Here is a 72,089-nt window from a genome sequence, read left to right as displayed (position 1 = left end):
AAATGATTTTTGGAGGTCACTATACTAGTTCAATCACATAGCTGGACATGCTATGATACCCACCTTTGCTCCTTCTGGTAGGTCCTGGCATTCATTCATGACCAGGGGATCAGTCTGGCACTCAACTGTGCACTTTGTGGAACAGAAAAACAGAGTCAACCATTGTCATCATCCCTCAATTATAAGCATAGCTTGAGAAATAACGTAATCTTGTTTGGAAGCTAATTCTATGCTTTACAGATGTAGACTGACTGGCTCCAGATTGAATTAGCTTCAGGATGGTGATGCCGATACACTATGTAACCAACTTTGACATGTTTTGCGATGGCCCTAGGTTTGTTTGAGTTTGTTGCTGCTAGTTAGTACACTGTTGTAATCAGACATGAGTTAACTAGTACCAGCACAGCTGCAGTCAATATTTACTTGTGCCCTAGACATCAATCAATCAATCAAATGTATTTATGAAGCCTTTCTTACATCAGCTTATGTCAAAAAGTGCTGTACAGAAACCCAGCCTAAAACCCCAAACAGCAAACAATGCAGGTGTAGAAGCACGGTGGCTAGGAAAAACTCCCTAGAAAGGCCAGAACCTAGGAAAAAACCTAGAGAGGAACCAGACTATGAGGGGTGGGGTCAAATAATAATAATCACAGTGGTTGTAGAGGGTATCTCTATCACTCCTGCTGTCTCTAGAGAATTGAAACAGCGGGTCTGGGACAGGTAGCATGTCCGGTGAACAGGTCAGGGTTCCATAGTCGCAGGCAGAACAGTTGAAACTGGAGCAGCAGCACGACCAGGTGGACTGGGGACAGCAAGGAGTCATCAGGCCAGGTAGTCCTGAGGCATGGTCCTAGGGCTCAGGTCCTCAGAGAGAAAGAAAGAAAGAAAGAAAGAAAGAAAGAAAGAAAGAAAGAAAGAAAGAAAGAAAGAAAGAAAGAAAGAAAGAAAGAAAGAAAGAAAGAAAGAAAGAAAGAAAGAAAGAAAGAAAGAAAGAAAGAAAAAGAGAGAAAAAGAGAGAAAAAGAGAGAGAGAATTAGAGAGAGAATACTTAAATTCACACAGGACACCGGATAAGACAGGAGAAATACTCCAGATATAATAGACTGACCCTAGCCCCCCGACACATAAACTATTGCAGCATAAATACCAGAGGCTGAGACAGGAGGGGTCGGGGGACACTGTGGCGCCCGTCCGACGACATGGGTTGCACCTCGGAGGCTAATGTGAATGTTTAGTCTAAATTATACTAAGTAGGAAAATAATTAGTAGGAAACGACTTTGTCATATTTTGATGTCATCAAATTTACTTTAGAGAGATGGCAATGTTGCCATTACTGTTGCAAGCAAAGTTGATCAATAATAGTTAGCTGTGATAATGTTAGCTAGCTAATAAATGGTGGTCCCCTCAATCTTCACTAGTTAGCTAAAGTAATACATCATCTAAAGTCAATCTGGTGACATCACAATTATGACTAAAGGTTTTCCCACTAATTAGTTGCCTTCTTTTGAAATGCTATCGTGTTTCCAAGCCAAATCGGAGTTGTATTGCGGTAGGCTAACATCAGTCAGCCAGCTAGCTAGGTTGCAGTCTGCTAGTTAACGTCACCTATGCTAGCAATGATAGTGATAATGATGATCAAAATATATACATAACCAGATACATAACCAGCCGTCTATGGTCTAGCTACAGGTATACTCACCACCACTGGGGAACTCCAACCAGCTATTCCGCATTATAGGGTCCTTCGGCAGGGCATGCAAACCATAGTTGTTGGCTATGCATCCTGCTTGCAGCATGCATTACATGGTCAACCTCTATGGGGCTTTTCAGTCTCAAACGGCCGTGATCCTTCGAACGCGTTGGTTGGGGGGCGATGAAACAACGAAGGCCTATTCAATGAAGGGAAGCGATGTGGGGGGAGGGGCAATTTGCACTTGGAGCAAAAGGGGTTGACAACAAGAAAACCTTCATTTACTCGCTGTGACACACTGAGGTTCGAAACTCCTTTTTAGACGAGACTGACTTTATGACAAAATTATACAAATTACTCTTTGTAGTCAATTCTGACACTAGACTAAATGTTTCTGACTCATATCATGCCGCATATAGCGTTTTCAAAGGGATTAATTGGTTTTTAGGGGCAGTTGCTCTTTAAGTTACTGTTGCATCATACACTCTCTTAGGGACAACCTCTTATGCGAGCGTGTATAAAGAACTGTGTTTGACACTGTGATAATGCATTAAAAGCTTTGTGTGTGTGTGTGTGTGTGTGTGTGTGTGTGTGTGTGTGTGTGTGTGTGTGTGTGTGTGTGTGTGTGTGTGTGTGTGTGTGTGTGTGTGTGTGTGTGTGTGTGTGTGTGTGTGCGTGCGTGCGTGCGTTCTGTGCAGTGAGGTGTGTCAACTGAACAGATGAATAATGCAGTAATAATCTGGAGACTCCAACACCCTCCACACACATGCTCCATCACGCCATTCAGAATCCTCCAGCTCCAGCCCAAACACGATCACAGTAGAATGTGCAGCACTTACATAAAAGACAGAGCACTGCTTTATCCTGCTATGGTTATGGAACCATTGTGTGTGTGTGTGTGTGTGTGTGTGTGTGTGTGTGTGTGTGTGTGTGTGTGTGTGTGTGTGTGTGTGTGTGTGTGTGTGTGTGTGTGTGTGTGTGTGTGTGTGTGTGTGTGTGTGTGTGTGTGTGTGTTACAGTTACCAGCTAACTGTGGTCTTACAGTCTTTTTTCACACTTCATCTCTGAGCTATAACTATAACTGTGACTAAACAGCTACTGTCCACTGTATATATTAGTCAGCTATAATTATGACTGTAATGGTCTGTGGCAGACATAACTACTAAACTCAGCAAAAAAAGAAACGTCCCTTTTTCAGGACCCTGTCTTTCAAAGATAGTTCGTAAGAATCCAAGTAACTTCACAGATCTTCATTGTAAAGGGTTAAAACAATTAAGGTCACAGTTATGAAAACTTAGGACACTAAAGAGGCCTTTCTGGCCTCCCGGGTGGCGCAGTGGACTAGGGCACTGCATCGCAGTGCTAGCTGTGCCACCAGAGATTCTGGGTTCGAGCCCAGGTTCTGTCGCAGTAGGCCGTGACCGGGAGGTCCATGGCGCGACGCACAATTGGCCCAGCGTCGTCCGGGTTAGGGAGGGTTTGGCCGGCAGGGATATCCTTGTCTCATCGCGCACTATCGACTCCTGCTGCGGGCCGGGCGCAGTGCACGGTGACCAGGTCGCCAGGTGTACGGTGTTTCCTCCGACACATTGGTGCGGCTGGCTTCCGGGTTGGATGTGCGTTGTGTCAAGAAGCAGTGCGGCTAGGTTGGGTTGTGTTTCGGAGGATGCATGGCTCAAGACCTTCGTCTCTCCCGAGTCCGTACGGGAGTTGCAGTTACAAGGCTGTAACTACTAACAATTGGATACCACGAAATTGGGGAGAAAAAGGGGGTAAGGTCTACTGACTCTGAAAAACACCAAAAGAAAGATGCCCAGGGTCCCTGCTCATCTGCGTGAACGTGCCTTAGGCATGCTGCAAGGAGGCATGACAACTACAGATGTGGCCAGGGCAATAAATTGCAATGTCCGTACTGTGAGACGCCTAAGACGGCACTACAGGGAGACAGGACGGACAGCTGATCGTCCTCGCAGTGGCAGACCAGGTGTAACAACACCTGCACAGGATCAGTACATCCGAACATCACACCTGCGGGACAGGTATAGGATGGCAACAACTGCCCGACTTACACCAGGAACGCACAATCCCTCCATCAGTGCTCAGACTGTCCGCAATAGGCTGGGAGAGGCTGGACTGAGGGCTTGTAGGCCTGTTGTAAGGCAGGTCCTTACCAGATATCACCGGCAACAACGTCGCCTATGGGCACAAATCTACCGTTGCTGGACCAGACAGGACTGGCAACCGTGGTTTTGTCTCACCAAGGTTGATGGTTGGATTCGTGTTTATCGTTGAAGGAATGAGCGTTACACCGAGGCCTGTACTCTGGAACGGGATCGATTTGGAGGTGGAGGGTCCGTCATGGTCTGGGGCAGTGTATCACAGCATCATCGGACTGAGCTTGTTGTCGTTGCAGGCAATCTCAATGTTGTGCGTTACAGGGAAGACATCATCCTCCCTCATGTGGTACCTTTCCTGCAGGCTCATCCTGACATAACCCTCCGGCATGACAATGCCACCAGCCATACTGCTCGATCTGTGCGTGATTTCCTGCAAGACAGGAATGTCAGTGTTCTGCCATGGCCAGCGAAGAGCCCGGATCTCAATCCCATTGAGCACGTCTGGGACCTGTTGCATCGGAGGGTGAGGGCTAGGGCCATTCCCCCCAGAAATGTCTGGGAACTTGCAGGTACCTTGGTGGAAAAGTGGGGTAACATCTCACAGCAAGAACTGGCAAATCTGGTGCATTCCATGAGGAGGAGATGCACTGCAGTACCTAATGCAGCTGGTGGCCACACCAGATACTGACTGTTACTTTTGATTTTGACCCCCCCTTTGATCAGGGACATCATTCCATTTCTGTTAGTCACATGTATGTGGAACTTGTTCAGTTTATGTGTCAGTTGTTGAATCTTGTTATGTTCATACAAATATTTACACATGTTAAGTTTGCTGAAAATAAACGCAGTTGACAGTGAGAGGACGTTTCTTTTTTTCCTGAGTTTATATACCTATCATATGGTGACGCCAGTGGAATAGTTTAGTGTAGGAGCCGTGCCACTGGTAAAATAATAGGAATCTTACTCATGCAACCTGCATGCTCGTGGTGTGTGTTGGGAGGGAATGAACACCCTATCCCCTTACATAATGAGAATGACAGAAAACAGGTTGTACACGACAGAAGCACAAACAAGACTCATACAGGCCCCATGATGGCTCATGAGGCTGCTACAGTTGCATCACTCCAATGGGAACAATTCACTATGACAAGGAAACAGAAACATAATGGCAGCCCACATAGGAGACAGACACCACAGCACCCACATACCCACGTACATAGATTGACACACAATAGAGGAGCTATGTGGGCAATGACAGTGATTATAGTGTGGTCTTCTAGCAATGATTTTTTAGTCAGGGGCATCAGTGGTGCCTTTACTGTAGATTCACTGAGGCAGAAGATCAAGACAACTATGATTGTTTTCGAGATTTCCTTCAAAGAAAGACTCTAACAGATTTTAAAGCTAATGTATACTTGATCCAACATGCGCAGCATTTACCATGAATGTGATCTCTGTGAACGTCTGGGAAAATGCCTTTAAAAAGTGCATTGTCGGCTGTATAGTGCGCTGCCCTATGAAAATGAGCCCCCCAGTGCAATTCTGTCACAGGTGTAATTAGTTGCCTAATTAACTAATGAGCGCTCCCATTGGACAATTAATGTGTCATATGGTTTCAGATGTGTGTATTTAAACCCCCTTCTTTTTTATGTTCTAGACCCAAGGGAAGTGAATGCAGTGGATCCCTGTTTGTAAAGAACACATGGCTACTGAGGAAATGTATGAGATGACTGAAAGAATGGCTCCTGCCTCCTGGGCTGCACGACTTCCTGTGCCCCTCTGTGTTTGATTTCGGTATTGGATTGTATTTTTTACTTGCATTGGCTGAATAAACTTTAATTTAATTTTAAGATGTAACCAACTAAGCCGTTTCCTATTAAATGTCACCCCTTACAGGAAACTAGGCTTATGTCGCGGGTCACTACTTCACAGGAGAGCAGTTGGAACTTAACTTTTACCGCCTCTCAACCCCGGATCCGGGATCACCCCCCACCCCCCCCACACTGATTAGCATCGCTAGCATAGCGTCACAATTAAATAGTAGCATCTAAATATCATTAAATCACAAGTCCAAGACACCAAATGAAAGATACAGATCTTGTGAATAAAGCCACCATTTCAGATTTTTAAAATGTTTTACAGGGAAGACAAAATATGTAAATCTATTAGCTAACCACGTTAGCAAAAGACACCACTTTTCTAACTCCATCAGTTTCTTACTCCATCAGGTGCTATCACCAATTCGGCCAAATAAAGATATTGATAGCCACTAACCAAGAAAAAACCTCATCAGATGACAGTCTGATAACATATTTATTGTATAGGATAGGTTTTGTTAGAAAAATTTGCATATTTCAGGTATAAATCATAGTTTACAATTGCACCCACCATCACAACTCGACTAGAATAAATACAGAGAGCAACGTGTATTACCTAATTACTAATCATAAAACATTTCTTAAAAATACACAGCTCACAGCAATGGAAAGACACAGATCTTGTGAATTCAGACAATATTTCAGATGTTCTAAGTGTTTTACAGCGAAAACACAATAAATCGTTATATTAGCATACCACATGTGCAAACGTTACCCGAGCATTGATTCAAGCCAAAGAGAGCGATAACGTAATCATCGCCAAAATATATTAATTTTTTCACTAACCTTCTCAGAATTCTTCCGATGACACTCCTGTAACATCATATTACAACATACATATAGAGTTTGTTCGAAAATGTGCATATTTAGCCACAAAAAACCGTGGTTATACAATGACAATACTAGCAAAACTAGCCTGAAAATGTCGGGCGCCATATTTGACAGTGATCTTGTCTCATGAATAACTATTCATAAACTTGACTAAAAAAATATAAGTTGGACAGCTATCGAAAGACAAATTAGTTCTTAATGCAATCGCTGAATTACATTTCTAAAATTATCCTTACTGTGCAATACAGGGTTCGCCAAGCGAAGCTATACCAATAAAAATGGCGGAATATGCGTTTAACATTTTTCGACAGAACAACGATTTATCATCTTAAATATTTCTTACTATGAGGTGATCTTCCATCAGAATCTTGGGCAATGTATCCTTTCTTGGGTCTAATCTTCTTTTGGTCGAAAGATGTCCTCTTGTCCGTCGAAATGCCCACTAACGTTCGACCGGGACCCTGAAACGTGCCCGGCGCTTCAAAGTGCATCACAAAGCAATGCCTCAAAATCGCACTAAACGGATATAAATTGCTATAAAACGGTTTAAATTAACTACCTTATGATGTTTTTAACACCTATAACGAGTAAAAACATGACCGGCGATATATTACTGGCTAAACAACAGCTTGGAAAGAGAGCAGGTCCGACGTCCTTCGTGCGTCAGGCGCAGCAGGAAAAGAAAGCCACTTCCGCCTTGTGCTCTTTTATACAGGCCCTGATTGCGCAATCGACTCCATTCAAATTGTCACCTCTTACTGACATCTAGAGGAAGGCGTGGGCAGTGTTTGTATCCTCATAGGATTTACAGGGACTTTAAAACTGACCTGGGACCAGAGGCCAAGATTTCTGAAATCTCACTCCATATCAGGAAAAGTGCTGTAGAATGAGTTCTGTTCCACTCAGAGACATAATTCAAACGGCTATAGAAACTAGAGAGTTTCATATTGCATACTGTACGAGCAAGAATTGAGTACTAGGCAGTTTAATCTGTAGAGCAAATTATGCTAATGCGAAACAGCACCCCCTATAGTGGCAAGAAGTTAAACTTTTTTTTATCAAAATGCAGGGTTTTTTTTGACAGAAATGCCTTCTCGAACATGTGAACTTTCATGTGCCTTAAGAACAAACGTGTATGCCATCTGTAAATACGAATAAAATTATTAAATTAGGAGCCTAGTTGGTTTAGCCACAGAAAAAGCCAGAAACCTTCCTGCTAGCCATGATCGGCTGAGATAATGAGTGGGCTGGACATGCTGAGAGATGAGTTTGGATTTGTCTGCCATATAACATGCTAAGGTCTATTTGAGCTGGTCAATATGTCTAGGTAATCCTGTCTAATGCTTTAAAAAAAATGCATTGTGTATTAAAACTGCATAATGGTGCTCTCCACTTTCTGGAGGACAGTTTTGAAATCAGTGTAATTTGAGTCTGATAGCTAAGGAGATGGCGAAAACACCTGTTTCCGGATTACATCGTCAAACTAAGGGCAACCATGGCATCCAACAGGAGACTTGTCCGTCCATGAATGATGTATACGAGTAAGACAGTCTAGCTACAGTGGCTTGTGAAAGTATTCACCCCCTTGGCATTTTTCCTATTTTGTTGTCTTACAACCTGGAATTAAAATAGATTTTGGGGGGTTTGTATCATTTGATTTACATAACATGCCTACCAATTTGAAGATGCAAAATATTTTGGGGGGGAAACAAACAAGAAATTAGACCATTGGTCATTGGTCCAATATATTTTCAGACATTACACGTTTTAAATTTTGACAAAGATGTTTCATTTCAAGTTTGTGTACTGTTAGCTAGCTAACGTTACGTATATGGTCTTATTAATTGTATCTCAGAGCCATTTGCTTGGCTAATTATAGCCTTATGTTAGCTAGCTAACATTGCACCTGGTTGGTTAGCTACCTGCAAATTCATGCAGGGTAGTACCGTCATGAGTAGGGATTATGGTTCATTGTTTAGCCAGCTAGCTACATGTCTTAACAAAAGACTCCACTATGCAAGTAACCATTTTGGGTGCGTTCGTAAATTTAGTCTGGCCATCTACTCCAATTTCAGAGCACTCTCGTCTGAGTGTGACTGAGCGCATAATAGCTGATGAATTTACAAACATTCAACACCCGTTGAATAGAGCTGGTGTCAGTAAACGTCTGCAAAAAAGCGTAATGAAATTCTTGCCAGCAGCACAGTTATTCACCAACGCTAACATGAAAACAGCCTAACCAGCTCTGCTAGGGTGAGTAAAATGGTCAGTTTGGGTGGGGGCTAAAGCTTAAGAGGGTGTGAATGATGCTGAATGGGTGTAGACCTTGGCTCTCCAACCCAATTCTAGCGCACCTGATTCTAATAAGTAGCTGGTTGATAAACTGAATCAGGTTAGTTACAACTGGGGTTGAAAGGAAAACCTACAGGAGGGTAGCTCTCCAGGAACAGGGTTAGGCAGCCCTGGTGTAGACAAGGAGCCCTCCAGTAGGTACCAAAATGTTCAAAGGCCATTTTCTCAAGTGTGTTTACAAGTTTATCAACTTTTAAAAGACTGAATTACTTTCCCATTATACCTCAAATGCAGTGTATGATATACCATTTTGTAGCTCTGTGTCTCTGCTTTTATCAATTTTTTTAAAAACAAGACTGAAACAAGGCGAATGGCCACAAATATTATTTGTTTGAAATATTTGTTCTCTACTTCACTCTGCCTGCTCAACCCAGATTCCAAAGAACCTGTCAATTTTCCACCTGACAGTTCCATACAGTAAGCACTTAACCTGGTGGGTTGGTTACTAATGCCCAGAAAGATGCAAATCATACTTGAAGTTTACAACTCAAATGGAAGAGAAGAGACGTGTGTGGGCTACGCAAAACTTTTCTCACACAGTCAACAGCACCATTCACTGTCATATCCTGCCCTTGTTAGGGTTAAGGCTGGGTTATTTATTAGGGTACTATGGCTTGGTATAGACCATTAATTCATGCACATTAGACAGATATCAGCCTAATCTGAATATTTGCAATAAATCAAGGACCAACATGTAAAAAAGATTAACAACCTTTTTTCTCTTTTTCACCTTTAATTATACAGGTAAGGCAATTAAAAACAAATTCTGATTTACAATGATGACTTGCCTCTGATGCTTGTCTACTGAGAGCTACTGAAGGTACTTTAACAAAATCCTGAATGTGTTATCGCCAAAAGAATTGGCATGTACTTGTGTGTGTGTGTGTGTGTGTGTGTTAACTGTTGTGATTGGTGTGAGAGTGAGATGTGTTCTTACGACGCATGTGTGTTAGCTGCACATTAATGTGCTCTTACCACCGACCATGCAGCCAGGTAGAGGCCGTGTTTACACAGGCAGCCCAATTCCAATATTCTTTCCCCAGTAATTGGTCTTTTGACCAATCAGATCTCTCACATCAGATCTTTTTCAAAGCTGATCTGATACGTATTAAGACCAATTATTGAAAGAAATCATCAGAATTGGGCTGCCTGTGTAAACGCAGCCATAGTGAGATCATTTTCTCTGCGCTATTCTATTATCAGGTCTTCTGTAGCCAGGTAGTGTGTAATTTTAGATGTGATAAAATATCCTCTTAAATTGGAGCGACAGTGTCAAATCACAGCTATGCCTTCCTTAGCATGGCAGCAAAGGCTAGCATACACTGCTGTCCCCAAATAAGGAAATCGCAACTGTATATTTACTTCCCCGTTAACACACGTCACACGCTCTCAGGGCTACCTGTTGGTGTGACTATGCCTTTGTCTGTACATGCTTGTGTGTATGGGATCATGCCTGATTAGGCATTATCCTCTCCTCGGTGTGTGTGTGTGTGTGTGTGTGTGTGTGTGTGTGTGTGTGTGTGTGTGTGTGTGTGTGATAATGCTTGATTAGGCATTATCCTCTCCTCTGTGTGTGACTAGTTAACCCTGTGTGCCACATCCTACTCCAGGGGAATCCCACAGAGAAACAGAGTAAGAAGTAATAATGTGGTTCTCTATTACAGGATGAGTCCAAATCAATCAAATCATGTTATATTGATATTAATGGCCATCTACAGAGTGTATTACAGTATTACAGCCCTGCCAATGATATTAAACTAGAGGACTGGCCAGACTCACTGTCCCTTTCTCTCTCCTAGTCTTTCTCTCACACAATCTTTCCTCGCTCTCTTTTTTCCCCCTTTTCCCTCTCTCCTACATCTTTCTCTATTTCACAAGTTTAAGTACCAGACATGAAATGGGTTTAGAATGCTTATTGCGTATATGGAATGGATGTGAGAGTGAGGATTCAGCGGGGAAATGAGAATGGACTGGATGAAGCCAAGGGTTGCAGATGAAGGATCAAGGCAGGGGGGGTTCGGCTGCTGTGGTGAAGGCAATCCCCCCCCACCCCTGTTGGCCCACCCAGTTTTTTATTTCAGCTCATGAAACATGGGACCAACGCTTCACATGTTGCGTTTATATTTTTGTTCAGTATAGTTAAGTGTTGCATTCACCAACCAAGTACAGGTAACAAATAAAATAAATAAAACACCAACATAAAATGTCTTGAATGGGAATTGGGCCTCTACGATCCAGAGAAACTTTAATGTACTGTGGCATATATTCTACAAGTGTCTGGATCTCTATTGGATGGATGCGACACCATTCTTCCACAAAGAAAAACACTGTCTCAGGCGTCACTCCAGAATCTCCCATAAATGTGCAATTGGGTTGAGATCTGGTGACTAAGAGAACCATGGCATACAGGTTATATAATTTTCATGCTCATCAAACCATTCAGTGACCACTCATGCCCTGTGGATGGGAACATTGTCATTGTCAGCTCACCATTTTTATATACATGACCCTAAGCATGATGGGATGTTAATTGGTCAATTAACTCAGCAGCCTGCTTTCAATATACTTATATATATATTATAAATATATTGTATTTCCAGTGTTTCCATTATTTTGACAATTACCTATATCTCTCTTTCTCCATTTTTCCAGTGAACTACCAAGAGAACAGTAAAATGGAATGTCCTGAAGACCTCCATGACATCAGCCATGGGAGATAGCCATCTTTATTCTGCTCCAGACCATTATAATGAATCAGAGTGCATCTCAGTCTGTCTGTTAAGGATCCAATTCTCATAGATGACGTGAGATTACACGGAACCACTTGCCTCGTATTGAGCCCATTCTGAAGCAGCATTATGGCATTCATATTGTAACATCAAAAGAGAGATTGATACTAGGAAGACCTGATAAAACCATGTGTGTCATACGATTTGAGAGGATAAAATGGTAGCGGTCATATGTTTCACTGTAAAACGTTAGACGGATAGTTTACAGATGGTGGAAATCTTCCAACTCTATTCTAAGGATATCTTCCAATATCTGCATAAAGAGTAGCTGCTGTTTAAGTAGGAACTTTAATCAAAATTAACGTCAGCTATCAGAACTCGCTGAACTTTTTGGATGAATCATTCTCAGCAGTTAGCAGTCACCAAGTTCATTGTGAATTAATTCACTGCACTGAGAACACATGCACACAAATACACACTCAGCCCTCCCTGCTTGAGCTTGGGCCAGTCACAGTGGGGGTCTGTATCTGGGCAGTCCGATCTAAATAGGGTCAGCCACCCCACATAGATACTGTAGCTCAATACTAAAAGTGAGATACTGTACAGTAGCATCCTGTTTAATCCGTACCATTAACCCTAACTGCATGGCCTCTAACATGGCTCTAAATGCTATAGCGTTGCCTTCCTCTGTGTGATTGTAATACAGCCCATGTGTTTTATAAATATTTCCACACTATGAAGTTGGAATAATACTGTGAAAATTGTGACAATACCCATTTAGTGTAAGAGCTGGTTGAAAAGACTGCCTGCAATTCAAGCCTGTCACGGTGGGATGGAGTTTTGGGCTGAACATTAACATGCTTTATGCATTGTTTGGTCACTCAAATGACTTCGCCGTGATCTGTCAAAGTTTCTGCGTGTGTTTTAGGGAGTAGCTGAGCAAGGAAACCCAACACTTCTAAATAAGATCTATGCAGAGTTCTACGTTACAGAGGGTGAAAGTGGAGAGGTCAACGATGAACATCAAGTGAGACAGATTGAGACAGCATCAAAGAAACCAGCGACACGGGTACTAGTAATAATTATATTTAAACCCTTACCTCGACAAGACAAACAAATCAGAACTGTGCTGACAAAGGGAGTCGCCGGCATTGGGAAAACAGTCTCTGTGCAGAAGTTCATTCTGGACTGGACAGAAGGAAAAGCCCGTTCATTTTTCCACTTCTTTTCTGAGATTAACTTGAAGAAAGGGGGAAAACACAATTTGATGGGTCTTCTTAAAGGCCCAGTGCAGTCAAATGTGATGTTCTTGTGTTTCATATATATTTCTACACTGAGGTTGGAATAATACTGTGAAATTGTGAAAATTATGATAATGCCCTTTTAGCATAAGAGCTTTTGAAAAGAGTGCCTGAAATGTTAGTCTGTTGTGGTGGGATGGAGTTCTTGCATGCCTGGTGGCGTTAAATCAGTTAATAGACCAATAAGAAAGGACGTTACAAACCTCTCTGCCAATATCAGATCATTTTCAGTTTTCCCCTCCCCACACCCAGACAGTCCTAGTTATATTCTTGCTTGAGAAATTGCCCTTTGCTAAGAAGCTATTTTTGTTTCTTTTTGATCATTTTAATTCAGAAATGATTTGATTCTGAGATTTAAAATAAAAAATTAGGACTGCATTCGGCTTTTAATGTTACACCAGCTACTGTAAGACCTGACCTGAGGTTGGGTAAGGACTTTCTGTTAAGTGGGTTTCCCATAGAATTGGCAAGTAAGTCTTAGAAAGGACAGGACAGACCTACATGGCTTTGAATGAGAATGTCTATTTGATTACACAGACCATTCTACATAGATTTTGATTGATCTATATTGGAATTCAGACGTATTCATCATTTGATGCTCTTCCTGAGTACTTGTGTATGTGTGTGTGTGTGTGTGTGTGTGTGTGTGTGTGTGTGTGTGTGTGTGTGTGTGTGTGTGTGTGTGTGTGTGTGTGTGTGTGTGTGTGTGTGTGTGTGTGTGTGTGTGTGTGTGTGTGTGTGTGTGTGTAAATGTGCTTGCGTGTTTGCATGTAGAGGGCAGTCCCAGGCTCCCAGACCTTGTTCTATCCTTCATTAGTTTTCATGGTGATGTGGGTTGACATTTAAACTTATCACAGCGGACCCCCGAGCAGCACTTCCCCTCGATAACCACAGTAACAGGGTAATTTGTTTTAATCAGAAAGAATTGGTTTAGAAACCCCAGCAGACCAGGGCCCTATCGCCTAGTCAAGAAAACACCTTCAAGGACATAGAAGGACAATAGGAATGAACACATGCAAGTGCACACACAGATACACACACTCACACGCTCACTCACACACACATACACACAAACACACTCATGCACTCATACACACAACAATTAGGGATGCTCCCTCTCTGAAAGGACAATATGTATACGTGTGTGAGCGTGTTTGAGCTTGTGTTTGTGTTAGATTGAGAATTCTGTGTTGTCATTTTCCTTCGTTTTTCTGCTCTTAAAATGTTTGTCTTTGAACCACACACACGTAATTACACACAAAGACGTGCCATTCTCGTGTTTTGTGCTCAGACACCACACAACTTCTACATTGTTCCGTAGAGAGAGGAAAAGAGGGGACTATCACAACGTAATAGAAACTTGAAACTGGGATGAGAAGAAAAACAAAGCTAAAAGCAATAGAAATAAACAGGAACGTATTCGTGTTCAAAACGAAAACAAATACAGTCCTCAAAGTGAGCAACAGAACTGGCTCTAGTGCTGTTCTTGTGTGGACCACAAAATGATCAAGTCTTCATTTTGAGCTCTTGGTCTCGAAACCACACACTCTAAGGACTCTATTCAATCTGGAACGCTGAAGCATTACATATTGCGTGATATACATTTGTTTTTAACATTTGATTGAGAAGACATATGCAGCATTTACTGTGAATGCAGTCTCGCTAACGGGGGAACATTGTCTTTAAATTTCAATCACGCTGAAACGCTGAACTTTCGTGATACGGATTGAATAGAGCCCTAAATGCGGCTTTGGACAGGGTCCTGAGGGATCTAGTCTCAGAGGAAATTTCAGGAGAGCAGGAGAGGAGGGCCCACACACACACAACCTCCTGTGCCATTAAAGCCCAGACCTCTTGGCAGTCTGGAGGCTTCCATCTAATACACTTAGATAACAGGAGGCTACAGAATGTTGTCAACTCACATGGCGTGTGTTGACGTGATGAATAACATAAAAGTGTGCTTAGGGAGTTGTGTTTAACCTGTTTGGGCTGCAGGGGCAGTATTGAGTAGCCAGATAAAAGGTGCCCATTTCAAACGGCCTCGTACTCAATTCTTGCTCGTACAATATGCATATTATTATTACTATTGGATAGAAAACACTCTCTAGTTTCTAAAACCGTTTGAATTATATCTGTGAGTAAAACAGAACTCATTTGGCACAAACTTCCTGACCAGGAAGTGGAAAATCTGAAATCGATGCTCTCTTCTAGGTCCTGCCTATAAATGGGCATGATACGTATTAGTATACATGCACGTCATACACCTTCCCCTGGATGTCAAGAGGCAGTGAGAGAAGAAATGGAGTGTTTATCTTGATCTGAGATGGAATAAATCCTCTTGGAATGACGTGTCACCCATTTCCTGTTTTCAGGAAGGCGCGAGGTTGGACCTGGAATTGCCTTCTGAAAAGCTTTCGTTATAGGCGACTACTATCTCCGGCTTCGATTTTATTTGATACATGTGACAATATCATCGTAAAGTATGTTTTTTTAATATAGTTTTATTAGATTTTTGAAATTTATTCGGGACGTTAGGCGTGTTGCGTTGTGTGCCTTTGTTGAGAAAGGAGAGCTTCGCGCCACTTGGCTAGTGCGCTTGCTAATTCAAGAGGGAAAAAGGACGTTCTAAATCCAAACAACGATTGTTCTTGACAAAGGACACCTTGTACAACATTCTGATGGAAGATCAGCAAAAGTAGGACCCATTTTATGATGCTATTTCATATATCTGTCGAACTGTGTACTATTAGTTTTGCGCCCAGGTTTTGGGCACTCGGTCGCCATAACGTAAGCCTTATGTGGTAATGAAGTTATTTTTAGAATTCTAACACGGCGATTGCATTAAGAACTAGTGTATCTATCATTTCCTATACAACATGTATTTTTTAGTTATGTTTATGAATAGCTATTTGGTCAGAATATGTGTGTCAGAAAAAAATCCGGACGTTGTGGGAAAAAGTAGCTACGTTAGCACAATGTATAACCACTGATTTCAGCTCTATGCACACAATATGCACATTTTCGAACAAAACATAAGTGTATGTATAACCTGATGTTATAGGTGTCACGATCGTCATAATAAGCGGACCAAGGCGCAGCGTGAGAGACATACATCTTCCTTTTATTAGACGAAGACGTAACACGAAACACTCTTACAAAACTAACAAAACAATAAACGACCGTGAAGCTATAAACGAAAGTGCACACACAAGCTACTAACGTTAAACATAGACAATTACCCACAAACACCTAAAGCCTATGGCTGCCTTAAATATGGCTCCCAATCAGAGACAACAATAAACAGCTGTCTCTGATTGAGAACCAAATCAGGCAACCATAGACTTTCCTAAACACCTACACTGAACACAACCCCATACATACTACAAAACCCCCTAAACAATACACACACCCTAAACTAGACAAAAACACACAAACATCCCATGTCACACCCTGACCTAACTAAACTAATAAAGAAAATCAATATAACAAAGGCCAGAGTGTGACAATAGGACTGTCATCTGATGAAGCATATCAAGGTTAGTCAAAAATTATATATCTTTTACTGGTTTGTTACGATCGCTAACTTTTGCTGCTGGGAAATGGCTTGTGTTTCTGGCTATTGTGGTAAGCTAATATAACGCTATATTGTGTTTTCGCTGTAAAACACTTAATAAATCGGAAATATTGGCTGTAATCACAAGATGCCTGTCTTTCATTTGCTGTACACTATGTATTTTTCAGAAATGTTTTATGATGAGTATTTAGGTATTTGGCGTTGGTGTCTGTAATTATTCTGTCTGCTTTCGGTGCAATTTCTGATTGTAGCTGCAATGTAAACTATGATTTATACCTGAAATATGCACATTTTTCAAACAAAACATAGATTTATTGAATAACATGTTATAAGACTGTCATCTGATGAAGTTGTTTGTTGGTTAGTTTGGTTGGTTCTTGGTTAGTTAGGTTGGCTTTGTGCATGCTACCTGTGCTGTGAAAAATGTCTGTCCTTTTTTGTATTTGGTGGTGAGCTAACATAAATATACGTGCTGTTTTCGCTGTAAAACATTTAAAAAATCGGACATGTTGGCTGGATTCACAAGATGTGTACCTTTCATTTGCTGTATTGGACTTGTTAATGTGTGAAAGTTAAATATTTCAAAAAAATATATTTTGAATTTTGCGCCCTGCACTTGAAGTGGCTGTTGTCATATTGTGGACGGCCTCGGGCTTGCAGCCAGAAGAAGTTTTAAGGCAACATTAAAGAGTTCCTTACCTCAGCTGTGTTTAGTACGTGACAGCAGCAACAGTGCCTAGTGAAAGTCTACACACCCCTTGCACAGTCTTCACATTTTGCTGCTTAAAATGTAATCAAAAAGGGATTACATTGGATTTTTTCCCCTATAGATCTACACAATCTCCTCCACATTTTCAAACTGATGATGTTATATGTATATAGATCATTTCCTAATTAATAAGAAAAAATAACATGTCTTGATTGCGAATATCTTCACACCCCAGAGTTAATACTTGGTGGAAGCACCTTTGGCAGCCATTACAGCTGTGAATAATTTTGCATCGGATTCTACCAACTTTGCACAACTTATAGCAGCATAACATATATCTATGTTTTTTTTCAAAATTGCTCAAGCTCAGTCATTTGTGGACAGCAATATCCTAACCACTCGGGAACACTTAACACCTCTTGGAAAGCCATTCTGGTGTGTCTTTGGCATTCAAATGTAGAATTGTCCTGCTGAAAATGTTTAACTCTATCCCAGGGTTAGGTTTTTGTCTAATGTTTTGCCTAGGCTTTGATACTTTCATATTTATTTTCATCCTGACAAACTCCTCAGTCCCTGCCGGTGACAAGCATACCAATAACATAATTTTGCCACCACAAAACTTGAAAATACAGAGGGTTTCACTCTGTGTTGTGTTGTATTGGATTTGACCCATACCTGTAGTGTTTAATTTAGGCCAAAAAGTACATGTATTTGCCATATTGTCTTCTAGTATTGCTTAACGGCCTTGTTGCAAACAGATTGTATAATTTGGAGTGGATTTTTTTTTTTACACAAGCTTCCTTCTTTTAACTTTGTCATACAGGACATTAATGTGGAGTGAATCTAATGTTCTTGATTCTCTGTATTTTCAAGTATTGTGGTGGCAGCATCATGTTATGGGTATGCTTGTTACTTGCATGGACTTGGGAGTTTGTCATGATCAGAAGAAATTTGTAAGGAGCAAAGTTAGAGGAAAACCTCCCATAGTCTTCTGAAAATCTAACCCTGGGATAGAGTTTTATTTTTCAGGGTGGAATTTACACACATTTAAATGACAAAAACATACCAGTGACTTTCCAAGAGGTGTTGAGTGTTCCTTAATGGTCCAGTCTCAGCCATGACTTAAATCTGCTTAAAATCAAAAACAAGGTTTGAATATTGCTGTCATCAATGATTCCCAACCAAATTTACTGAGGTTGAGTAGTTTTGATAAACTATGGACATACACTCACCGGACAGTTTATTAGGTACACCCATCTTTACTGAACAAAAATATAAACACAACATGTAAAGTACTGGTCCCATGTTTCATGAGCTGAAATAAAAGATCCCCGGAATTGTTCAATAGACACAAAATCTTATTTCTCTCAACTTTGTGCACAAATTTGTATACATCCCTGTTAGTGAGCATTTCTCCTTTTGCCAAGATAATCCATCCACCTGACAGGTGAGGCATCGTAACTGACTTCGGTGGGCAATGCTCACCTCCAATGGCCACAGGCACGCTTCAGAAGTGTGCTCTTCAAGGATGAATGTATGACGTCGTGTGGGCGAGCGGTTTGCTGACGTCAATGTTGTGAGCAGTGTGGTTATAGTATGGGCACGCATAAGCTACAGACAACAAACAAAATTGCATTTCATCGATGGAAATTTGAATGCACAGAAATACCGTGACGAGATCCTGAGGCCCATTATAACGTGCCATTCATCTGCCGCCATCAACTCATGTTTCAGCATGATAATGCACAGCCCCATGTCTCAAGGATCTCTAATCAATTTCTGGAAGCTGAAAATGTCCCAGTTATTCCATGACCTACATTCTCACCAGAAATGTCACCCATTGAGCACGTTTCGGGTGCTCTGGATCAACATGTACCAGTTCCCGCCAATATCCATCAACTTCGCACAGCCATTGAAGAGGAGTGGAACGACATTCCACAGGCCACAATCAACAGCCTGATCAACTCTATGCAAAGGAGATGTGTTGCGGTGCATGAGGCAAATGGTGGTCACACCAGATACTGAAAAGACAAGGTATCTGTGACCAACAGATACAGTTGAAGTAGGAAGTTTACATACACCTTAGCCAAATACATTTAAACTCAGTTTTTCACAATTCCTGACATTTAATCCGAGTAAAAATTCCCTGTCTTAGGTCAGTTAGGATGACAACTTTTATTTTAAGAGTAAGAAATGTTTAAAAAAAAAAATCTTCCCACCTTTATTTAACCAGGTAGGCTAGTTGAGAACAAATTCTCATTTACAATTGCGACCTGGCCAAGATAAACCAAAGCAGTGCGACACAAACAACAACACAGAGTTACACATGGAATAACAAACATACAGTCAATAATGCAATAGAAAAAGTCTAATGTCAGAATAATAGTAGAGAGAATTATTTATTTCAGCTTTATTTTCTTTCATCACATTCCCAAGTGGGTCAGAAGTTTACATAGAATCAATTAGTATTTGGTAGCATTGCCTTTCAATTGTTTAACTTGGGTCAAACATTTCGGGTAGCTTTTCACCATCCCAACCGTGAAGCACGGGGATGGCAGCATCATCTTGTGGGGGTGCTTTGCTGCAGGAGGAACTGGTGCACTTCACAAAATAGATGGCATCATGAGGAAGGAAAAGTATGTGGATATATTGAAGCAACGTCTCAAGACATCAGTCAGGAAGTTAAAGCTTGGTTGCAAATGGGTCTTCCAAATGGTCAATGACCCCAAGCATACTTCCAAAGTTGTGACAAAATGGCTTAAGGACAACACAGTCAATGTATTGGAGTGGCCATCACAAAGCCCTGACCTCAATCCTATAGTAAATTTGTGGGAAGAACTAAAAAAGCGTGTGCGAGCAAGGAGGCCGACAAACCTGACTCAGTTACACCAGCTCTGTCAGGAGGAACGGGCCAAAATTCACCCAATTTATTGTGGGAAGCTTGTGGAAGGCAACCCGAAATGTTTGACCCAAGTTAAACAATTGAAAGGCAATGCTACCAAATACTAATTGAGTGTATGTAAACTTCTGACCCACTGGGAATGTGATGAAAGAAATAAAAGCTGAAATCAATCGTTCTCTCTACTATTATTCTGACATTTCACCTTCTTAAAATAAAGAGGTGATCCTAACTGACCTAAAACAGGGAATTTTTTCTTGGATTAAATGTCAGAAATTATGAAGAACTGAGTATAAATGTATTTGGCTAAGGTGTATGTAAACTTCCTACTTCAACTTTATCTGTATTCCCAGTCATGTGATGTCCATAGATCAGGGTCCAATGAATTTATTTCAATTGACTGATTTCCTTACATGAACTGTCACTCAGTAAAATCGTATAAATTGTTGCATGGTGCATTTATATATTTTTTTAGTGTAGGACTGGATTGGACCACCCTTTGTCTCCAGAACAGCCTGAATTATTCAGGTCATTCTACAAGGTGTCGGAAAGGTTCCACAGGGATGTTGGTCCAAGCTGACTCGATGGCATCACAGAGTTGCTGCAGATTGGATGGCGGTACATTCATGCTGAGAACAGCCAGTTCCATCTCATCCAAAAGATGCTCTATTGGGTTGAGCTCTGGGGACTGAGCAGGCCACTCAAGTAAACTGAACTCACTGTCATGTGCCAAGCAATGTTTTTCCACTCCTCAAGTGTCTAGTGTTGGTGATTGCGTGCCCACTGGAGCCACTTCTTCTTGTTTGTAGCTGATATGAATGGAACCCGGTGTGGTGCAATAGCCCATCCGTGAGAAGGATCGATGAGTTGTGCATTCCAAGATGTCGTTCTGCGCACCACTGTTGTACTGCAACGATATTTGTCTGTTTGTGGCCCGCCTGTTAGCTTGCACGATTCTTGCCATTCTCCTTTGACCTCTCAACAACGAGCTGTTTTCACCCAGAGGAATGCCTCTGACTGGATGTTAGTCGCATCATTTTCAGTAAACCCTAGACACTGTCATGCACAAAAAGCCCAGGAGGGCGGCTGTTTCTGAGATAGTGGATCCGCGCCTGGTTCCGATGATCATATCATGCTCAAGGTCGCTTAGAATGGGCAAAACAAGTGACCGAACGTTCAATCAAACAGTAACTGAATGTCTCGATGCCTGTCTGCCTGCTTTATATAGCAAGTCACGGCCACGTGACTCACTGTCTGTAGGAGCGATCCATTTTCGTGAACAGAGTGATGTACCTAATAAACTGTCCCGGTGAGTGTATGTTACCCTAAGAGTTGTGCAAGATTGGTAGAATCATTCAAAATGATTCACAGCTGTAATAGCTGCCAAATTTCCTTCCACCAAGTTAACTCTGGGATGTGAAGACCTACGGCATCAACACATCTTCTGTATATTTTTCTTTCACTATTAAACTGTGGAGAAAGTTGTGTAGATTGGCATGAAAAAAATACACTGTAATCCCTTTTTAGATAAAAAAAATGATCTCAGCAAATTGTGGCGACTGTATACATTATTTAATCTGGTTTAATAATAAAAAACCCATCCTGTGAGATACACACTTTCAACTGGCAAGGCGATGAAAGGACTGTGTCCATACAGACACACACACACACACACACACACACACACACACACACACACACACACACACACACACACACACACACACACACACACACACACACACACACACACACACACACACACACACACACACACACTTTGCCATCTGGTACATTCACACACACATAACATTGAGGCGATCTTGGGCTTGTCCTCATACCCTAGCATCTAGGTCACTGATGCCAGACAACCATCTGGTTGCTGGCCCGTCCGCCTTTTTAACCACACAATTGAATATACTAAGTAGTGAAGCAGTAGTGAGTACTGTGTAGAAACCAGCAGAGGAAGAGAGGGAGTGATGCCCCTCACGTTCTCATCCCCTGTCACGTTCCTGACCTGTTTTCTGTTGTTTGGTATGTGTTTATTGGTCAGGGCGTGAGTTTTGGGTGGGCAGTCTATGTTTTCTGTTTCTATGTTGGTTTTGGGTTGCCTGGTATGGCTCTCAATTAGAGGCAGGTGTTTGACGTTTCCTCTGATTGAGAGTCATATTAAGGTAGGTTGTTCTCACTGTTTGTTTGTGGGTGATTGTCTTCCTTGTCAGTGTATGTTCGCACCACACGGGACTGTTTCGTTGTCGTTAGTATATGTAGTCTGTTCCTGTTCGTGCGTTCTTCATGTTTTATGTAAGTTCTCTCGTTCAGGTCTGTCTACTTCGTTTTGTTGTTTTGTAAAATTATCAAGTGTTCTTCGTGTGTTTAGTTTCGTCTTGTTAATAAAGTTCATTATGTATTCACAACCCGCTGCACGTTGGTCCAATCCTTGCTACTCCTCTTCGGATGAAGAGAAGGAGGAGGCGAGTTACAGAATCACCCACCAAACCCGGATCAAGCAGCGGGTTAACGGACAGCGCACGAAGCAGGATTTCTGGTCTTGGGAGGAGATCATAGAAGGAAAAGGACCATGGGCTAAAGTTGAAGTGAATCGCCGCCCATGGGAACAGCTGGAGGCAGCTCGGAGAGCGGAGGAAACCGGAGAGAGGAACCGGCGTTATGAGGGGACGCGTCTAGCACGGAAGCCCGAAAAGCCCGCAAGTACAACCCAAAAATTTATTGGGGGGGGGCTAAGAGGTAGTGGGTCTAGGGCAGGTAGGAGACCTGCGCCCACTTCCCAGGCTAACCGTGGAGAGCGGGAGTACGGGCAGACACCGTGTTACGCAGTAGAGCGCACGGTGTCTCCTGTACGTGTGCATAGCCCGGTGCGGGTTATTCCACCTCCTCGCACTGGTAGGGCTAGATTGAGCATTGAGCCAAGTGCCATGAAGCCGGCTCTACATATCTGGCCACCAGTACGTCTCCTTGGGCCGGCTTACATGGCACCAGCCTTACGCATGGTGTCCCCGGTTCGCCTACATAGCCCGGTGCGGGTTATTCCACCTCCCCGCACTGGTCAGGCGACGGGGAGCATACAACCAGGTAAGGTTGGGCAGGTTCAGTGCTCAAGGGAGCCAGTACGCCTACACGGTCCGGTATATCCGGCGCCACCTTCCCGCCCCAGCTCAGTACCACCAGTGCCTACACCACGCACCAGGCTTCCAGTGCGTCTCCAGAGCCCTGTTCCTCCTCCACGCACTCTCCCTGTGGTGCGTGTCTCAAGCTCAGTGCCTCCAGTTTCGGCACCACGCATCAAGCCTCCTGTGCGTCTCCAGAGCCCTGTACGCACTGTTCCTTCTCCCCGCACTCGCCCTGAGGTGCGTGCCGTCAGCCCGGTACCTCCAGTTCCGGCACCACGCACCAGGCCTAATGTGCGCCTCAGCAGGGCAGAGCCATCTGTCGGCCCAGCACCGTCTGAGCCATCTGTCGGCCCAGCACCGTCTGAGCCATCTGTCTGCCCAGCGCCGTCTGAGCCATCCGTCTGCCCAGCGCCGTCTGAGCCATCCGTCTGCCCAGCGCCTTCTGAGCCATCCGTCTGCCCAGCGCCTTCTGAGCCATCCGTCTGCCCAGCGCCTTCTGAGCCATCCGTCTGCCCAGTGCCTTCTGAGCCATCCGTCTGCCCAGCGCCTTCTGAGCCATCCGTCTGTCCCGAGCCATTAGAGCCGTCCGTCTGTCCCGAGCCATTAGAGCCGTCCGTCAGTCAGGAGCCGCTAGAGCCGTCCGTCAGTCAGGAGCCGCCAGAGCCGCCAGCCAGTCAGGAGCTGCCAGAGCCGCCAGCCAGTCAGGAGCTGCCAGAGCCGCCAGCCAGTCAGGAGCTGCCAGAGCCGCCAGCCAGTCAGGAGCTGCCAGAGCCGCCAGCCAGTCAGGAGCTGCCAGAGCCGCCAGCCAGTCAGGAGCTGCCAGAGCCGCCAGACAGTCATGAGCCGCCCTACAGTCATGAGCCGCCCTACAGTCATGAGCCGCCCTCCAGTCATGAGCCGCCCTCCAGTCATGAGCCGCCCTCCAGTCATGAGCCGCCCTCCAGTCATGAGCCGCCCTCCAGTCATGAGCCGCCCTCCAGTCATGAGCCGCCCTCCAGTCATGAGCCGCCCTCCAGTCATGAGCCGCCCTCCAGTCCGGAGCTGCCCTCCAGTCCGGAGCTGCCCTCCAGTCCGGAGCTGCCACTCAGTCCGGAGCTGCCACTCAGTCCGGAGCTGCCATTAGTACAGAGTTGTCCCTCTGTCCTAAGCTACCTCTCTGTCCGGAGCTACCTCTCTGTCCTGAGCTACCTCTCTGTCCTGAGCTACCTCTCTGTCCTGAGCTACCTCTCTGTCCTGAGCTGTCTCCTCTATGTAGGAGGGGCCTTAGTGAAGGTTCCTGGACCATGGTCGGGGGCGAGGGTCGCCACTCAAAGGACGCTAAGGAGGGGGACAAAGACAGTGGTGGAGTGGTGTCCTCGTCCACCGCCGGAGCCGCCACCGCGGACAGATGCCCACCCAGACCCTCCCCTTGAGTTGTAGGGGTGCGCCCGGAGTTCGCACCTTGAGGGGGGGGTTCTGTCACGTTCCTGACCTGTTTTCTGTTGTTTGGTATGTGTTTATTGGTCAGGGCGTGAGTTTTGGGTGGGCAGTCTATGTTTTCTGTTTCTATGTTGGTTTTGGGTTGCCTGGTATGGCTCTCAATTAGAGGCAGGTGTTTGACGTTTCCTCTGATTGAGAGTCATATTAAGGTAGGTTGTTCTCACTGTTTGTTTGTGGGTGATTGTCTTCCGTGTCAGTGTATGTTCGCACCACACGGGACTGTTTCGTTGTCGTTAGTATATGTAGTCTGTTCCTGTTCGTGCGTTCTTCATGTTTTATGTAAGTTCTCTCGTTCAGGTCTGTCTACTTCGTTTTGTTGTTTTGTAAAATTATCAAGTGTTCTTCGTGTGTTTAGTTTCGTCTTGTTAATAAAGTTCATTATGTATTCACAACCCGCTGCACGTTGGTCCAATCCTTGCTACTCCTCTTCGGATGAAGAGAAGGAGGAGGCGAGTTACAGAATCACCCACCAAACCCGGATCAAGCAGCGGGTTAACGGACAGCGCACGAAGCAGGATTTCTGGTCTTGGGAGGAGATCATAGAAGGAAAAGGACCATGGGCTAAAGTTGAAGTGAATCGCCGCCCATGGGAACAGCTGGAGGCAGCTCGGAGAGCGGAGGAAACCGGAGAGAGGAACCGGCGTTATGAGGGGACGCGTCTAGCACGGAAGCCCGAAAAGCCCGCAAGTACAACCCAAAAATTTCTTGGGGGGGGGCTAAGAGGTAGTGGGTCTAGGGCAGGTAGGAGACCTGCGCCCACTTCCCAGGCTAACCGTGGAGAGCGGGAGTACGGGCAGACACCGTGTTACGCAGTAGAGCGCACGGTGTCTCCTGTACGTGTGCATAGCCCGGTGCGGGTTATTCCACCTCCTCGCACTGGTAGGGCTAGATTGAGCATTGAGCCAAGTGCCATGAAGCCGGCTCTACATATCTGGCCACCAGTACGTCTCCTTGGGCCGGCTTACATGGCACCAGCCTTACGCATGGTGTCCCCGGTTCGCCTACATAGCCCGGTGCGGGTTATTCCACCTCCCCGCACTGGTCAGGCGACGGGGAGCATACAACCAGGTAAGGTTGGGCAGGTTCAGTGCTCAAGGGAGCCAGTACGCCTACACGGTCCGGTATATCCGGCGCCACCTTCCCGCCCCAGCTCAGTACCACCAGTGCCTACACCACGCACCAGGCTTCCAGTGCGTCTCCAGAGCCCTGTTCCTCCTCCACGCACTCTCCCTGTGGTGCGTGTCTCAAGCTCAGTGCCTCCAGTTTCGGCACCACGCATCAAGCCTCCTGTGCGTCTCCAGAGCCCTGTACGCACTGTTCCTTCTCCCCGCACTCGCCCTGAGGTGCGTGCCGTCAGCCCGGTACCTCCAGTTCCGGCACCACGCACCAGGCCTAATGTGCGCCTCAGCAGGGCAGAGCCATCTGTCGGCCCAGCACCGTCTGAGCCATCTGTCGGCCCAGCACCGTCTGAGCCATCTGTCTGCCCAGCGCCGTCTGAGCCATCCGTCTGCCCAGCGCCGTCTGAGCCATCCGTCTGCCCAGCGCCTTCTGAGCCATCCGTCTGCCCAGCGCCTTCTGAGCCATCCGTCTGCCCAGCGCCTTCTGAGCCATCCGTCTGCCCAGTGCCTTCTGAGCCATCCGTCTGCCCAGCGCCTTCTGAGCCATCCGTCTGTCCCGAGCCATTAGAGCCGTCCGTCTGTCCCGAGCCATTAGAGCCGTCCGTCAGTCAGGAGCCGTTAGAGCCGTCCGTCAGTCAGGAGCCGCCAGAGCCGCCAGCCAGTCAGGAGCTGCCAGAGCCGCCAGCCAGTCAGGAGCTGCCAGAGCCGCCAGCCAGTCAGGAGCTGCCAGAGCCGCCAGCCAGTCAGGAGCTGCCAGAGCCGCCAGCCAGTCAGGAGCTGCCAGAGCCGCCAGCCAGTCAGGAGCTGCCAGAGCCGCCAGACAGTCATGAGCCGCCCTACAGTCATGAGCCGCCCTACAGTCATGAGCCGCCCTCCAGTCATGAGCCGCCCTCCAGTCATGAGCCGCCCTCCAGTCATGAGCCGCCCTCCAGTCATGAGCCGCCCTCCAGTCATGAGCCGCCCTCCAGTCATGAGCCGCCCTCCAGTCATGAGCCGCCCTCCAGTCATGAGCCGCCCTCCAGTCATGAGCCGCCCTCCAGTCCGGAGCCGCCCTCCAGTCCGGAGCTGCCCTCCAGTCCGGAGCTGCCACTCAGTCCGGAGCTGCCACTCAGTCCGGAGCTGCCATTAGTACAGAGTTGTCCCTCTGTCCTAAGCTACCTCTCTGTCCGGAGCTACCTCTCTGTCCTGAGCTACCTCTCTGTCCTGAGCTACCTCTCTGTCCTGAGCTACCTCTCTGTCCTGAGCTACCTCTCTGTCCTGAGCTGTCTCCTCTATGTAGGAGGGGCCTTAGTGAAGGTTCCTGGACCATGGTCGGGGGCGAGGGTCGCCACTCAAAGGACGCTAAGGAGGGGGACAAAGACAGTGGTGGAGTGGTGTCCTCGTCCACCGCCGGAGCCGCCACCGCGGACAGATGCCCACCCAGACCCTCCCCTTGAGTTGTAGGGGTGCGCCCGGAGTTCGCACCTTGAGGGGGGGGTTCTGTCACGTTCCTGACCTGTTTTCTGTTGTTTGGTATGTGTTTATTGGTCAGGGCGTGAGTTTTGGGTGGGCAGTCTATGTTTTCTGTTTCTATGTTGGTTTTGGGTTGCCTGGTATGGCTCTCAATTAGAGGCAGGTGTTTGACGTTTCCTCTGATTGAGAGTCATATTAAGGTAGGTTGTTCTCACTGTTTGTTTGTGGGTGATTGTCTTCCATGTCAGTGTATGTTCGCACCACACGGGACTGTTTCGTTGTCGTTAGTATATGTAGTCTGTTCCTGTTCGTGCGTTCTTCATGTTTTATGTAAGTTCTCTCGTTCAGGTCTGTCTACTTCGTTTTGTTGTTTTGTAAAATTATCAAGTGTTCTTCGTGTGTTTAGTTTCGTCTTGTTAATAAAGTTCATTATGTATTCACAACCCGCTGCACGTTGGTCCAATCCTTGCTACTCCTCTTCGGATGAAGAGAAGGAGGAGGCGCGTTACATCCCCTCAGCACAGTAATTAATATTACAGCCAAATTAAGCCTATACATCCTGTTTCCACAGCACTGCCAAGACTGAGATGACCGTATACCCATGTTCCTAAAAACATGCGTGCACACACGCACACACGCGCACACACACACACACACACACACACACGCACGCACGCACGCACGCACGCACACACACACACACACACACACACTCACATGCCTATCCCAAAACACACACACACCCCCTGAAAATGAACATACATACCCTTGTCCCAAAACACACACACCATTTCACATACATCTCACAGACACTTCCCACTGGGCACAGACGTCAACTCAACATCTATTCCACGTTGGTTCAGCGTAATTTCATTGAAATTATTTGGAAACAACATCGATTCAACCAGTGTGTGCCTAGTGGGTTGCAGTAATCCACACACTCACCTACCATTTCAGTCTTAGTGTAACATACCCATACTAACGGATTCATGGAAATAGTCCATAGATCTTAACCTAAAGCAGAGAGATTTGTAAGATGCACTGAAGCATGGTACTGCATGACACACACTTAGTGAAACACATTAAATAAACACCTTCGGTGCATTAATTTCTACAATAATATGAAAGGCCACACACATCAAAAACAGGACAGTCCCGAGACCCTTCCTGGCCTATGTCTGAGGGTTGAGAGAGAAAGAGACTAGAAAAGAGAGAGCGAAATAAAAATGACCAAGATCCTTTTTTTTCTTTTGAAGCACACAACATGAAAAGGTAGTCAGTCAACATAATGCTTTTTCTACAAACAGTGCATTCGGAAAGTATTTGGACCCCTTCCCTTTTTCCACATTTTGTTACGTTTCAGCCTTATTCTCAAATTGATTAAAATAACTTTTCCTCATTGATCTACAGACAATACCCCATAACGACAAAGACATTTTTGCACATTTATTAAAAATAAAAAACAGATATAACTTATTTACATAAGTATTCAAACCCTTTGCTATGAGACTCGAAATTGAGCTAAGGTGCATCCTGTTTCCATTGATCATCTTTGAGATGTTTTTACAAATTGTTTGGAGTCCACCTGTGGTCAATTCAATTGATTGGAAATGATTTGGAAAGGCACACACCTGTCTATATAAGGACCCACAGTTGACAATGCACGTCAAAGCAAAACCAAGCCATGAGGTCGAAGGAATTGCCTATAGAGCTCCGAGACAGGATTGTGTCGAGGCACAGATCTGGGTGAAGGGTACCAAAACATTTCTGCAGCATTGAAGGTCCCCGAGAACACAGTGGCCTCCATCATTCTTAAATGGAAGAAGTTTGGAACTTCCAAGACTCTTCCTAGAGCTGGCCGCCCGGCCAAACTGAGCCGTCGGGGGAGAAAGGCCTTGGTCAGGGAGGTGACCAAGAACCCGATGGTCTCTCTGACAGAGCTCCAGAGTTCCTCTGTGGAGATGGCAGAACCTTCCAGAATGACAACATCTCTGCAGCACTCCACCAATCAGGCCTGTATGGTAAAGTGTCCAGACGGAAGCCACTCATCAGTAAAATGCACCTAACAGCCTGCTTGGAGTTTGCCAAAAGGCACCTTAAGGACTCTCAGACCATGAGAAACAAGATTCTCTGGTCTGATGAAACCAAAATGTAACTCTTTGGCCTGAATGCCAAGCGTCATGTCTGGAGGAAACCTGGCACCATCCCTGCGGTTAAGCATGGTGGTGGCATATGTTTTTTAGCGTCATGGAATACGGGTGTCATGACTGTCCTGTAAGGATCCAAATGGGTCAGATCAGCTTGGCAGTAACCAGACTCTCTCTCACCCACAGAAAATGGGAGGAGGGAGCTGCTGTGGGGGTTGACACCTCAGGAACGGAGATCCAGAGAACATCCCTCTCCAATTCACTATTCACCTTTGTCTCCAGAGTTTCCCGCAAAAAATAAATACGGGGCGCCAACTTAACATGCATGCTGCTTTGATGAACAACTCTCAAAGCAATAATGTTCTAGTCCAAATGCTGCCGACCAAAGACGATCAGTTAATGAACACAATAACCAAGTTGGGTGACAAAACAGTGGAACTCATTGAAGTCGCTGACCAAATGATTGATGAGAGAACCGAAGTGAGAGACGGAAAAATTGATCTCCAAGCAAGCAGAGGAAATCTCATTACTGAATCTCTCGCTCCTCACTCAAAATCTCTATCTGTAAACCATGACATATAAGAATGAGGCTGAACGGAGCCAGTGCAACACTCACGTGTCTAAAATAAGTACTCTAAACACCCAAGTGGACTCTGCGATGCAGTAGAATACTTCCCTTAGGTACCATCTGGAGGAATTCCAGAATGGTCACGCGCTACAACGTGACTACCCAAACAATCAACCAAGTTCACAACCGGAGCTCGGTACACAAAGGAGTGAAGACGACAGAAGGTTTCAGACTTTGCCTCACTCAGGTGACCCCAGTCTTCTCCTCTTGGCCCTTCGGCACAGAGTAATATGGTGCCTCCTCGCCAACAAAACCAAAGCTTGGTTTCTCCTCTTGGCCTTTCGGCCCAAGTTTCCCCACAGGATGAAGCCAACCTTCTCCGCGCACTTGGCACGGAATGCCTTGAAAAAATTGTCAAAAACTTCTGCACCTTTGACCCCGTTCCAGGGAAGCCAAACGACACTCAGTAGACATAGACAACGCCTTGGATGGCTACCCGAACACTACTGGTACTGACAGGCTTTACCTGCTGAAGCGAACATCGAAAAGACATAAGAAGGTTAATCCATATACAACAGCAACATGTGCAAAACGACTACACAAAACTTGCCACGGCTTTGAAAATAGAATTCAGTGGTTCTGCAACTCACAAACATGACAACTCGCTGGCTAACATTGTCAAACAAGCTCGGAATTTTGAATTTAATTTAATTTATTTTGGGCAACAGACATACAACAAAGTGCACAGTGTGGACCCAGAGGATATCACTTGAAAGTATTAATTTAAACGCTTGTTCCAAAGTGGTCCTCGATGGAATGAAGATCCACAAGCATACTATCATAGGCTTCATTCAGCTTACTTTGGCCTACGTCGTTACAGCCCAGATTAGTTTGCCAATCTCAGAAATTAGAGAGCTTGTGAGCACAGTTTTTAAGGCATCAAAAGTGGATAGTTTGGTCCCACTGATGGATTGGAAAAACAACCAATAGGTAACCGTGCTGTCTCCACTGACCACACTGTCTTCTAACGCTGGCTGCAACACTGTCATCCACAAGGAGTATCTGTTGACCAGGACCCCTTGGGAAAAATGTATTTCGACACCTCTTGATATCTCGTAACATCCAATGGGCAAACCTGATAGACTATCCTTTTCGTGTTTTCGCAGAAAGATATCCTTGGCTCAGTTCACAGGTATTGGAACGGTTTCCACACGTGGACGTTGTGGTGACTGGCAGGCCACGACAGCCACTGAGAGTTTTGAAGCACAAACACCAGGAGATTTGGTTGAAAGGTTATAGCCAATCGAATAACAACGCGGCTGCTGACAACTCGTACAAAGGGTCCGACCTATTCGCTGGTGGATGGGTCCCGAGACACAAAGGGGGGAATACTAGCCCAGACCCATGATGAGCCTCGTTGAGGCCAGTGGGAGGGTCCAGACTGCGGGCAACACTGTACGAGATATCACGACCAGGTGTCCCACACTGGTCGTAAAAGTTCAGTGGACTCCCCCCCCCCCCCCCCCCCCCCCATTAAAAAATTAAAATAATCATTCCTTGCCATGTGTAGTCTCAACTACAATACAACTAGTAATATGCTCTAATCGTGTGTTCCGGTAGGATAACATTTCGGTATGAATTGGTAAAGTAGCTGGTTGCCTTGGGTAACAGTACCAGGAACAGTCAGTCCAGCCACAATCAGTAAGGAGGTTAGAGACCTAACAATTCAAACTGATAACAGCAACAGAGGAGGTAGTGATCACTCAGATCGCAACACGTGGAAGGGAATCTCCAAAAAACTCTTCTGATGGTTAACACACATGCCGCTAATAAATAGAACCCTCCATTCAGGGGAAAGTTATTAGAAGTCATGAACCATGATCACACCGCGTACGACTGGTTCAGTGCTTATAGAGTACTTCTGTCGTGAGGTTAGCTCCTCCGTGGATAACATAGCTATGAAGAGACTTTTTCATACCTATCGCCACTACAGTGGTGTAAGAGACATTGACTTCTAGTAAAACCACTATAGGTCCCCTATATGGTATATGGCTTGAGGTCGGCACCGATTCTTACTGACACACGGTCACTGACATGGATGATCATGATCTGATGACGTCAGACTCATTCTGAACAGGTTGCAGCCTACCATGATACTTGGTGTTCTTTCCCTTGTATATGCGCTTGTGTAAGCATAAATTCACATGTACAATGGAACATTTAGTGAGGATTTATACTAGGATCACTTAAGGGTCCAAGCAAAATACCAGCCTTGGTAAAGTTGTAAATAGACCCTGAAGCCCCTTTGACTCTACAGCTACATTAATCACCAGTTTCTCCTCAGAGGTCCATAGGTCATCCCTGTAGACTGTCCGAAGCTAGTGCCTTACAGCTGTAGACTTATCATGTAGTTATCAATTTAGGATAGTGCCCTAAGCAACATACCGCTAAGAAGGATCTCCCCCAGATTAGACAAAATGCCATGGTAGTAATTTAGCCAAGACCGTGGACATATATAGAAGAGTCCAAATAGATGATTAAGGTGTGGTAACTATATTTTGTATATTTTTTGTTTGTGTTTCTATTCATTTTTTTTTCATTTTCTTTGACACTTAGGAAGTGATACTGCCACAAACAAGTTCCCCATACAACCACTAGTTAGTGTCAAATGTAATGATGTATTGCATGAGTGTTGTGCGTTATTAATGTCTGTCTAAGTTAATGCCTAGATCCACCAGCCTGGACGACGGATCAGGAACGACGATCCACAACCAGGAGATCCCCTGGCCAATCTTGTGGTGGTCTGCAGCTTGCAGGAATCCTACCAGGGTAAACCACCAAAGGGGGTCTGCTATGATGACCTACAAACCAGGACATCCCATGGTCATTTTTGTGGTGGGTTGCAACTTGCAGAATCCTTCCTAGATTGAACCCAACAGAGGGGGACTGTCATGAATGTCCTGTGAGGATCTGAATGGGTCAGATCAGCTTGGCAATAACCAGGCCCTCTCTCACCCATAGAAGAGGGGAGGAGGGAGCTGCTGTGGGGGTTGACACTTCACGCCCTGTTGTAAATTAAAGGAAAGAAGATCCAAAGAACATCCCTCTCCAAATTCAGTACAGTAATGTTCCTTTGTTTCCAGAGAGTTTCCCGCTGAAACTTTAACATGTTCAAAAGCGAATACAGGAACAATATTTCTAACATAAGAATGTGGGCAATGGTCAGAGGTGATCTGAAGAATAATAATTGAATATGGGTTGTTATTTTGTGATGCCATTAAAAGTGTTATGAAGGAAATACTGTAACTTGAAAAGTATATACACTACATGTACAAAGTCGCCATCCACATTTAATTGACAGCCATTGCTGCCATTAATGCTAGTTAGTGCTAGTTTGACCACCAGAGGGCATCTTTGAGAAGCATTTGATAGTCTTCCATATTGGCTGTACTAGAGAATTTATATCCTTTTTTGTAAGAACATAGTATATGGGATTGATTTTAAGAAATGTAGCTTAATTAATTTGATTAATATTATGGTGCTTCTATTCCAATAATTTAAAAAAATACTAAACCCTCATGGTTTCCATTAGGAAAATATGGCGCTGTACAACCTACAACCGACAAACGGTCGGGAGTAAGCTACTGTACTAAGAGCATAACATTTACACACCTAATTGTAGTCTAACCATGACCAAAACAGAGATTCAGGGAAAATAAAAATCTAATTGATTTACCAAGACCAGTCCCCACGCTTGTCTCAGAGCAGCGCAAAACGGTGCTGAAATAGTTGACCACACGCCGGTAGGCTATTCTTGAACATGGGGTGAGACATTCTTACTAATTTGTAAATAAAGCCAGTTTGTTGTTTTAGAATGAGTTATTTGTGTTTTTAGAGGGAGAGAAACCAAAAGCCCACCATCGCCTCATTCGTCTCCCAGTCGGCACGGGTATCGAACCAGAATCGGTAGCAACACAGTTTGCACTGCGATGCAGTGTCTTAGACTGCTGCGCCACTCGGGAGGCCAGATCTGCAAAGTTTTTAATCCTGATCAATTGTCTTGCACAAAGTAACTATTGTCCTGCTAATAGCCCATATTGGCGCTGTACGACGTGACTGTAGGGAGTAGGCTACAGTACTGCAGTAAGAGCAAAATAATCCTAACATTTCCACACCTTAATTGTAGTCTAACCAATACCCAAACGCCGATTCAGGGAATATAAAAAATCTCATTCATTTATAAAGACCAGTCCCCATGCTTGTCTCAGAGCAGTGCGAAACAGTGAAGAAATAGCTGACCACACGAGGGTAGGCTATTGCTTGAAATCCTATCGCTTCTAACGACAATATGCATTTTAAATAAGACCTATATCACTTTGAACAGAACATTACTCAACACTAGTGAGACTCATGTCACCTACGGTAGGCCTACGATATATATAAAATAAATACATTTCTGTAACGTCCTGACCAGAGTTATTATGTGTTTTGCTTGTTTAGTGTTGGTCAGGACGTGAGCTGGGTGGGAATTCTATGTTGTGTGTCTAGTTTGTCTGTTTCTATGTCCAGCCTAATATGGTTCTCAATCAGAGGCAGATGGTAATCGTTGTCCCTGATTGAGAATCATATATAGGAGGCTTGTTTTGTGTTGGGATTTTGTGGGTGTTTGTTTCCTGTCTCTGTGATTGTCTGCACCAGATAGGTCTGTGTCGGTTTTTGCACATTTGTTATTTTGTATTGTTGTTTGTAGTGTTTTACTTGTTCTTTATTAAACATGTTTAACACTAGCCGCGCTGCACTTTGGTCCTCTCCTTCACCCCTGGAAGAAAGCCGTTACAGAAACACCCACCAAACCCGGACCAAGCAGCGTGGCAACGGGCAGCAGCAACAGCAGCAGCAGTACAAGGAGGAATGGACATGGGAGGAGATTTTGGACGGAGAAGGACCCTGGGCAGAGCCAGAGGAGTGTCGCCGTCCCAAAGCGGAGCTGGAGGCATCAAAAGCGGAGAGGCGGCATTATGAGGCGCTTGCAAGGCAGAGTGGCTGGAAACCCGAGAGGCTCACCCAAAAATTTCTTGGGGGGGGGGCTTAAGGGGAGTGTGGCGAAGCCGGGTTGGATACCTGAGCCAACTCCCCGGGCTTACCGTGGAGTGAGAGGGCGTCGTACTGGTCAGACACCGTGTTATGCGGTAAAGCGCACGGTGTCCCCAGTACGCGTGCTTAGCCCAGTGCGGGCTATTCCACCTTGCCGCACTGGGAGGGCTAGGTTGGGCATCGAGCCGGATGTCATGAAGCCGGCCCAACGTATCTGGCCTCCAGTACGTCTCCTCGGGCCGGCGTACATGGCACCAGCCTTACAGGTGGTGTCCCCGGTTCGCCTGCATAGCCCAGTGCGGGTTATTCCACCTCGCCGCACTGGCAGGGCTACGGGGACCATTCAACCTGGTAAGGTTGGAGAGGCTCGGTGCTCAAGAGCGCGTGTCCTCCTTCACGGTCCGGTATATCCGGCGCCACCTTCCCGCCCCAGACCAGTACCACCAGTGCCTACACCACGCACCAGGCTTCCAGTGCATCTCCAGAGCCCTGTTCCTCCTCCCCGCACTCGCCCTGAGGTGCGTGCCCTCAGCCCGGTACCTCCAGTTCCGGCACCACGCATCAGGCCTATTGTGCGTCTCAGCCGGCCAGAGTCATCCGTCTGCCCAGCGCCGTCTGAGCCATCTGTCTGCCCAGCGCCGTCTGAGCCATCCGTCTGCCCAGCGCCGTCTGAGCCATCCGTCTGCCCAGCGCCGTCTGAGCCATCCGTCTGCCCAGCGCCGTCTGAGCCATCTGTCTGCCTAGCGCCATCTGAGCCATCTGTCTGCCTAGCGCCATCTGAGTCATCCGTCTGCCACGAGCCATTAGAGCCGCCCGTCTGTCCCGAGCCATTAGAGCCGTCCGTCAGTCAGGAGCCGCTAGAGCCGTCCGTCAGTCAGGAGCTGCCAGAGACGCCAGCCAGTCAGGAGCTGCCAGAGACGCCAGCCAGTCAGGAGCTGCCAGAGACGCCAGCCAGTCAGGAGCTGCCAGAGACGCCAGCCAGTCAGGAGCTGCCAGAGACGCCAGCCAGTCAGGAGCTGCCAGAGACGCCCTACAGTCATGAGCTGCCCTACAGTCATGAGCTGCCCTACAGTCATGAGCTGCCCTATAGTCATGAGCTGCCCTATAGTCATGAGCTGCCCTCCAGTCATGAGCTGCCCTCCAGTCATGAGCTGCCCTCCAGTCATGAGCTGCCCTCCAGTCATGAGCTGCCCTCCAGTCATGAGCTGCCCTCCAGTCCGGAGCTGCCACCCAGTCCGGAGCTGCCACCCAGTCCGGAGCTGCCACCCAGTCCGGAGCTGCCACCCAGTCCGGAGCTGCCACTCAGTCCGGAGCTGCCACTCAGTCCGGAGCTGCAACTCAGTCCGGAGCTGCCACTCAGTCCGGAGCTGCCACTCAGTCCGGAGCTGCAACTCAGTCCGGAGCTGCCACTCAGTCCGGAGCTGCCATTAGTCCGGAGTTGCCCCTCTGTCCTGAGCTACCTCTCTGTCCTGAGCTACCTCTCTGTCCTGAGCTACCTCTCTGTCCTGAGCTACCTCTCTGTCCTGAGCTACCTCTCTGTCCTGAGCTACCTCCAAAATCATGTGGGGGCCTTGGGGAGGATTCTTAGGCTAAGGTCGTGGGCGAGGGTCGCCACTCAAAGGACGCTAAGGAGGGGGACAAAGACAGTGGTGGAGTGGTGTCCTCGTCCACCGCCGGAGCCGCCACCGCGGACAGATGCCCACCCAGACCCTCCTCTTGAGTTGTAGGGGTGCGTTCGGAGTCCGCACCTCAGGAGGGGGGTACTGTAACGTCCTGACCAGAGTTATTATGTGTTTTGCTTGTTTAGTGTTGGTCAGGACGTGAGCTGGGTGGGAATTCTATGTTGTGTGTCTAGTTTGTCTGTTTCTATGTCCAGCCTAATATGGTTCTCAATCAGAGGCAGATGGTAATCGTTGTCCCTGATTGAGAATCATATATAGGAGGCTTGTTTTGTGTTGGGATTTTGTGGGTGTTTGTTTCCTGTCTCTGTGATTGTCTGCACCAGATAGGTCTGTGTCGGTTTTTGCACATTTGTTATTTTGTATTGTTGTTTGTAGTGTTTTACTTGTTCTTTATTAAACATGTTTAACACTAGCCGCGCTGCACTTTGGTCCTCTCCTTCACCCCTGGAAGAAAGCCGTTACAATTTCAATCAAGTGACTCTCTGCCAACAATTATATTTAGAGGATTGGAGGATTCTAAATGAATATCTAAGAGACATTTTTTGTTAGGGAAAATCTGGTCTGTGAGAAGATCTAAGGGGATTTTATATAACTCTAAATGAATTAATAATAATAATAATCGCTTTGTTTAAAAAATAATGCTATTTTGGAGATTATTTTGTTTTCAAATAACCGAAAATGAGCGATTGTAATCTGAATAAAGGCCAAAACAATATTTATAAAGGCCAAAATATTTATTTCTGTTTTTAGAGTGAGAGAAAGCAGAAGCCAACCGTGCCTATTTTTTGTACAAGGACATCCCGGCCAAACCCTCCCCTAACCCGGACGACGCTGGGCCAATTGTGTGAAATTCTTTGGGACTCCCAATCACAGTCGGATGTGTTACAGCTTGGATTCAAACCAGGGACTGTAGTGATGCCCCTTGCACTGAGATGCAGTGCCTTAGACCACTGTGCCACTCGGGAGTCATGACCAATATGACCAATATATATGGTTGTGCTAATAGCCCATCCTAGAAACGTTTGCAGAACTCACAGCTATTCTTGTGAAAAACAGGGTTAATAATAATAATAATACTAGATCTTCCACTTTTTAAAGGTTTCAATTGATACGTTTTTTTTCTTTTCTTTTTTTAAAAATTTTATCCCATTTTCTCCCCAATTTTCGTGGTATCCAATCGCTAGTAATTACTATCTTGTCTCATCGCTACAACTCCCGTACGGGCTCGGGAGAGACAAAGGTCGAAGCCATGCGTCCTCCGAAGCACAACCCAACCAAGCCGCACCGCTTCTTAACACAGCGCGCCTCCAACCCGGAAGCCAGCCGCACCAATGTGTCAGAGGAAACACCGTGTACCTGGCCCCCTTGGTTAGCGCGCACTGCGCCCGGCCCGCCACAGGAGTCGCTGGAGCGCGATGAGACAAGGATATCCCTACCGGCCAAACCCTCCCTAACCCGGACGACGCTATGCCAATTGTGCGTCGCCTCACGGACCTCCCGGTCGCGGCCGGCTGCGACAGAGCCTGGGCGCGAACCCAGAGACTCTGGTGGCGCAGTTAGCACTGCGATGCAGAGCCCTAGACCACTGCGCCACCCGGGAGGCCAGATACGTTTTTTTTTATCAATTAGTACAGTTGAAGTCGGAAATGTACATACACCTTAGCCAAATACATTTAAACTCAGTTTTCACAATTGCTGACGTTAAAATGCCCTGTCTTAGGTCAGTTAGAATCACCACTTTATTTTAAGAATGTGAAATGTCAGAATAATAGTAGAGAGAATGATTTATTTCAGCTTTTATTTCTTTCATCACATTCCCAGTGGGTCAGAAGTTTACATACACTCAATTAGTATTTGATAGCATTGCCTTTAAAGTGTTTAATTTGGGTCAAAAGTTTCGGGTAGCCTTCCACAAGCTACCCACAATAAGTTGGGTGAATTTTGTCCCATTCCTCCTGACAGAGCTGGTGTAACTGAGTCAGGTTTGTAGGCCTCCTTGCTTGCACACGCTTCTTCAGTTCTGCACACAAATTTTCTATAGGCTTGAGGTCAGGGCTTTGTGATGGCCACTCCAATACCTTGACTTTGTTGTCCTTAAGCTTAAGGACAACACTTAAGTTTCTCCACAACTTTGCTTGCAAGTGTGCTTGGGGTCATTGTCCATTTGGAAGACCCATTTGCAACCAAGCTTTAACTTCCTGACTTATGTCTTGAGATGTTGCTTCAATATATCCACATACTTTTCCTTCCTCATCTATTTTGTGAAGTGCACCAGTCCCTCCTGCAGCAAAGAAACCCCACAACATGATGCTGCCACCCCCGTGCTTCACGGTTGGGATGGTGTTCTTCGGCATGCAAGCGTTCTCCTTTTTCCTCCAAACATAACGATGGTCATTATGGCCAAACAGTTCTATTTTTGTTTCATCAGACCAGAGGACATTTCTCCAAAAAGTACGATCTTTGTCCCCATGTGCAGTTGCAAACCGTAGTCTGGCTTTTTTATGGCGGTTTTCGAGCAGTGGCTTTTTCCTTGCTGAGTTGCCTTTCAGGTTATGTTGATATAGGACTCATTTTACTGTGGATATGGATACTTTTGTACCTGTTTCCTCCAGCATCTTCACAAGGTCCTTTGCTGTTGTTCTGGGATTGAGTTGCACTTTTCGCACAATAGTACGTTCATCTCTAGGAGACAGAATGCGTCTCTTTCCTGAGAGGTATGACAGCTGCGTAGTCCCATGGTGTTTATACTTGCATATTATTGTTTGTACAAATGAACATTGTAACTTCAGGTGTTTGGAAATTGCTCCCAAGGATGAACCAGACTTCTGGAGGTCTACAATTTTTTTCTGAGGTCTTGGCTGATTTCTTTTGATTTTTCCATGATGTCAAGCAAAGAGGCACTGAGTTTAAAGATAGGCCTTGAAATACATCCACAGGTACACCTCCAATTGACTCAAATGATGTCAATTAGCCTATCAGAAGCTTCTAAAGCATCACATAATTTTCTGGAATTTTCCAAGCTGTTTAAAGGCACAGTCAACTTAGTGTATGTAAAATTCTTACCCACTGGAATTGTGATACGGTGAATTCTAAGTGAAATAATCTGTCTGTAAACAATTGTTGGAAAATTGACTTGTGTCATGCACAAAGTAGATGTCCTAACCGACTTGCCAAAACTATAGTTTGTTAACAAGAAATTTGTGGAGTGGTTGAAAAATGAGTTTTAATGACTCCAATCTAAGCTTATGTAAACTTCCGACTTCAACTGTATATTTTTTTTAACCACAATACTTGCTGTGTTATTTGTTCTCTCTTTTCTGGTGGATTAAACTGAAATTGCAAACAACTTTCTATGGCTTGTTTAAAAAATAACTATATTTTGGAGATGATTTCATTGGCGCTGTACAACGTGACCTTTATTAAACTAGGCAAGTCAGTTAAGAACAAATTCTTATTTACAATGACGGTCTACTCCAGCCAAATGAGTGACTCTCCTCCAATAACGCCTGGCTCTGGACCCATGCATCAGCTGTCGCCCATATCTCTGCCCTCAGATAACGTTTCTCTTTCTGCTATAAAGGGTGGAGTTTGGGGCGGGGTTTGGAGTACTGGAAAGGTGTGTCTTTCAGGTTACAATAGGCAATAAGTATACAGCAGATCGCCGATTGTCTTCACTTTGATTATGCTGTAACAACATACTGTAGCACCATGACCAGGATCTCTATTAATTTAATTGAGCCGATTAGGGCTTTCAGGAGGAACGGAAAATATACTGGAGACATTTCAAAAATACTGGTAGACTTGAGGATTTTGGTCACGGACAGTGCTATTCGCAAACACCATCATCAGATGCCTGTGTTACACCGAACGCGAAAGTCTGGGAAAATGAACAGGTACAGTAAGCTACAATACTGTAATGTAGGCCTAATAATGCTAAAAAAAGTATGCTTAAATAAATTGACAGCTGGTATTTACTGTATGCTGCACATTTTTACATTGTATTCCATTTCCAGCAAAACTATTAATGTCACGCGCTGACCTTAGTATTCTATGTTTTCTGTATTCTTTTGGTCAGGTCAGGGTGTGACGAGGGTGGGTATGATTGTTTTGTATTGTCTAGGGTTTTTGTATGTCTAGGTGTGTGTGTAGTCTAGGCATATGTAGGTCTATGGTGGCCTGAATTGGTTCCCAATCAGAGGCAGCTGTTTATCGTTGTCTCTGATTGGGGATCCTATTTAGGTTGCCATTTTCCAGTTTGGTTTGTGGGTTATTGTCTATGTGATGTTGCATGTCTGCACTTGTTATTATTATTATTATTATTATTATTATTATTATTATTATTATTATTATTATTATTATTATTAGCAGCAGCAGCAGCAGCAGCACGTTAGTTTGTTTAGGGTTCTTTGTGGTCTTTCTTTATTAAAAGAAAGATGTATTATAATCATGCTGTGCCTTGGTCTCATCATTACGACAAACGTGACAATTCAAGCGATCAACTCACTAATGGATGAAGATGCGCTCGGCAAAGTCCATCAAAATTGCTACAGAAAAAAGGAAGAAGATCAAGCAAGCCGAGTCCCAAGCATCCTCTCAAACTCCATGTGTGGGGGGCAATTTCTCACCAGGGACTAGGCTCATATTTGATTTTTGATGGTAAGATAACCTATTTACCAAGCAAAAGGTGCATTAAATATTGTAGCCTACACCTCACAGACATGTGTTCCACAATAATTCACTGTTGCCTCCTTTTTCAGGTTTCCATGGCTTGAGATATCTTTGAGGAAAATAATCATCAAGCGATATGCTGGACCCTATGTCAGAGAGGTGTTTCTGGGACCACATCGTTTCTTTCAGGGTAGGATTACAGCAATGTTTTGTTATGTTTAGGCCTATTTACATGTATATTTCTACTATTATACCTAATGTTAGCTGTTAGGCTATATGTATTTTAATCTTCTCCAAATGCAGACAATGACCCAAACCAAATTGGGGGATTTTCACACCTACAGCAGCTGGGCTATGAAGAGTTGCGTGTCATTTCATAAACCATGTGCCACGGAATCTCTTCCCAACTACTTTGCAGTCTATATTGCTCTCTGACATTTTGCAGTTGTATGATGTCTTGAGTTAGAAATGTAACACTTTAGAGTACCTAAGCATCAAATACATTGCAGATTGTGGATTTTCACACCTACAGTAGCTGGGCTATGAAGAGTCTATTGTCCTGCTAATAGGAAACATTGTTTGCATGATGGGCTACACCTGCTACAGTACTACAGTACTGGTGAAAACCTGTTTTCAAAATGCCTCCAGCTGTACATCACTACTGTAAAGAAAAACACAGCATCTTGTTTACATTCTTTATTGTAACCACAATGTCACAAATAATTTGTATTTACCTTTCCAATTACATTGAGTTTGGGATTTACAAAAACCTTAGTGTATCAAATCAAATCAAGTGTATTTTATATAGCCCTTCGTACATCAGCTAATATCTCGAAGTGCTGTACAGAAACCCAGCCTAAAACCCCAAACAGCAAGCAATGCAGGTGTAGAAGCACGGTGGCTAGGAAAAACTCCCTAGAAAGGCCGAAACCTAGAGAGGAACCAGGCTATGAGGGGTGGCCAGTCCTCTTCTGGCTGTGCCGGGTGGAGATTATAACAGAACATGGCCAAGATGTTCAAAATGTTCATAAGTGACAAGCATGGTCAAATAATAATCAGGAATAAATGTCAGTTGGCTTTTCATAGCCGATCATTAAGAGTTGAAAACAGCAGGTCTGGGACAGGTAGGGGTTCCATAACCGCAGGCAGAACAGTTGAAAATGGAATAGCAGCAAGGCCAGGTGGACTGGGGACAGCAAGGAGTCATCATGCCCGGTAGTCCTGACGTATGGTCCTAGGGCTCAGGTCCTCCGAGAGAGAGAAAGAGAGAAGGAGAGAATTAGAGAGAGCCAAGATTACAGCAGTTTTAGTACGTAATATGCTACACTCCAGTTACAGCTTGTTCTGATCAAGTAGAAACGTTGTTTATTTAATGGCACCACAAATGTGAATTAATATTTACAAAACAATTTACTAAATAAAACACATAACAAAATTGCAACATTTTCTAAAAATGTAACCTTTAACTAGGCAAGTCAGTTAATAAGAACAAATTCTTATTTAAAATGACGGCAAAACCCAGATGACGCTGGGCCTATTGTGCGCCACCCTATGGGACTCCCAATCACAGCCGGAGTTCAAACCAGGGACTATAGTGATGCCTCTTACACTGAGATGCTATGCCTAAGACTGCCGTGCCACTCGGAAGCCATGAACAATATGACCAATATAAACTCAGCAAAAAAAGAAACGTCCCGTTCTCAGGACCCTGTCTTTCAAAGATAATTCTTATAACTTCACAGATCTTCATTGTAAAGGGTTTAAACACTGTTTCCCATGCTTGTTCAATGAATCATAAACAATTAATGAACATGCACCTGTGGAACGGTCGTTAAGAAACTAACAGCTTACAGACTGTAGGCAATTAAGGTCACAGTTATGAAAACTTAGGACACTAAAGAGGATTTTCTACTGACTCTGAAAAACACCAAAAGAAAGATGCATGAATGTGCCTTAGGCATGCTGCAAGGAGGCATGAGGACTGCAGATGTGGCCAGGACAATAAATTGCAATGTCTGTACTGTGAGACGCCTAAGACAGGGAGACAGGACGGACAGCTGATCGTCCTCACAGTGGCAGACCACGTGTAACAACACCTGCACAGGATCGGTACATCCGAACAGCACACCTGCGGGACAGGTACAGGATGGCAACAACAACTGCCAGATTTACACCAGGAACGCATTAGGCTGAGAGAGGCTGGACTGAGGACTTGTAGGCCTGTTGTAAGGCAGGTTCTCACCAGACATCACCGTCAACAGTGTCGCCTATGGGCACAAACCCACTGTCGCTGGACCAGACAGGACTGGCAAAAAGTGCTCTTCACTGACGAGTCGTGGTTTTGGCAAATCTGGTGCAGTCCATGAGGAGGAGATGCACTGCAGTACTTAATGCAGCTGGTGGCCACACCAGATACTGACTGTTACTTTTGATTTTGAAAGTGGTTCGAAGCCTGAATACCAACACAAGATGGAGAAGAAAACTCCCCGCTCAGACAATTGCTGGTACAGTTGTCCTAAGAAAAGTATCTAGAGAAGTGAATTTAAGTGGGACCACTCGACTACCCTTCTCAAATCACCGTAGTATGCTACTCTCATCACCCAATGGGAACCATCGAAGCCGTTGGCTAGCCTTTCTTCAAAGGAGCATCGTACAGAGTGGGCAACAGTAGAAGAGACGGGTCCGGATACCTTTCGGACAATCAGAGCCTTACGAGCATACAACTGAAAGGCCCATCACCCTTTCTATGGAGGGCTGGTTCCGACAGAGATCCACATCAAACGAAGGCATTTAAACGTAAATACATTCATGATTTCTTACTTCGTGTGCAAAGTCTATGATTACTTTGAGAATAGTTTCTAAAATGTATCAACGATAAAGTGTCTCTTTTTCTCTCTCTCTCTCTCTCCTACTCCATGTCGTTGTGTAAAAAGCCACCATATTGTGTCAGTCCACTAGGGACCTTTTCCTAATGTATTAAGTGTGTATGTTTATTCTGTGTTATCATTTAGTTAGTTAGTAAATAAATACTTACATATATTTGTGTAGTACTGAATCATAAGTAAAGCTGGGGTTTTTGCAGATGCAGGAGGTTACGACTGTTCAGAATGATGATATGAGACGAGGTTATGATTAATACATTGACTGTATTATGGATGTGATAGGTAAAGACCTTTAGAGTTTAATTCGGGAGATGGTTACTCTTTAAACAACCACTCTCGTTGTGCCCCAAATTCCGAATTGTTACATGATTAATTTAATCGGGTAACAATTAAGCACAATTAGTTGATTAGATAAATAACAGTCATAAGATTTTTTTTATTTATTTCACCTTTATTTAACCTGGTAGGCAAGTTGAGAACAAGTTCTCATTTACAATTGCGACCTGGCCAAGATAAAGCAGAGCAGTTCGACACATACAACAACACAGAGTTACACATGGAGTAAAACAAACATACAGTCAATAATACAGTAGAAAAATAAGTCTATATACAATGTGAGCAAATGAGGTGAGATAAGGGAGGTAAAGGCAAAAAAAAGGCCATGGTGGCGAAGTAAATACAATATAGCAAGTAAAACACTGGAATGGTAGATTTGCAGTGGAAGAATGTGCAAAGTAGAGATAGAAATAATGGGGTGCAAAGGAGCTAAATAAATAAATACAGTAGGGGGAGAGGTAGTTGTTTGGGCTAAATTATAGATGGGCTATGTACAGGTGCAGTAATCTGTGAGCTGCTCTGACAGCTGGTGCTAAAAGCTAGTGAGGGAGATAAGTGTTTCCAGTTTCAGAGATTTTTGTAGTTCGTTCCAGTCATTGGCAGCAGAAAACTGGAAGGAGAAGACGGCCAAAGGAAGAATTGGTTTTGGGGGTGACCAGAGAGATATACCTGCTGGAGCGCGTGCTACAGGTGGGTGTTGCTATGGTGACCAGCGAGCTGAGATAAGGGGGGACTTTACCAAGCAGGGTCTTGTAGATGACCTGGAGCCAATGGGTTTGGCGACGAGTATGAAGCGAGGGCCAGCCAACGAGAGCGTACAGGTCGCAGTGGTGCGTAGTATATGGGGCTTTGGTGACAAAACGGATGGCACTGTGATAGACTGCATCCAATTTATTGAGTAGGGTATTGGAGGCTATTTTGTAAATGACATCTCCGAAGTCGAGGATCGGTAGGATGGGCAGTTTTACAAAGGTATGTTTGGCAGCATGAGTGAAGGATGCTTTGTTGCGAAATAGGAAGCCAATTCTAGATTTAACTTTGGATTGGAGATGTTTGATGTGAGTCTGGGAGGAGAGTTTACAGTCTAACCAGACACCTAGGTATTTGTAGTTGTCCACATATTCTAAGTCAGAACCGTCCAGAGTAGTGATGTTGGATGGGCGGGCAGGTGCAGGCAGCGATCGGTTGAAGAGTGTGCATTTAGTTTTACTTGCATTTAAGAGCAATTGGAGGCCACGGAAGGAGAGTTGTATGGCATTGAAGCTCGTCTGGAGGGTTGTTAACACAGTGTCCAAAGAAGGGCCAGAAGTATACAGAATGGTGTCTTCTGCGTAGAGTTGGATCAGAGACTCACCAGCAGCAAGAGCGACATCATTGATGTATACAGAGAAGAGAGTCGGTCCAAGAATTGAACCCTGTGGCACTCCCATGGCACCCCCATAGAGACTGCCAGAGGCCCAGAAAACAGGCCCTCCGATTTGACACACTGAACTCTATCAGAGAAGTAGTTGGTGAACCAGGCGAGGCAATCATTTGAGAAACCAAGGCTATCGAGTCTGCTGATGAGGATATGGTGATTGACAGAGTCGAAAGCCGTGGCCAGGTCAATGAATACGGCTGCACAGTATTGTTTCTTATCGATGGCGGTTAGGATATCGTTTAGGACCTTGAGCGTGGCTGAGGTGCACCCATGACCAGCTCTGAAACCAGATTGCATAGCGGAGAAGGTATGGTGGGATTCGAAATGGTCGGTAATCTGTTTGTTGACTTGGCTTTCGAAGACCTTAGAAAGGCAGGGTAGGATAGATATACTGTAGGTCTGTAGCAGTTTGGGTCAAGAGTGTCATCCCCTTTGAAGAGGGGGATGACCGCAGCTGCTTTCCAATCTTTGGGAATCTCAGACGACACGAAAGAGAGGTTGAACAGGCTAGTAATAGGGGTTGCAACAATTTCAGCAGATCATTTTAGAAAGAAAGGGTCCAGATTGTCTAGCCCGGCTGATTTGTAGGGGTCCAGATTTTGCAGCTCTTTCAGAACATCAGCTGACTGGATTTGGGAGAAGGAGAAATGGGGAAGGCTTGGGCGAGTTGCTGTGGGGGGTGCAGTGCTGTTGACCGGGGTAGGGGTAGCCAGGTGGAAAGCATGGCCAGCCGTAGAAAAATGCTTATTGAAATTCTCAATTATAGTGGATTTATCGGTGGTGACAGTGTTTCCTGTCCTCAGTGCAGTGGGCAGCTGGGAGGAGGTGTTCTTATTCTCCATGGACTTTACAGTGTGCCAGAACTTTTTTGAGTTTGTGTTGCAGGAAGCAAATTTCTCTTTGAAAAAGCTAGCCTTGGCTTCTCTAACTGCCTGTGTATATTGGTTTCTAGCTTCCCTGAAATGTTGCATATCACGGGGGCTGTTCGATGCTATTGCAGAACGCCATATGATGTTTTTGTGTTGGTTAAGGGCAGTCAGGTCTGGAGAGAACCAAGGGCTATATCTGTTCCTGGTTCTAAATTTCTTGAATGGGGCATGCTTATTTAAGATGGTGAAGAAGGCATTTTTTTAAATAACCAGGCATCCTCTACTGACGGGATGAGATCAATATCCTTCCAGGATACCCCGGCCAGGTCGATTAGAAAGGCCTGCTCGCTGAAGTGTTTCAGGTCGATTTGACAGTGTTTGACAGTGATGAGTGGAGGTCGTTTGACCGCTGACCCATTACGGATGCAGGCAATGAGGCAGTGATTGCTGAGATCTTGGTTGAAAACAGCAGAGGTGTATTTAGAGGGCAAGTTGGTTAGGATGATATCTATGAGGGTGCCCGTGTTTACGGCTTTGGGGTGGTACCTGGTAGGTTCATTGATCATTTGTGTGAGATTGAGGGCATCAAGCTTAGATTGTAGGATGGCTGGGGTGTTAAGCATGTTCCAGTTCAGGTCACCTAGCAGCACGAGCTCTGAAGATAGATGGGGGGCAATCAGTTCACATATGGTGCCCAGAGCACAGCTGGGGGCAGAGGGTGGTCTATAGCAGGCGGCAACGGTGAGAGACTTTTTTTTTAGAGAGGTGGATTTTTAAAAGTAGAAGTTCAAACTGCTTGGGTACAGACCTGGATAGTAGGACAGAACTCTGCAGGCTATCTTTGCAGTAGATTGCAACACCGCCCCCTTTGGCCGTTCTATCTTGTCTGAAAATGTTGTAGTTAGGAATGGAGATTTCAGAATATTTGGTGGTCTTCCTAAGCCAGGATTCAGACACGGCTAGAACATCCGGGTTGGCAGAGTGTGCTAAAGCAGTGAATAAAACAAACTTAGGGAGGAGGCTTCTAATGTTAACATGCATGAAACCAAGCATATTACGGTTACAGAAGTCATCAAAAGAGAGCGCCTGGGGAATAGGAGTGGAGCTAGGCACTGCAGGGCCTGGATTCACCTCTACATCACCAGAGGAACGGAGGAGGAGTAGGATAAGGGTACGGCTAAAAGCTATGAGAATTGATCGTCTAGAACGTCCGGAACAGAGAGTAAAGGAGGTTTCTGGGGGCGATAAAATAGCTTCAAGGTATAATGTATAGACAAAGGTATGGTAGGATGTGAAAACAGTGGAGGTAAACCTAGGTATTGAGTGATGATGAGAGAGATATTGTCTCTAGAAACATCATTGGAACCAGGTGATGTCATCGCATGTGTGGGTGGTGGAACTGAAAGGTTGGATAAGGAGCAGGGCTAGAGGCTCTACAGTGAAATAAGCCAAAAAACACTAACCAGAACAGCAATGGACAAGGCATATTGACATTAAGGAGAGGCGTGCTTAGTCGAGTGATCATAATGGTCCAGTGAGTAGTGAGGTTGGTTGGGGTAACGGCGATTCAGACAGCTAGCCGGGCCATCGGTAGCAAGCTAGCATAGGATGGAGGTCTCTTTTTAGCCACCTCGTGCATTTCCGACGGTAGATTAGTGTGGTTCCGTGTGGTAGAGGGGATCAATCCAATTGGCAAAATAGATATAGTTATAGTGACCCAAGAAAAATTGTCCGATAGACCTATTCAGATAGCAGCCGACAAGACAGCTAACGATTAGCGGGCCGCAGATGGCCGTTCAGGTAATGTCGCGACGGAAGGGCCAGTTGGATAACTCCCTCGGGCAGATAACGTCGGTAGTCCAGTCGTGAAGGCCCGGTGGGGCTCCGCATCGGCAGTAAAACGGGTCCGGATAGGTGATTGTAGCCCAGGAGTGGCTGATGGAACTCTTCAGCTGGCTAGCTCCGGAATAATTGATGTTTGCTACGTGATCGACGTAAGCCAACACTGATAGCAGCTAGCTAGCTAAGAGATCCAGGTGTAAATGTCCAGAGCTTGCGGTTGAAATCCGGGGATATGGAGAGAAACATAGGTCCGGTATGTTCTGGTCTGAGTCGCGTAGGATGGCTGGGGTGAAAGTAAAGTCACGACAGGGGACAAGTCAGGATCGAGGGAAAGATAAAGGGGGAAAGCACAGAGAGATCCTTCATGATAACCTGCTACAGAGCACTCAGGACCTCAGAATAGGGCGAAGTTCACCTTCCAACAGGACAACGACCCTAAGCACACAGCCAAGACAACGCAGGAGTGGCTTCGGAACAAATCTCTGAATGTCGTTGAGTGGCCCAACCAGAGCCCGGACTTGAACCCGATCTAATATCTCTGGAGAGACCTGAAAATAGCTGTGCAGCGACGCTCCCCATCCAACCTGACGGAGCTTGAGAGGATCTGCAGAGAAGAATGGGAGAAACTCCCCATATACAGGTGTGCAAAGCTTGTAGCGTCATACCCAAGAAGATTCGAGGCTGTAATCGCTGCCAAAGGAGCTTCAACAAAGTACTGACTAAATGGTCTGAATAATGTGATATTTCAGTGTTTTATCTTTAATACGTTTGCAAAAATGAGAGAAAAAAAACTGTTTTTGCTTTGTCATTATGGGGTATTGTGCTTGGATTGATGAGGGAGAACATGTTTTTTTTATCCATTTCAGAATAAGGCTGTAATGTAACAAAATGTGGAAAAAGTCAAGGGGTCTGAATACTTTCCAAATGCAGTGTAAATACCGTAGATGTTTTATTTATTGAATGTTGTACAATACACCAGCTTGTTCAGTCAAGGACATTTATGAAAAACACATAAATAAAGATATTATTATGGGTTCGTTGGTTCACACGGAATTTGAGAATATGCATTCATAGGCATGCATTCTGTAAAACATGCAACCACACACACACAAACACACACAGAGAGAGAGAGAGAGAGAGAGGACTCAGCACTGTCTTGTCTCCAGGTAGTGCCTGGGCAATAGAGTCTGTTTTGCGTCTTTCATCCATTTCACAGATTAGCTTTTACATTTTTTCCTGCTGTAGTATTCCCGTTCCGGTTTTCCCGTTGTAGCCCGAGGTGTGCAGTGCCACCATGCTTTTCCCAGAAGGAGGTAGAATGTTCCTGGGATCACGCAGAGGATACTCTCCTCCTCATTGCTCTGGGTGGTGGTTAACTCCACAGGGAATATTGAGAGGAGAGGACACTCCATACATCACAACACAGAACACACACCCCAGGCTAGAGAGGGCGAGAGGGAGATGGAGAGAGAGTGTGTGTTTGTGTGTGTGTGTGGTCTTGTGAGTTCCTCATGCTCTCATCTTTATCTAAGATATAAAAAACACCATTAGTGATTTCCTCTGTTCCAGTAAAACCCGTAGGCCATCACACAACAAACACACACACACACACACACACAGTATTTAATAACTACTACTGCAGACCCGCTCTAAACCCAACATATTACATTACTGAGGCCTTGGTCATATCAAAAACCCATATTTCACTTTTCATGTGTTTACATTAATTTCATACTTATATTAAAACATAAAGGTGCATTTCTGGTACTGATAACAAGACACAAATACAGCTGGGTTGTCCCCTATAAAACATGTCCGTCACAGGGTTTGAGTTTACGACAGAGGCCAGTCATCATCCAAGGTGTAAAGCAACGTTTCCCAAACTCGGTCCTCAGGACCCCAAGGGGTGCACGTTTTGGTTTTTGCCCTAGCACTACACAGCTGATTCAAATAATCAAAGCTTGATGATTAGTTGATGACTGGAATCAGCTGTGTAGTGATAGGGCAAATAAACCAAAACCTGCACCCCTTGTGGTCCCGAGGACCGAGTTTGGGAAACCCTGGTGTAAAGGATGTAATGTTCTTTGTCTGTCCTTGGACACCTGGACAAACTCTCTTCACACACTACAAGTTCTTGAACACAGAACTCCAGGAACACATTCTACTGCACACGTTCTACCACACATTCTCCTGCCCAATCTGTGTCCTTGCAGTGGACAGTACCTGGTAATGTCTAAGAACACTCTCCTGATACTGCGTCCTTGAAGTTCATAGTGGCCAGTCACAAGGCTAGAGGTAATGGCTGTGGGAATCCAGTTATACAGACAGACAAATTATTCAACAGAGAGCAGCCTTGGTTTGCTTATAGAGAGGAACGATGCAAGCAGTGATATACTTCAGCAATAAGGCACGAGGAGGTTTGGTATATGGCTGATATACCACAGCTAAAGGCTGTTCTTAAGCAAGACGCAACGTGGAGTGCCTGGATACAGCCCTTGGCCGTGGTATATTGGCGATATATCACAAACCCCCAAGGTGCCTTATTGCTATTATAAACTGGTTACCAACGTAATTACAGCAGTACAAATAAATGTTTTGTCATAACCGTGATATACCACGGCTGTCAGCCAATCAGCATTCAGAGTTCGAACCACTCAGTTTATAATGTAATTTGAGCAACACGTCCTCATGACTGATGGCCCTGTTTTGTTCCGATCACTAAACAAGCTGTAACAGAGTTATTTTTTTCAGGTATATTGCGTCCCTCCCTCCTCTCCCACTGCCCCCAATGGGATCAGAGCATCTTGATCTACTCCAGCATTCCATAGTTCAGCCTTTTGTTATCTGATCTAACAGAATGTTCAGCAAAGGACGTACTCAGCAGATTGTCTGTGGTTTCTTACACAAGAAAGCTAAAAGCTATCCTTACAGTATATCCACTCTAGAAGTCATTGTCCTTAGTGTCCTTACACAGCATATACTCTAAAAGAAGGTGTCCCTACACAGTATCCACTCTAGAAGTTTGTCCCCTTGGTGTCCCTACAGAGGATCTTCTTGAAGGCCTTCCTGAAGTCCTGGTTGAAGATGGTGTATATGACAGGGTTCAGACAGGAGTTGCAGTAGCCAATCCAGAAGAAGAACTTGAAGAGGGGATCAGGGAGAGAGCAGGTCTCAGGACAGATGGCCTGCAGCGAGTAGGAGAAGAAGAAAGGGAACCAACAGATGACAAACACCCCGATTACCACAGCCAGGACAAACGTGAAGCGCTTCTCGCGGTTCACCATGGCCTTGCGCCGAGACATTGGCGTGGCCTGGGCCTTCCCTGGCCTGTCAGAGGCCAGCTTTGTGCTGGTGGGGGTGGCAACAGTCTTTTTGAACTTGTGAGAGGTCAGAGAAGAGAGAGGTTTAATTTTTAACCCTGCACCTCCAGACTTTGATCCTCCATTATTCTTAACTGTCCCGTTCCCTCCCCCCCCCTTTCCTTTTTCACTCATCTCTGCCTCTGCCTCGGAGCCAGAGCTGAAGCTGTCATCATTGGTGGTGTTTCTCTGTCTCTCCTCCTGTCTCTCACCCTGTCTGTGGGTCTCCTCAGGTTGGCTGTCTGCAAGGGGGAGTGTGGGGGAGCGAGCTATGGTGGGTGAGGGAGGCTGGGGTGAGGTGGGGACAGAGTTTGGTGAAGAAGGCTGGGTCTGGGGTTGTGGTTCAATCTGTGGGCCGGTAGGGGTCTTGGCCTGGGTCTCGCTCTGGGGAGGAGGAGACGAGGGGGAGGAGACAGGGAGACTCTTCGAAGATACGGCATCCTTGGATTGTCCGTCTGCTTTCCCTCCCTCCCCTCTGTTGTGCTGTAGTTGGCTGAGAGGCTTGGGCTGGAGGGTAATGACAGGTCCAGGTGCGTGGGCTGTTGGGTTGCTAGGAGTGTTGCTAGACGCGTTGCCGGGAGTTTTGTTAGGGTTGGGTTTTTCCCCTGGCGGACATCTTGTGTGTTGCTTGGCGATCTGGTAGATCCTGATGTAAACCCCGATCATGATGAGACACGGGGCGAAGAATGAGCCGATGGTGGAGTAGAGAATATACCAACGCTCGTTGTTCAGCTCACACACCTCCACCCCTCCCTCACTCTTATCCAGGGAGAGGAGGGGAGGGAAGGAGATGGCGGCCGAGAGAAGCCAGACCACCACGATTGCCGCCTTGATGCGTGCGGGGGTCCGTTGGGCGCCATAGGACACGGGCCGGGAGATGGACAGGTAGCGGTCCAAAGAGATGGCACAGAGGTGAGCGATGGAGGACGTGCAGAAGAGGACGTCCAACGCCAGGTAGATCTCACACCACAGTGAGCGGAATGCCCAGTATCCCTGAAGCTCATTGGCCAGCGAGAAGGGGATGATGAGGGTAGCCACCAGGATGTCGGCTGCGGCCAGCGAGACCAGGAAGAGGTTCTGTGGGCCGCGGAGCGAACGCGAGGTCAGTACGGCGATGATGACCAGGATGTTGCCCACGATGGTGAGGATCATCATGAGGGTGATCGCGGTGGCGAACAACGCAGTGGCCTCTGGGGAATAGGGTGGGGTTCGCAGTACTGTCTGGTTGCAGGGGGTGGGGCCGAAGGTGAAGCTGATGTTCAGGTTCACCCCTGGCCCTGACAGGCATGTAATATCTGGGGTCATGGCCATGGCGATGCCAGCTGAAACTAGACTTTTGGAGAAAACTCAGAAACTCACAGGGACAGTGAATTCTGTTTAGAGTGAGTGAAGAAGAAAGAAGAGATAGGTTTCTGTTATCTGCTAGCTTAATCCCTTGAGGAAGACTTGTTGTCCAGTGAGAGTGCAGCAAATGGAAGGGCTCTGACGCACAAACAGAGACATGGCTGTTGGGCTCAAGAGGCGTCCACTTAGAACTTTATGCACTAGATGATTGAATTAAAATGAGAGAGAAAAAAAACATTGTACCGCTTTGCCCAAGGCATCACCGAGACTAACAACTTTGCCAGTGTGAAAATATCATTTTGCTCCTCCAGTCACGCACTTGCTCTTTCATGTCTCTTTTCAACATCCAGGTGCGGATATATCCACTAAATCGTTATTGGGTATTCAAATAAATAATTACTTCATTAATCTCATTCAATCAGTCCATTCAATTACTAAGTATCTATTAACTAACACACACACCGCTGATGCTTGGATAGTTATTCTTCTAGGGGAAATTATTAAATTGATTGAACAAGCGCTAGATAAATGTGTCATCCAAACGTAGTGCTAGAAGCTGTAAAAGTCCTTCAGGCAATCCATAGACCATGTTCTATTTAAATTAAATTCACTGAAGTAAAACGTCCTTAATTATAGCCTACCATGAAATCGGAACACTCCCCGAATCTCACCAGCGCAATGAAGCGCACCAGGACGCAGAGACGCATGGAATGATACTTGGGCTGATGAAATGCCTTTTAAAAAGTTGCTATTCATTCACATTCGTAGTGTAACCATATCACGCATTTGAGACAGTTTGAAGATGTAAAAAGTCACCCAACAATCTGCGCTCCTCAGCTTCCATCTGTCCAAAAGGACTAGGTGCCGAAACGAGACCTGCACTGAGCCGTCATCGTCAATAGATAAGGGATGGGTCCGAGAAGACTTCAGCCACAAACATCAGATCAGTTAATTAAATTGTAGGGAGAAAAAAAAACATATTCCTTTATCTGTCGATTGTTTGATATAGGGTATAGGCCTATGTTTTATAGTTCCTCTGAGCGCTGTGAAAGACTGGAATAAAACGGTGACGACAACACCTCACTGATTACATGATGATAATGTAACCATATTATACTGAATTGTTCCTCTCTTTTTTCCCGGTCTTTGATTATGCGCAACTCGACCAGGTCCACTCTCTATCAATGACGCACCGATAACAACAAAGACGCACTTATTTCTGAATCAACTTCATTTTTCCTTCAATAGTGCTTGAATAATGAGCAACTCTTGCGTATCCAGTTTGATGTTACTTTTTCCTTCACAAAGACGCACCGGCTTCGTGCCCCGTCCAACTGAGCCCCGTTAACTGCCCGAGCCGGGTTAACAACCGCGCCTCGATCTCCGCCCGTCTAACAGGAATGATGTCACGCAGCGTCAGGCAGTGGACCCTGTGACCATCACCGAGACATACACTCTACACAAACACACGCTATACACACACGCCTACGATGCCAATGCAACCAGTGCGACACAGCCTGTTGAGGTGTAGAGTTGAGATAGCTGTATTGATCTGGCTGGTAGAGTGGTTTTAGATGGGATGGCAGCAGTGGAGGCTGCTGAGGGGAGGAAAGCTCATAATAATGGATGGAATGGAATGGCTGGAATGGAGTGAATGGAATAGTATCAAACATGTGTTTGATGCCAGTCAACTGACTCCATTCCAGCTTTTATTATGAGCCGTCCTCCCCTCAGCAGCCTCCACTGGAGGGCAGAGGGCATGAGAAAAAACATCACCTCTCCTGTCTTACTCATTCCTCTCTGAGACAGAGAAGAGAGTGTGTGTGTGTGTGTGTGTGTGTGTGTGTGTGTGTGTGTGTGTGTGTGTGTGTGTGTGTGTGTGTGTGTGTGTGTGTGTGTGTGTGTGTGTGTGTGTGTGTGTGTGTGTGTGTGATGGGCAGAGAGTAGAAGGCAGACAGAACCATTCGTCAAACCCAGCAAACACTCAAAACCACCTAGCGTCTTTACTGGACCAGGAAATGAGCAACTGACAGAGAACTCACACACAAGGTCTCAGGTAAGGATGGATTATATTCAATGATACAGTGTAGTGCCGAGAAACTTCTTAATCATGAAGCATGAAGACATGACCATTCCACATTTCACCAAAGGGACAAAATAATAATGGCTAACAATGTAAAAATAATTTTGATTATACAAAAATTGTTGGCCCAAGTTCTACATCCAGTCCCTCCTCTACTCAAATTTCCCAATGGCTGAGAATAATATAGGATATTATGTTAAACACAGTCCACCTGAACCTTCTACAAGGTCCCCAAAGCAGCTGGTCAGCTTTCCTTCAGTCCGTTTTTTAGGCTGGTGCTCCTCTGTCTCCTAGTGGCGGCGGCAGGCTCCTGCAGCCTGAGAGACAGGGTGGAAGCCGTGGGATTCCCATGGACTTTAAAGCTCAATTCCGTAGTTGCTACATACAGTTTCAGACATAGAAGTTAATGACAAACAGTATGCCCATAGATTCTTACACAATAAAAACGTGTAAATACCTCATGAGCTTAGTTCAACTGTCGTACCCCATCAAAGCCCAAGATACACGTTTGTTTTACTCCAATGTTTGTCGGTAATGTTAACAAACACTGTATAGCCTCAAGACATGGTTAAAACTATACTGAACAAAAATATAAAATGCAGTCATTTCAAATATTTTACTGAGTTACAGTTAAGGGAATTCGTCACTTGAAATAAATAAACTAGGCCCTAATCTGTGGATTTCACATGACTGCGCAGGAGCTCAGCCATGGGTGGGGATGGGCCCACCCACTTGGGAGCCAGGCCCACCCACTGGGTAGCCAGGCCCAGCCAATCAGAATTCGTTTTTCCCCACAAAAGGGCTTTATTACAGACATAAATACTCCTCAGTTTCATCAGCTGTCCAAGTGGCTGGTCTCAGAAGATCCCGCAGGTGAAGAAGCCGGATGTGAAGGTCCTGGGCTGGCGTGGTTACACGTGTTCTGCAGTTGTGAGGCCAGTTTGACGTACGGCCAAATTCTCTAAAACGACGTTAGAGGTGGCTTAAGGTAGAGAATTGAACATTCAATTCTCTGGCAACAGCTCTGGTGGACATTCCTGCAGTCAACATGCCAATTGCATGCTCCCTCAAAACATGTGACAAAATTGTGCATTTTAGAGTGGCTGGAAAAATGTATATATTGAAAAGATGATCCATGATCACTATTTAAGGTAACCCACAGCCTGGATGTTGTTCATTGAAGGACAGGTGGTTATGGGGCCACATACTGACTTTGTGTATAGGATGGCTGCACTCTTCACAAGCAACTGCAACTCCAATCTGCAGAATCATGCACAATTGAGTTTGTTTGAAGATAATCTAAAACTCGAGCCAACTCATGTATGTCTGGTTTACACAGGCAGATCAGATCTTCTGCCAAATATTGGGCAAAAGATCAGAATTGGAATGCCTGTGTAAATGCTTTATGCATTCGGAAAGTATTCAGACCCCTTCACTTTATACACATTTTGCCCTATTCTAAAATTGATTAAATTGTTTTTTTCTCTCATCAATCTACACAGAATAACCCCTAAACGACAAAGCAAAAACAGGTTTTTAGAAAATTTTGCAAATGTATTAAAAACAAACAACTGACATATCACATTTACATACAGTACAATCATCAACTTCGCACAGCCATTGAAGAGGAGTGGAGTAACATTCCACAGGCCACAATCAACAGCCTGATCAACTCTATGCAAAGGAGATGTGTTGCGGTGCATGAGGCAAATGGTGGTCACACCAGATACTGAAAAGACAAGGTATCTGTGACCAACAGATACAGTTGAAGTAGGAAGTTTACATACACCTTAGCCAAATACATTTAAACTCAGTTTTTCACAATTCCTGACATTTAATCTTAGTAAAAGCTCCCTGTCTTAGGTCAGTTAGGATCACCACTTTATTTTAAGAATGTGAAATGTCAGAATAATAGTAGAGAGAATTATTTATTTCAGCTTTTATTTCTTTCATCACATTCCCAGTGGGTCAGAAGTTTACATAAAAATCCATTAGTATTTGGTAGCATTGCCTTTAAATTGTTTAACTTGGGTCAAAAGTTTCGGGCCAAACTTTTTCAGCCATTTTGCCACAACTTTGGAAGTATGCTTGGGGTCATTGTGCATTTGGAAGACCCATTTGTGACCAAGCTGTCACGTTCTGATCTTAGTTCCTTTTTTATGTCTGGTCAGGGCGTGAGTTAGGGTGGGCATTCTATGTTGCATTCTATGTTTTGTTCTATGTTTTGTATTTCTGTGTTTGGCCTGGTATGGTTCCCAATCAGAGGCAGCTGTCAATCGTTGTCTCTGATTGAGAACCATACTTAGGTAGCCTGTTCCCACCTGTGTTGGTGGGTAGTTGTTTCCTGTTTTGTGTTTGTTTCACCATTCAGGACTGCTTCGATTTTTGTATTTTCGTGTTCTGTTCTATTAAAGTAACATGGACACTTGCCACACTGCATTTTGGTCCGATCTTTCATATTCCTCATCAGAAGAGGAAGACAATCGTTACACAAGCTTTAACTTCCTGACTGATGTCTTGAGATGTTGCTTCAATATAGCCACATAATTTTACTTCCTCATGATGCCATCTATTTTGTGTAGTACACCAGTCCCTCCTGCTGCAAAGCACCCCCACAACATGATGCTGCCACCCCCGTGCTTCACGGTTGGGATGGTGTTCTTCGGCTTGCAAGCCTCCCCCTTCTTCCTCCAAACATAACGATGGTCATTATGGCCAAACAGTTCTATTTTTGTTTCATCAGACCAGAGGACATTTCTCCAAAAAGTACAATCTTTGTCCCCATGTGCAGTTGCAAACCGTAGTCTGGCTTTTTTATGGCGGTTTTGGAGCAGTGGCTTCTTCCTTGCTGAGCTGCCTTTCAGGTTATGTTGATATAGGACTCGTTTTACTGTGGATATAGATACTTTTGTACCCTTTTCCTCCAGCAACTTCAAACGGTCCTTTGCTGTTGTTCTGGGATTGATTTGCACTTTTCACACCAAAGTACGTTCATCTCTAGGACACAACACGTCTCCTTCCTGAGCAGTATGATGGCTGCGTGGTCCCCATGGTGTTTATACTTGCGTACTATTAATTGTACAGATGAACGTGGTACCTTCAGATGTTTGGAAATTGCTCCCAAGGATGAACCAGACTTCTGGAGGTCTACAATTTTTTTTCTGACGTCTTGGCTGATTTCTTTAGATTTTCCCATGATGTCAAGCAAAGAGGTACTGAGTTTGAAGGTAGGCCGTGAAATACATCCACAGGTAGACCTCCAATTGACTCAAATGATGTCAATTAGCCTATCAGAAGCTTCTAAAGCCATGACATAATTTTCTGGAATTTTCCAAGCTGTTTAAAGGCACAGTCAACTTACTGAATGTAAACTTCTGACCCACTGGAATTGTTTATACATTGAATTATAAGTGAAATAATCTGTCTGTAAAACATTGTTGGAAAAATGACTTGTGTCATGCACAAAGTAGATGTCCTAACCGACTTGCCAAGACATTTGTGGAGTGGTTGAAAAATTTGTTGTAATGACTCCAACCTAAGTGTATGTAAACTTCCGACTTCAACTGTATATATATTAGTATTGTATTTTAGTAACAGTAAAAGTTTGGACACCTACCAATTCTAGTTTTTTTCTACATTGTAGAATAATAGTGAAGACATCAAAACAATGAAATAACATATATGGAATCATGTAGTAACCAAAAAAGTGTTAAACAAATCAAAATATAAGTAGCCACCCTTTGCCTTGATGACAGCTTTGCACACTCTAACCATTCTCTCAACCAACTTCACTTGGAATTATTTTCCAACAGTCTTGAAGGAGTTCCCACATATGCTGAGCACTTGTTGGCTGCTTTTCCTTCACTCTGCGGTCCAACTCATCCCAAACCATCTGAACTGGCTTGAGGTCGGGTGATGCAGCACTCCATCACGCTCCTTCTTGGTCAAATAGCCTTTACACAGCCTGGAGGTGTGTTGGGTCATTGTCCTGTTGAAAAACAATTGATAGTAACACTATGCGCAAACCAGATAGGAGGGCAGATCGCTGCAGAATGCTGTGGTAGCAATGCTGGTTAAGTGTGCCTTGAATTCTAAATAAATCACTGACAGTGTCACTAGCAAAGCACAATCACACCTCCTCCTCCATGCTTCACGGAGGGAACTACACATGCAGAGGTCATCTGTTCACCTACTCTGCGTCTCACAAAGACATGGCAGTTGGAACCAAATATCTCAAATTTGGACTCATCAGACCAACGGTCACATGGCTCATGTTTCTTGGGCCAAGCAAGTCTCTTCTTATTGGTATACTTTAGTAGTTGTTTCTTTGCAGCAATTCGACCATGAAGGCCTGATTCACGCTGTCTCCTCTGAACAGTTGATGTTGAGATGTGTCTGTTACTTGAACTTTTGAAAGCATTTATTTGGGCTGCAATTTCTGAGGCTGGTAACTCTAATGAACTTATCCTCTGCAGCAGAGGTAACTCTTGGTCTTCCTTTCCTGTGGCGGTCCTTGTGAGAGCCAGTTTCATCATAGTGCTTTTTTGCGACTGCCCATGAAGAAACTTTCAAAGTTCTTGAACTGTTCCGCATTGATTGACCTTCATGTCTTGAAGTAATGATGGGCTGTCATTTCTCTTTGCTTATTTGAGCTTTTCTTGCCATAATATGTACTTAGTATTTTAGCAAATAGGGCTATCTTCTGTATACCACCCCTACCTTGTCACAACACAACTGATTGGCTCAAATGCATTAATAAGGAAAGAAATTCCACAAATTAACTTTTAAGAAGGCACACCTGTTAATGTAAATGCATTCCGGGTGACTACCTCATGAAGCTGGTTGAGAGAATGCAAAGAGTGTGCAAAGCAGTCATCAAGGCACAGGTTGGCTACTTTGAAGAATCTCAAATATAAAATACATTTTGATTTGTTGAACACTTTTTTGGTTACTACATGATTCCATACGTGTTATTTCATAGTTTTGATGTCTTCACTATTATTCTACAATGTAGAAAATAGTCCAAATAAAGACAAACCCTGGAATGACAAGGTGTGTCCAAACTTTTGACTGGTACTGTCTATATCCATTGATTCTGGAAGAATATAACTTATAAATGCCTCATGAGCTTAGTTCAACTGTCTCATCCTGTCAGAACAACAAATATAAGCTTGTTTTTCTCCAATGTTTGTAAACATTGTAAATGTAAACAAACACTGTATTGCCTCATAACATGGTTAAAACAATACTTTTGATATCATGGATGGTCGGTCCTTGCATCCATAGCTCTGTCTATTCATCTGAGTGGTTACATTTCTCCAGGCCCATCCCTCAGTTTTTAACAGAGGAGTGCCCACCATTATGTTTTTGTTTCATCTGTGGATTTGCCTTTTACACAGCTGCATATTATCAAGATATCAAAGTGTCACCAACAAAAAGGTAAACAATAGGCCTATAGCAAATGCAGCATATGGCATTCATTTTTCACATTTAAATAGTACTTTTCAGTAGTGCTCAAAGCATGTCATTCCATGAGCGCAGCATTTATTTTTCAACTCAAATCAATGATCCCAATCAGTCCTCCATGACAACAAAATCATAAACAACAGAGTAGGGCTGGCTAATAAGTACTTCGTTTTGGGGTTATGCTCAGGTCAAACAATTTGGCTAATCTATACTTCCATATTTCCAAGTCCTATTCTTGAAGATCAAGGGGTGTAACATTTATTGGAATGACTGGAATTCTGATAGACTTTGGTTTGTAATATAAAGATATAATTTAATAATTTATTATTATTATTCTTATTATATGAAGGAGAAAGCGATGGGTTAGAAGAAGCCTACATAACCAACACTTAAAGTAAAATGTAACATCCATATATGGCCAGCTATGTAAACTTGAACATTGATTTATCCTGCAATAGATCGAAAGACCAAAATCATTGATGAAGGACTGAAAAAAATCGATATTTGAGTAACCTATATTATCTGGTTCAGAGAAGGACAATCTGTGGATGTGAGCATAACTTCTGTTGCTAACATGGCTTTTCAAGAGAATGAGCAATCTGCTGAAAATGACATTTTAATGCCAACTCTTGATACATGTCCCAAACAAAACCCGCCTTTGAGTCATTAACTCAGTTCCCTTAACTCAGGTATTAGAAAACATTGTACCATGAAACTTTTTCAAACCGTTAATCAGGCTAAAATGCTTTGGGACTCTCGTTCCAAGCCTAGAGGAATATTGGGAGGTCATCTGAATATTCATAGCATTATTTCTAAGAGTGAACAGGTAGAACATTTATTGAACGACTCTAATCTACATCTTTTCTGTTCTCTGAGACATGGCTGAAAAAACCTTCTCCTATTTCTGCCTTTAATGTCCCTGGATATTCCATATTCAATAGGGACAGGGGAGAGGGCAGAGAGGGTGGATTGCTTATGTACATGAAAGATAACTTTAAATGCAATCGTATAATATGGAAACATGCCAATGACATTGAATGTATGGGGCTGAATGTCTTCCTCTCCCCTCATATGTCTCTCACTATTATTGGATTATATCGACCACCAACATCTGATATATTGTTTTATGACCATCTAAATGCCATGCTTAAAGAATGTGATCATAAGAAGGAGATCATCTTCATGGGCGATTTCAATATAATCTGGGAAAACAAAATATACATGAAAAAACTCAGATCACAGATTATTTCAACCTGACTCAAATAATACAAGGTCCAACCAGATTAACACAGTCATCCCAGACTCAAATTGATCTGGTGTTTACTAACAGACCTGCAGGAGCTACTATTCTGAAACCAATTGAATCACACTACAAACAAACACTTAAGATTTTTGATAACAAACCAAACAGTTACCACCATTGTCATATCATATACAAACATAATGCATTTAGTCTGGATAGCTTTAAGCAGTATGTAGATGCAAGCCTTGTCTTTAAGATCCTGCATGGTCTTGCCACTCCACCCCTATGCTGGCAAATCATGCTCAAGGAAAGCACCTCCAGGGTAACAAGGGCAGTAACTAGAGGGGACTGCATTGTCCCTTTTCGACAGAGTAATATCGGCCAATCGGCCTTCTCTGTTAGAGCTACAATATACTGTAATGCAATGCCCATTGACTTGAGAAGCTGCACTGATTATTGTACTTTTAGAGTTGAATTGAATGCGAATTGAACATGAGTTATCTCTAGTTCCTCATATGTAAAATGACAGTTAATGATAGTGTTGTTGTTAGAATGATATATTTTTGGATGTAATGTATTTGTATTTTGTATTGTTTTAGTGAGTAGTTGTATTGTGGTTGTGTAACTGTCCTTAGCTGCGGGTGCAAATTAGCTTTTGGCTAACCCCGGCACATTTACATGGATGTTGCATTATTGTAATATTGATGTTGATTACTGTGCATTGTCCCCTATAAATAAAAAAATTAAAAGATGTCGTTCAATTGGTAACATACATTTGTGTCTTCTAAAGCCTCTTAAGGGGGAAGTAATCTAAAAGTAACTGAAAGTAATCAGATTACATTACCGAGTTTGGGTAATCCAAAAGTTACGTTACTGATTACAATTTGACAGGTAACTAGTAACTAACCAATTACATTTAGAAAGTAACCTACTCAACCCATTCTCTGGCATATTTTTGTATCTTTCATTCAAGACTACATTTGAGATGTGTGCAGCGCAATGGACATGCACTGAGTGTACAAAACATTAGGAACAACTGCTCTTTCCATGACAGACTGACCAGGTGAATCCAGGAGAAAGCTATAATCCGTTATTTATGTCACTTGTTAAATACACTTCAATCAGTGTAGATGAAGGGGAGGAGACAGGTTAAAGAAGGATTTTTAATGTGAGCCATTACCAGCCTTTCAAAGCACTTCATGGCTAAGGACGTGAGTGCTACGGGTCTGTAGTCATTTAGGCAGGTTGCCTTTGTGTTCTTGGGCACAGGGACTATGATGGTCTGCTTGAAACATGTTGGTAGCCTTGTGAATGTTGACCTGTTTAAAGGTCTTACTCACGTCGGCTACGGAGAGCGTGATCACATAGTCGTCCAGAACAGCTGTTGGTCTCATGCATGCCTCAGTGTTGCTTGCCTCGAAGCAAACATAGAAGTGATTTAGCTCGTCTGGTAGGCTTGTCTCACTGGGCAGCTCGCGGCTGTGCTTCGCGGCTGTGCTTCCCTTTGTAGTCTGTAATAGTTTGCAAGCCCTGCCACATAAGACGAGCGTCGGAGCTGTCTTATGTGATTCGATCTTAGTCCTGTATTGATGATTTGCCTGTTTGATGGTTCGTCGGAGGGCATATTAGGATTTCTTATAAGCTTCCGGGTTAGAGTCCCGCACCTTGAAAGTGGCAGCTCTACCCTTTAGCTCAGTGCAAATGTTGCCTGTAATCCATGGCTTCTGGTTGGAGTATGTACGTACAGTCACTGTGGGGACGACGTCCTCGATGCACTTATTGATAAAGCCAGTGACTGATGTGGTGTACTCCTCAATGTCATTGGAAGAATCCCGGAACATGTTCCAGTCTGTGATAGCAAAACAGTCCTGTAGTTTAGCATCTGCTTCATCTGACCACTTTTTTATATACAGAGTTACTTGTGCTTCCTGCTTTAATTTTAGCTTGGAATCAGGAGGATAGAATTGTGGTCAGATTTACCAAATGGAGGGCGGGGGAGAGCTTTGTACGCGTCCCTGCGTGTGGAGTACAGGTGATCTATAATATTTTTCCCTCTGGTTGCGCATTTAACATGTTGATAGAAATTAGCTAAAACTGATTTAAGTTTCCCTGCATTAAAGTCTCCGGCCACTAGGAGCACCGCCTCTGGATGAGCGGTTTCCTGTTTGCTTATTTCCTTATACATTTGACTGAGTGCGGTCTTAGTGCCAGCATCTGTCTGTAGTGGTAAATAAACAGCCACGAAAAGTATAGATGAAAACTCTCTTGGCAAATAGTGTAATCTACAGTTTATCATAAGATACTCTACTTCAGGCGAGCAAAATCTAGAGACTTCCTTAGATTTCGTGCACCAGCTGTTGATTACAAATATGCACAGACCCCCCACAGAATATGTCAAATTATTCAATTTAATTGCATTCTATCCATGCTGGCTTTCGCGGGCTACTGGAGACAGATAGGTGGGAGGGAATACAGGCTGTCGCCAATTAGTTCATGTGCAATTTCCCTGGGTAATGGAAACACTTCAACCACTTAATTTTTATTCAACACTAGGTTTTTGTGAAACAGTTTTTTATCGACAAGATACTTCTATTGAAAGGCACTGTAGCTGGCAATTGTTGCATCCATTTTCTATGAACTTTCTAAATGTCGAAAAATCACTGGACAAGTTCATGGAAATATTGCTAATGTGATCTTGCAGACAATGATTCAGCTTTTATCTAACTTTATTAATCAAGGACCATTCACTAGAGTAGCCTGTTCTCTAGCAGAGCAGAGTCTGTGCTTAAAGTAGAAAATCCGGCAGAAGCTGTGGGATCTTCGGCTGTCGGGAACAGGTGTCCAAAAAAGTTGGATCCGCAGCCACTGTTACTTCAATAGTCTGGAAAATACCAAAACATACACATTTTTCCATTCCTCCCACCCAACTTAGTCATTCAGATAAGGTAGAAAACATGGTCAAATACAAACAAGGTATTTATTGGTGAACTTTATTGTTCAGATCTTTGTTTGAATCGACATCACAGTGAACAGATTCATTTCAGTCCAGGTAACTGTATTTCTCGCCGAGACAAGTGCAGTGCTATAGGCCTAATGGAAGACAGCAACTGCTACTGCCTGCAGCCAGACAGACAGACGACAGAGTACATAATAATCATCTGAAAGATTTGAGGCACTTGTTGTCCAACTCATTCATTGTGAAGAGAAGTGAGATGCCGGGTGGGAAACTTCAGTTGACATCGGTGTTGTTCGACCTGGAATCGTCATCAGTGCGTTGTTTCTTCTGGGAAAGACAGGACAGGAACATGGTGAGAATACAGTGTGATATAATGGCTGCGTTTACACAGGCAGCCCAATTCTGATATTTTGCCTGTGTGTGTGTATTAACCACAGTGGTAGAGTTAATTTAGGCGTGTTATGTTCAGGGACCGCAGGTCAGTTCTCTGTCCCATATGGACTCCACTCTTCTTGGGGACAATGGTGGGGTTCCAGTCTGCTGAGAAGAAATTCCTACCAGGAGAAACCCAACAAGGGAGGGTTAGAGGACTTGCTCCTTTAACACACAGCCTGCGTCCCAAATGGCACCCTATTCCCAATATAGCTCACCAAGTTTGACCAGAGCCCCATTTGCCCTGGTCAAAGTAAGTGCACTAAATAGGGAGCCATTTAGGACACATCTGGAAATGTTACTGGAACTGCATACTGTACATAGGCCCAGGAACAGTAATCTTTACTTATTGCTAGCCGTTTATTACAATAAGGTGAGTAAAATGAGGACTTTAGTGGGAAGAAGAAGGAGAGGAATGTGGAGTGTGACTGGAGTGTGACTGACGGTCCATATTGCATGATGGAATTGTAGTCATAGGGCAAGTTCTGAGGGTCTCCTTTCTTCACCTTGGAAGTTCTTCTCTTTTTCTGGAAGACAAAGCAAGAGTTACAGGAGGCAGATCTCAATAGTCTCCTACACAGTCTTCAATCTGGACCGCAAAAAGCTGAATCGGGTGTGTTTGATTCGGGCTGGAACAAAAGCCCACACACTGCAAAGCTCCATGGGCCAAATTGACCAGCCCCCGATCCACATGCAATGCCCATGAGGTGGATTGATGTGTGTCTCACCTGGGACCACGCTCTCCCACTGTATGGTGACGTAGCGGTCACGGTCCAACCGTGTGTGTTCGTGGTGCAGGCCCAGGGTGTGCAGCAGCTCATGGCACAGGTTCCTCGCCATACAGGTACTACCGAAGAACACAGGCTGGGCCCCGCCCTGAAAACCTACATACGACGCATAGCTAGAGGGGTAAGTGAAAAAAGAGGAAGTGAGAAGAGGAAAGGAGAGGGGATAGAAGGACAGGAAGAGTGAGAAGGAAAGGATTGAACATAGGAGGAAAGATAGGGGGAAGTTGTAAGTTAATTGTAAACTGCTGGAATGTAGAGATTTTGTTAATGATCCCACTCTGTATCAGTCTTCTGGACTCACCCTCTCCCAGAGAGGATCTATATGTAGTTCATCTCGTTGATGTATTTACAGAAGCGGATACACGTCCGGTCTGAGATCCTCCTGAATGCCGCCAGGATATTTTTCTTTCTGCCTACTGTGTGGCTCACCGACAATCTACCATTAAACGGTGCATATCTTTCCCCACTGTGTTATAAAATATGTTGTTCATCTCTCCTACTGTAGTAGACACTCACCCAGACTGTTGCAGATCTCGTATGGGACAGAGGTGACGCCATCCATCTTCGGCCAGTACGACTGCACAGCTAATCTCTCTTCCTGTAGGACGAATCAACATCTCGTCTTAAATCCAGCTGTCGCTTTAGTATAGGCCTCACACAAATGAAATTGTTCTACTCTTCCAATTTCATTCTATGATAGTCCTTCTCAGCTATGCTCATCGTACAGCCAGAGGTGAGATCAAAATATGCAGTAGGGCAAGATATAGCATGAGAGACCACTTAAATGAATGGCGATTTATACATTTAACTTGGCCAAATAGCTAGGCAGCAGAGAGCCGAGGCAACAAATTCTATGGTTTTTAAAAACAACGAAGCAGTAGCACAGGACCCAGACAGCAGGGATAATAGACTCACCAAAATCAGAACGTCTCCCTCCCGGATAGTCTCAAAAACGTGGCGATACCTTCAATCACATAGAAAAATAAATAAACGTCCCTCGTCTGTCACGAATGTTGAATAAAATGATATTTGAACTTACTCTGCCGATTGTCTGTGCTGTTGGTCTTTCAGCTGATTGAAATTTGAGAAAATATCCACAGGAAAGTATTAAACGGACTTTAAAACGCGGGTCTGTGTGCGTGGCAATGAAGATGTTTGTTCATGACCGAAAGAACATGCATGCACAAGATGGTAGTACATGCATGCAATGCATGCATACTAACAGGCGTTTAACATGGTTTTGTGCATGTGCCAGGTGATACATTTTAACTTCAGTTCAGACTCTAAAAAGTTGGATCCACAATACTTTCCTGTGGATGTTTTTTCTCAAATTTCAAGCAGCAGAAGGATAAACTGCACAGACAACCGATAGAGTAAGTTCAAGTGTAATTTTATTCAACATTCTGGCTTGTAAGAAAAATGTCTACGATTTTGCAGTGCTTTGTTTGAGACTGTATACCAATAATTGGTATCAGTCTGATTTATTAGGTAACTTTCTGGACAGCATGGTCAAAAGTCCTCTAACAGGAAGAGTTGGTCTATAACCACTGACACTAAAATGTGCAGGGGCTGTTTTTTATAAACTTTTGGGGATCAGAATGATCCAGATTCTGTAATCCTCTTTTGCTATCCAGGATCAGATCGATCTGTCTGATTGAGATGGCTTTTCAGAAAATAAACCAGATCGTATCGTTCTGATCTAGACACACAATGTCAAGATCACAGAATCCAGATTTTGTGCTTTGGTTAGGTTGCTATATTGCCATCTACTGGGCGAGTTATGCTACATTTGGTTTAGTGAATAAGACCGCCAGGTTTTTCAAAACTTGTTATCTGGACCCGAATGAGCCGGATTCTGTAATCCAGGATCAGATCAATCTTGCTGTTTTGGAGCAGTTTTTTTCCAGAAAATAATCAGGTAGGATCATTCTGATCCAGATACCACAATATCAAGATCACATAATCCAGTTTCAGTGTATTGAACAGGCCTCCACCCTGCCACCTGTTGGTTTGCAAATGAGAGGTGGGTGTCTTATGTTTTACTGAGACATGGTTGGATTCATCTGTTTGTGACTCAGACATTGAGATAAGTAATTACTCTGTTGTCAGGAAGGATCGGAATCGGAACGGTGGGGGAATATGTGCGTTTGTAAGATCAGACATTGCTTTTAACGTCAGATCAGATTTAAACGCTGATCTGGAGATTGTCTGGCTGGATATCTGCCTTGCCAAAACCAAGCCGATTTTGTTGGGGGTGTGGTATAGGCCGCCCAAGCAGAATGCATTCTATGAAGGTCTTGAAATTGTGTTGTCAAACTGTAATGATTCGCTGTTGAAGAAAATCATTTTGTTGGGGTATTTCAATACTGATGTCTGCAAAAAGAATAGCCCAACCCACAATGTATTTATGCACTTTTGTAGATCAATTGCTCTGACCCAAATTATAAAAGATCCCACCAGGATATGTGAAACAGTGCAAAGTACAATTGACTTAATATTGGTGTCTGATAAATCTAAAATATCGCAGAGTGGAGTAATAGTCTATGGAATCAGTGATCATTTTATTACAATTTGCACAAGGAGGATTTTTAAAGATATATTTAAGTGTTACAAAACCGTTAGAATCAGAGGACTCAAAAAATACTGTGTAAGAAAAGTTTAGGGAGGAAGTGGGTAAAATTGATTGGTCACCTGTGCTGGATAGTGTTGGGGTAGACAGTGCCTGGGAAGCCTTTAAATGTAGATTCCTTGATGTGGTGAATGTGATGGCTCCCATTAGACGGGTCAGGGTAAAGCAGAGATCTAGTCCTTGGTTTAATCATGAGATTCTAGAATCTATCCAAGCAAGGAATAAGGCCTTTGAGAAATTTAAGAACTCTCAAGAGCAGCATGATTTTGTCCTATATAAACGTCACAGAAATGAAGTACAGAGCAGGATGGATGAAGCTAAGAGGGGTTACTTTCCTGAGAAAATAATTGAAAACAAAAATGACCCTAAAAAGCTTTGGAAATCATTTAAGGAACTAGGCTGTAAAAGCTTTAACAAGAGCAAGGTATTGCGTTTCATTTGAAAACAGCATAACAGTTTGTAAAAGCAGAATATTTCAGGTCATCCCACCCCCCTAACCTTTGAACCCCTAACAGCTAATTCCAGATTCTGGATCGATCTATCCAAGCAAGGAATAAGGCCTTTGAGAAATTTAAGAACTTTCAAGAGCAGCATGATTTTGTCCTATATAAACGTCAAAGAAATGAAGTACAGAGCAGGATGGATGAAGCTAAGAGGGGTTACTTTCCTGAGAAAATAATTGAAAACAAAAATCACCCTAAAAAGCTTTGGAAATCATTTAAGGAACTAGGCTGTAGTAGTACTACCAAAAACAAACTAAACAGTATTGGACTGAATATCAAAGGGGAGATGGTATATGAAAAGGCAGAGGTTGCCAATGAATTCAACTCTTTTTTTACTTCTGTTGCCAGCAAGCTGGTTAGCAAGCTGCCCACCAGTTCTGGTTTGTATGGAAGCAACCGAGTCAAGAAGTATTATGTAGAGTTAGGGGTTCAGCCAAACTCTTTTTCTTTTGCAAAGGCAGCAACAGCCAAAATAGTCAGTATGCTGGCAGAGCTTAAATGCTCCAAAGCCACAGGCCTGGATAATATTCCTGCAAGGTTTCTAATAGATTCTACTGCGCAAATTGGCCCTTGTATTACGCATATTGTTAATCTCTCTCTTGAACAAGGAACCTTTCCCAGGGACATGAAACAAGCTAAAGTTATACCTCTGTATAAGAAGGGGATAAAGTCTGACCCTGGGAATTATAGGCCTGTATCTATCCTCTGTGTAACATCAAAGATCCTGGAGAGAATTGTACATGAGCAAATGTATGAATATGTTAACAAACAAGGTCTAATGTTTGATTTTCAGTCGGGTTTTAGAAAAACATACTCCACTGATTCATGTCTACTTTACTTGACTGACTTCATCAGGAAAGAGATTGATGAGGGAAATCTGTGTAGAATGGTACTGCTTGACCTACAGAAGGCCTTTGATACAGTTAACCACTGTCTCCTAATCTCCAAACTGGAGGCACTGGGGTTAAGCAGTATCCCTCTAGGCTGGGTAAAGACATATTTATCAGGAAGGGAGCAAGTAGTAGAGGTTAATGGTTCACTGTCTCAGGCAAAACCAATGAGTTGTGGCATTCCTCAGGGGAGCGTGCTTGGGCCTCTGCTGTTTTTATTGTATATTAATGATATGAAAGATGCTTGTTCTTGCTGTCTTTTTCTTTCTGCGGATGACTCTACACTTCTGGTGTCTCACAAAAGTAAAACTATGTTGGAGAGCATACTTAGCACAGAGCTTACTAACATTAGCAAATGGCTTGGAGATAATAAGTTCTCTGCACTTAGGGAAAACTGAATCAATTATTTTTGGATCCAGACCTAAATTGTATAGGTTGTCTGACATCAGAGTGGAGTTAGTGGGTGAGGTGCTGACTACTAAAACCTCTGTTAGCTACTTGGGATGTATCCTTGATGGAAGCTTGGGCGGTGTGAGCATGGTCAATAAAGTGCTAGGGAAGATTAATGCCAGGATTAAGTTTTTGGCTAGAAAGTCCAAGCTGCTTGATAAGGACTCCATGAAAGTGCTAGCTACTGCCATCATTCAATGCCATTTTGACTATGCTAGTACTTCCTGGTTTGGGGGCTTATCTAAACTTATGAAGGGGAAGCTCCAGATAGCCCAGAATAAGTTGATCAGGGTAGTTTTGAAGGTGAGTCCACGTACTCACATAGGCAGGAGCTGCTTTCAGGAACTAAACTGGCTGCCTGTTGAGGCTAGGGTGTCCCAGATTAGACTAGGTTTGGTTTACAGGAGTATTTATGGTCCTGCGCCCAGATATTTAAGTGATTACTTTCCTCGTGTTAGGGATACACACAATCCCAGCACCAGATCAGGTGTTGCTGATGTGTGCTTATATAGGTTCATGAGTAATGCTGGGAAAGGTACTTTCTTGTATACTGGAGCCTCAGAATGGAATGAGTTGCCTCTGCTTATAAAAACAACGTCCTCTCTGGACAGCTTTAAAAAATAAAGTAAAAATATGTTTGATGTCCTCTGTGCCCATATGAATAACCCCTATGATGTAACTGGAATGATGAGATAGATGTTCTTCTTTTATGTTTTATTATTTCACTGCCACACTGTGTTCGATCTTGTATAGTCATCTTGTCTCAAGAGGACCACAATGGAAATAAGTCCCAGACTTTATTGTGTGTTATCCTCGATGATTTTATTCACGTGCATGTATGGCTTTCAGTTCAGCTAAAAAAGTGCTTCCCCAAACATGAAACTCACACCCCGCAAATGGATGTCGGGACTCAGGTGACGCCACAGACAGGTGAGTGTATGTGTTATCATGACGAGCCACTTTGGGGTGGACACCCACCTCTCTCATCAATGAGAGGTTTGAAATAGACAAGACGGCAGTATACACATTGTTGGAAAACTTTATGGAGCAAAACACATTTAATAACCACGCATTTTATAAATTCAAACAAACCCCCTTCAACTAGACATTGAAGTTTAGAAGACATTGGTTGTCTTCCAAGTCAGGAATTGAGGAAGTATTGACAAGTTCAGGTTGGT

The 72,089-nt window shown here is 44.3% G+C and overlaps 1 protein-coding gene across 1 annotated transcript; it reads right to left on the bottom strand.

Annotated features, from left to right (window-relative positions):
- Positions 1–51,386: 51,386 nt before the first annotated feature.
- LOC120021866 (alpha-2A adrenergic receptor-like) lies at positions 51,387–67,001 on the bottom strand. The gene is made up of 5 exons (XM_038965711.1): positions 66,956–67,001; positions 66,380–66,535; positions 66,158–66,178; positions 52,542–53,455; positions 51,387–52,451 (listed from the first exon to the last, which is right to left on the bottom strand). Exons 1-5 carry the CDS (start codon positions 66,999–67,001, stop codon positions 51,783–51,785), a joined length of 1,806 nt encoding a protein of 601 aa, XP_038821639.1. The 3' UTR covers positions 51,387–51,782.
- Between the last annotated feature and the right edge of the window lie 5,088 nt (positions 67,002–72,089).

Source organism: Salvelinus namaycush, chromosome 26 (genome assembly GCF_016432855.1).
Source record: "Salvelinus namaycush isolate Seneca chromosome 26, SaNama_1.0, whole genome shotgun sequence".
Taxonomy (NCBI): Eukaryota; Metazoa; Chordata; class Actinopteri; order Salmoniformes; family Salmonidae; genus Salvelinus; species Salvelinus namaycush.
Note: the sequence above shows the minus strand (reverse complement) of the source record. Positions and strands in the feature narration are given on the sequence as shown.

Excerpts from the sequence above, each read along its gene's own strand:
- LOC120021866 (XM_038965711.1), bottom strand. The coding sequence starts at position 67,001 with ATGGATGGCGTCACCTCTGTCCCATACGAGATCTGCAACAGTCTGG. Across the intron at positions 66,536-66,955 it reads CGAGATCTGCAACAGTCTGG|GTTTTCAGGGCGGGGCCCAG; the intron begins GTGAGTGTCTAC and ends CGTCGTATGTAG. Across the intron at positions 53,456-66,157 it reads AAAAGAGAAGAACTTCCAAG|TTTCAGCTGGCATCGCCATG; the intron begins GTGAAGAAAGGA and ends CCAAAAGTCTAG.